Source organism: Colias eurytheme, chromosome 8 (genome assembly GCF_061535395.1).
Source record: "Colias eurytheme isolate Ceu_HAF_F1 chromosome 8, ilColEury1 Martin Lab GWU primary, whole genome shotgun sequence".
NCBI lineage: Eukaryota > Metazoa > Arthropoda > Insecta > Lepidoptera > Pieridae > Colias > Colias eurytheme.
The window spans coordinates 10,342,527-10,414,615 of record NC_142987.1 but is presented as its reverse complement, the minus strand read 5'-3'; positions in this window follow the sequence as shown (position 1 = coordinate 10,414,615).

Genomic DNA, 72,089 nt, shown 5'->3' with positions numbered 1-72,089 from the left:
AGACAGAGTTACTTTCGAATTTATAATATTAGTATGGATTTATTTTATGATGCAAATACAAAGATTATTGCAAAGTATGCACATTTTGATACGTGCTGTACTCGGATGAATTTAATTAGAAGTTAGAATTACATTGCTGCTAGTACAGAATAAAAAAAAATGTGAGTTTTAAAAACATTATAGCAGTTACATCATAACTTTCGTACGCAATTTTTAAATCTTTAATATCTTCGAAAATATTCACTTAAATCATACGGTGTAAAGGGCCATATAGATCTATATTAAATGAACAATGTGTTCAAGGTATTTAATTGGTTAAGGATTAATGCTGTATTAGTTAAAATCGCTTCGAAAATTAGCCATTATTTGTCGTAAAAAGTAAATGACAAAAAAAAGTTATTGTGGGTTATCCATAAGAGATAGACATATACCATCGCGGACTTTTCTGTAGACCTTTTCAATGTGTATAATACTTAGTACATTATTTTGATAAAACTCGTAGGGTTCAAGCCTGCGTTTTCAATGTAAGCGGAAAAAATGTAATTTTTTACGACATCACATTAGAAACTTCAAAAATAACAGTACTTCTCCACTATTTAATGGATGTTATTATACATATAAACCTTCCTCTTGAATCACTCTATCTATTAAAAAAACCGCATCAAAATCCGTTGCGTAGTTTGAAAGATTTAAGCGTACAAAGGGACATAGGGAAATAGGGACATAGGGACAGGGAAAGCGACTTTGTTTTATACTATGTAGTGATGATACAAAGATTATTGCAAAGCATGCACATTTTGATACGTGCTGTACTCGGATGAATTTAATTAGAAGTTAGAATTACATTGCTGCTAGTACAGAGTAAAAAAAATGTGAGTTTTAAAAACATTATAGCAGTTACATCATAACTTTCGTACATACATTTTATTAGTTTTATCCCGTATCTAAACATCAACTAAGCTTACATCTAAACTATTCATTTTTCGGTTATTAATACTACTTTTCGGTTATATATTATTTCCCAGACCCATCCAGTTTCCGACCGCGCCCACCGACGCTTACCCTATCTTGTATTCAACACATGCATTGTGGTATATAGTCACGATCTAGGAATGGATCTTAGTCAGAGTAACAGCTTGCGAGACCCAACTATTATTCAAAACTAAATTTCGAGTTGTAACCTACGGCTAGGCTGGATTTACACTTTAGTCACTAAGCCGTGGGCAAGTTGATTCTATATTTTATAATTTATATGTTAATCTATTTTATCACGTTACACAAACCCGTTTTCTTTTTAAAAGTTTTAACCATTGGATCGGTTGACGTTTGTAATAAATTAAAATGAGAATGGAGAGCTTACAATTTTTATAAACGCAAAAGTTTGTAAGTAATAAAAATTAATGTTTGTTACTCTTGCACGCGAAAACCACCGATCGGCTTTTGTTTACACTGGGCAGTAATGTAGATTATTAAAAAAAAATTCGACATAATAAATAGGTTCAGCTTGTATATGAATCCATAGGCACCTGAATAATTAAAAACTGTGTCTCTGGAGCTAGTGGCTTCTCCCATTAATTTCTTAATATGCCTACGTTATAAAAATGAAAAGCTCATTCTAATATATTTTGTCACTCTTTTGCTCGTTTGCGGGTAAAACTGAGCGGTACAACTAGTATCTATACATATAAAATATTTATGTTTTGTAAATTGTTTAAATATTTACACTATTTGCAATTCATAATAATTTTTATTTCATTAAAATATCACACAACAACAATATTCCCGATGTTTGCAATGTTACTAATAAACGAATTAATTTACAATTTTATACACACGATATTTACAATTCTCTACAAACGTGATGCAAAATTAATATTTATTCAAGTTCGAACAAAGTGTAGGCATAATTATATATTTGATTTTAGCCAGAAAATGGATTCTATTTAGTTTCTGAAACACGCATTTTGGCACAGTGTGTTTTTTCCACCAATAATGTGCGAGGATGTGTTAAAATAAATAAACATGATATATCCGATATCTAGGTATCAAGGTGACTGATATATTGATCTATCAACGCACAGCACAAACCACTGGACGTATCGGGCTGAAATTTGTCATGCAGGTAGATGTTAGGACGTAGGCATCCGCTAAGAAAGGATTTCCCGAAATTCTTGCGGGAACGGGGAAAAACGGGGATGCACGTACAAAGTAGATGCACGTATTAAGTAAGAATAGTATACCTAACGAGGTACCCGGGTTCGATCTAAGTAGAACGAATAACATATTATAATCTAAATTCAATAAAAAACTAAAAAACATGTTTTAATCATATAATCAACGAAGAGTAGAAAATATTTCATTTTAACAATAATTATTTCTTATTATTCAGAATGATAATTAGCTTATTATATTGTATTGTCACCGATTCTTGATAAGTGTATAAAGTTTGAATTAAATCCGTTTTAAGCGGGTCAAAATTTCATCTAAATGAAGCGTGTTCATACAATCACACAGGTGAAGCTTTAAAAGCTTGTTAAAAAACTAAAAAGCGACTAATTAAATAAGCAACTACAACCAACAAGTATTTATAATAAGGATTAAACACGACACATTTTATTAGGAAGAGGAAGGAAAACAGTAGAATGCAAATTTAAAGACATTTACATTATTAATTTACGTCTTTGATCCTACGAGAATAGAGAGGCTTAACTTGTACAGGGGTTAAGAAAAAGTAAACTTTGGATGCGCCTTATATACCTACTTCAACTCGAGTACTATCCACTGCTAGACCCCGCACAGGTTTTCCTAGTGGGATAACCAGGGATTTACAATTTATGTGAAAGTTTGTAAAAAATTGTGAAAAATAAATAAATTTTGAATTTGAATTTGAACTTTGATCCACTCAAAGTTTTTCGGAATAGAAATAATGTCAAATACAAATTGTCGTCATGTTTACATGTGTTTGATTTTAATTCGACTACGGGTTTTTTTCTATAATGTCTCATCTCTCATCTCTTTAGTTCTTTTTCTTATAAAAATATCAACATTGCAAGAAAATATAACAAACTTTTTTTATTACAATGTGCACGTCTAATTTAGAAATTCTATAATCTAATCTCTTTCTGCTCAAACCAGTAGACTTGTATGTATACAAAAGAGACTATAAAATTACTTCTTTCCATATAAGATACAGTAACAATTAAGTTAGAGAGAGCAGATAGTTAAAATTTTCAAATGCTCCGAGAATATAGTAAAACAGTTAATTAAATGAAATAACCGCATCCACAATTTCGTGAACGCAGCCAAGCCACCGATCCCGAGTTAGATAATCAACTGTGCCATTTACAATTTACACTCCGCCATCGAAGGCGCACGTTTTAAAACCCGCAATCTGTGATAATGATTTAATTCCGGGAACGTTTTGTTCGGATAATTGGGAAAGAAATGGAAGGTTTAATTTGTAATTAATAAGTCTTATGGAGAATCATTGGTTATACATGCTATGTATGCGTTGTTGAGCTGTAGCACAAAATTGGAAGGTTGATGGATGAATCATTATTGATGAATACTACTACTAATATACTATAGCCAAAGAATTAACGAATAACTTACAATGCATTAAAACAATTAAATATGACCAATATTTTCTGTTGAAGTCAGTGTGAACATGATTACTAATTATCTACGCATAATAACCTAGTTTTAGAAACAACGATAACAATCTTAATATCATACATCAAGTAATACAAATATGCAATAGTAATAATAGGAATAATAACACATTTGGACGACTTTAAAAAATCTTGCTTATTAAATAAATGCGTAAGTTTTATTTTTCACTTATTTTACGTTAACCGGAAAAAATACATGAACAGTACATCCGTAACCATTGTCTGTAAATTAAATGCCTTTAAATTAAAATGTAAACCAAACAAAACCACCATTTCAAAGTATTGTTGAGAAAAAATGACAGCCGTGACAGCCAACGATCACTTCGGCTCCGTAAATAAAAATTATTTAAAAATAGTTAAAGTAAACTCAGTGTGATAAAAAGTGATTTAAAAGGAACATTATATATCAAAGTTTATTCGAAATTGTTTACGAGATACTCCGACGTGAATAAGTGCATCAAAAACAGTGTGACAATAAGTGCTACCAAAACAAACACAAAAGTAAAATAATTACAAAATTATAGTGTTAATTGTTTTTGTGCTATGCCAAAACGAACAATAAATTGATGGCTATGTGATAAAAGTGATAATAACTGCTCAAAAGGGACCAAAAATCAAAAACAAATTACGTTCTTTGTTTGAAAACCGTTGACAATTAGACTAAGTTTATAAGATGTCAACAAATCAACAGCTGATTGGTTGACTATTTCACGGCGGTCATTGAACCAAGTCTCATAAAATAACAACCGAGTCGCAATAGTTACACTAAGTTGCTTATTTTCAACTGTTCTATTAAAGCATAGACGGCTCTGAGGACGAATGTACATTTGTGCACTGAGAGATTGGAGATCGATCCTGGACGGGGGCTGCTCTGAGATTATTTATTTTCAAGTTTTTTTCTTCTATTATTTGAATAGTTACAAATTTTATAACTTAACATGTTTGTAGAAATAATGATAACTACTTAATGAAAAAAATACAATTTGTGGCTGATTAAGGCTATACCGAATCGTCTATTAAATACGTGCAAATTCACCGAAAGATGGCGGATAAAACAATTTGTTCCAAGTGTAAAGATGTTGTAGATATAAAACGCTGTTTAAAATGTTCACATTGTAAGCAAATACTACAATTTGATTGTGCTGGAATATCACAGAAAATGTACTTTTTAATGTCGAAGGAGTCTAGAGATAAATGGGCGTGTAAAAAATGCGTTTCCCGTCTACAATCTAATGATCAAGAACTAACAAATAATATAACAATGCGCAAAGAACAGTACGATCATACAATTACAGCCACAATTCAGCAAGATATAGATGAACCTAAAGAATCTCAAATTGTAGATTCTCACATACTAACTGACTCATCGGATGAACTTTTCTGCTCTCCTTTAAAATTAACCCAACCTCAAAACAAAATTATAAACAATAATCAACCTACAATAGAGGACATAAGCAAGCTAATAAGTCAGTTAAAAAATGACCTTAGAAATATGGAAACCACTCTGTCGGGCATAAAAGCAGATAACATTGAACTTCGTCAACAGATTAGTAATATGAACACTGAAATAAATACGCTGAAGTCATTTCATTTATCATCGAAAATTCATTCAATAACACCTTGTTACGACAAACAAATCAGCTCTTTTTCCAGTATGTCCGTACCATCCTCTCCTGTTACACAACCAATAATCGTGCGCCCTCCTACTATCAATATACAATACCTCAAACAACAAATAGAACAATTACAGCAAAAGCAAGACCTTACAAATAAAGAAATTGAGTCACTCACTAAACGATTGGAGATAATCTCAAGAAGTTTACTGACTACAACCATAGATAGATGCGATAAACTGAAAAGTTCTACAAATTTATCAGAGAGAAAGAAAATTCTTATTTATGGCGCACAACGATGTTCTGGTTTGGCTGCAGCTCTTTCTCGTTCTAGATACAATACAACATATGAAACGTATCGTGTATATGGTGAAACGCGACCAAACTCCCGCAGTATAGATATTGTACAAAACTGTCAAAACATCAAACTATCATCACAAGACAAATTAGTACTATGCCTAGGTGAAAATGACAATAATCCAAATGCTGTTCTTTCTTGTTTACGCACTATTTTGCAAAAGTTTGATCAAAATTGTATTATAATCTTAAACGTTAATAAAAATAACTTTCTAAATACATTTAAATTAAATGACAGTATTAAAAAGTTATGTAGGTGGTACAAACATTGTAAATATGTCCATTGCGGTAATGTTCTTCTTGATATCTGTAAATCTGTAAACTATTGTATTGATTCTTATGACTACGATGAACAATTTGTCAATCCGTCTAATCTCAAAAAAATTATGTTTAATAACAGACACACAAATGAATCGTATTTGCGTAATATTCCTAAAAAGGGAACGCTTCCTTATTATTGGACCCGGTATCAACATCATGACAAAAATAACAATTATAATAATTCTGATAATGCCACAATTCAAGAAAGTACATTTTTTCGTATCTAAAACGCAAGAACTAAATAAATTAAATTCAACATTTAAAATCCTTCATCAAAATATAGCCAGCATCTCATCTAAAAAAGAAATTTTGGAATTAACTTTAAGAGATCTGGAGGATATAGATTGTTATCCGGATGTTATATGCTTAACAGAAACGTTTTTAAAAAAAGGCCATGAAAATTTTATCAAAATCAATAATTTTATAATGGCAGCTTGTTTTTGCAGAGACAAACAACGTGGTGGCTCGTGTATATTAATTAAAAAGAATATATTATTTAAAGAGTTGCATTTTGTCAAAGAATATGCATCACAAAACATACAAGGTGGACCAAAAGAAGTCATCCGATGTTGTTTGGCTCTCATTTTTTTTCTTAATTAAAAACTTCGATTCTGTTTTTTGATTATGTTTATTTGAACCTTTAAAATTTTATTGGTTAAGTCGAGAAGATGATATCGGTCAAATGGGCGCCGTCACAATTGATTGCCATACGGGCTCGTTTTATGGCATTTCTCATCACTTCAGCGAGAACTTCGGGCGACAAATTCTCGCACTCGTGTCTAATGTTGTCCTTGAGGGCTTTCAAGATCTCAGCCTTGTTCATGTAAACAAAAAAACCCCACAAAAAAGTCTGGAACGGTTAAATCGGGCGATCTTTCGGGCCAGTGCAAATCGCTAAAACGAGAGATGAGGCGACCCGGGAAAGCCGCCCTCATAATATCGGTTGTGGCTCGCGCAGTGTGTGCCGTTGCTCCGTCCTGTTGGAACCACATATTCTCCAGTCCTAATTCGTCCAATTGCGGCAGAAAAAAACTCAGTCAACATGGCTCTATAGCGTGCACCGTGCCCGTAGCATGTTTCCGGCGACAGCGGCGATATTCTCGGCAGAACGGGTGCTCCGGGGCCGGCCACTCTTGGCAACGTCTCGTGTGGTCCCATACTCTTCAAGGTTGGTGGCCAAACGGCGCAGTGTTTGCGCAGTCAGTGTCGGACGGCCGGGGAATCGGCGACGAATTGTTACGCAAAAAAGTTGACACGATTATTCCAAGTTATTGGGTACTGTATCGCTCCATGGCTTGTTCACTTGTATTCTACATCTGTCCAGTACACAAATGTCAAAACAGATTTGACATTGGCGGCCATTTGCAAAAATGAGAGCATCTTCCAATAGGGTGATTTCTTTTGGCCCACCTTGTATTTGAAGTATGCAGTGTAGAACTACCTAAGATTAGAACAATAATTATTTGTGTTTATAGAACACCATTATCGGACCCTTTTCTTTTTTTAAATACTCTGGATAAACTCTTACATGATTTTATTAAAAAATTTAACTCTAAAACAAAAATAATTCTAGCTGGGGATATTAATATAAATACGCTTAAGAAAGGTAAAATAAGTGACGACTTTAAATTCTTATGCCACAATTATAATTTTACAATGCATATAAACGTTCCCACTCGCAATACCGCATGTATTGATCATATCATAAGTAACATATCTGACGCTTCGGGATCAGTGCTACCTCTTCACCTTTCTGACCACGAGACTGCACAGCTATTATCTTTTCCCATAAAAAAATGTTAAATTGTCAAGACCCCAATATATTTATAAAAGAGATTATAGTGATGCTAATGTTAAAAAATTTAGAGAATGCTTACGGAATCTTTCATGGTTTGATGTGTACGATGAATTAAACTTTAACAAATCATTTAATATATCTGTGCCTCCAGTGAATAAGGGAGTAAGACGAGTTATTCCCTTTGGTTTTTATTGCACCATTGGATTCAGCTCGTCAAAATACACAACATATCAAAAGGTCATATCTCTAGCTGCGTCCTAACCCATTTTTTCGAATGACCCAAACGGTATAAGTAGGGTGTGATTAACGGTATAAGTTACCTTATCCATCATTTTAGGCAATCGCAAAGGAACTATTCGTCTCGAGTCAAAAGTACCCACGAACACAAAGACGTATGTGTAGTTATACTTTTTGAATAAAGACTTAATTCATTTTGTTCCATCAGTCCTTAACACTATTTTAGTATAAACGCATTTGTGTCATTTTTCTAACATGAGCATAAAGGAACAACTCTTTTAGTGTCATTGGTTCAAGTGACGACATGAGACAGTTTGGCATTAATGCCGTGTTGCTATTGGTCTATCAATTGAATACTGCACGGAAACAACACACTCTATTCCTTATTATTTTTAAATCGTTTTTTCAATAAATCTCCAACAACAAATCTTTATATTTTTTAAAAAAGGTATTTATCAGTTAACTTGGGATACTAATATATTTCTATGGAAATTAACTATTTTTTGCAATAGATATTAAAAATACAGTTAACACATTAAGTGCATTTAATGATATTATACTGTTTGTTTATATAAATACAGAACGATAATTGAATCATCTAAAAAAAGCCAACAAAAATGTTAAACTTATATTTTCTTCTTATAATTGGGTAAGTTTTTAAAAAATAACTCGTTTTTAATCTTTTTTTTTTTTAAATTATCTAACTACAATAATCAAGACAATAATACTATAGTCTATAATAGTCGCATAAAAAAAAGTATTTATAACCAGTCTTGACAATATTATGAATATTGTTTTCTCCGCATATAGCGTTTTAGCCACTGTGCTTTGGTAATTTGCCTTTTTATAGGAAAAAAATCCGCAATATCGATACTTCTTTGGTCCTGCATTTTCGTAAACATTTTATGGATACTCTGGTACCACATATGTATTTTGAAAAAATTGGGCTATTGTCACGTAGAGTCTCTTCAAAGTGCGTGCCACAAGTCGTATTTGCATCCAAGGCACCTTCAAATCTGTGCTTAATTTTTTCATAAAATCTTTGCGGCTCATTGTATTTTCTTTATTTATCTACATTATTTTGATATTATATGATATAGAAATTGTTAAAATTCTATATCATGCCGTAAAAAATCGCCACTGACCACCTATAACTTTTCCTGTATTAACTGAACATACAGGAATATGGTTTTCGGGCTTCTCTTATCTCTTTATAGTGCTTGTATCCTCAATGTATACCACCATAACATTGTGGCGTTGCCACTTTTATTATCTATATTTTACGAAACGGAACGCACTTGATCGAATTTTAAATTGATTCGACGATTAATTTTCACTAGGACAATAGTTAATACGCAAAACGCAATACGCAATTGATATCTATTTAATACCAATACTCAATGATTGTCTCCTGCTAACCTGTACACACTAGACTCATTGTGGTGACTGGTGAAACATTGTATAGCATTAACAACATAGTACTTACTGTATTATTGAAAAATCGATTAAACGTTTATTTTACAATCTACGACTTAAATTATATATGGGTAACAAAATCCCATAACATATTCGTTTTTACTCCGGACAACATCTTCAGCCACCCAATCCCCTTGCTTGAAGTCCAAATCCAGTGGAGGACAATAATCGTCATTTACTAAAATTGAAGGTTTTTCGTCCTAGTATAAAAGTTATCTGGATCCCGTTTTATACTCAATCTATAGTATAATACTATAGATATCATGTGAAACGTGACTTGGAAAAAAATTATTCAAATAAATCACAAAATAAAAATTTGAAACAATCTTAAAAGTTACGAAAAGCCCAATTATACGTCAAAATGACGCACAACATCATCTTTACAACCAAATGGCGGAATTTACCTGGATGAGCCAACTATGTACTGTTAGGTCTCGACGGCTAATAAGTTGGTTCTGGATTTTGCAGCGATTCGATGGTAAATATAGAAGAGTTCATACGTCAAATTTACGTAGATTGGATTCTAGGGTTAAATGCATAAATACCTAAATGTTGTTTTGTTTTTATTATCTAATAACGATAAAAAAAACCCGTTGATTTCTTTCGTTTTTCAAGCTACGTGTATAGTTTTTCCACTAAAATGCCTCAATTGAGTCATAAAGTACACAAATTTCAAGCATAATAAGTCACATCATTTCTATAAAACCAAAACTGGCAATAATATAAGTCGTGTTGTGCAATTATGAACATAGTGCATAAGGGCATAAGTCGTTATATTGCAAAGAGTAAGAAAAAAATTATGTGAATAAATTGAGTTATCCCATGAAGTACTCGTTCATAAGGCCACAACTACAAAAAAACACGAAAAAAGTATATTTATGGGGTTGTTACAATATGTGTTCATATGTAAAAATATAGTCTAACATCATATCTTACACATACAAGCTTAAAATTTTGAATTAATAAAGATTTAGTATTGATATATAGTTTTTTGTCTCTCCTGAAAAGTGCTGTTTTTGAGTTATTCCCTTATTCACTGGAGGCACAGATATTTAGGTTTAGGTTTAAAGACTTTATTACTCATAAAAACAATAGTTCACTTAAAATGAGTTACATGCTATCTTATATATAAGTTAAACTTATCTCTAGTTTAAGGTAATACTCATACATTACAAATTTTACATATTTTTATACTTTATACAAAACAAGTTTAAGTTGTATTGTATTCTACTTTTCTATTCTAAATTACAGTGTATATGATTTTTAAGTAAGTTTTTGAATACATTAAGACTCTTACAATTTTTTAATTTTTTTGGTAGTCTATTGAACATCTGTGCTCCTTCAAAGAGTATAGTTTTTTTCCCATAGTTAGTTCGAGTCGAGATAGGTTGCAAATCATTTTGATTTCTCAAGTTATATTTTGTTGATTTTTTATCTATTTGTAAATTTGATTTTGTTGTATTTGTTGTTATTTTCTTGATAAGGATACATGTGGAATATGCGTAAATTTGTGAGAGTGTAAATAATTTTGTTTTTGAGTATAGTGTTTTTGTAGAAGTAAGGTAATGATAGTTAAAAAGAGTTTTTTATAATTTTGTTCTGAGTTCTTTGTAGTGAAATTAAATTTGTTTTGGAGGCTGATCCCCATATCTCAATTAAATAATCTAGATGAGGCTTTACTAAAGAATTATAGATCATTAAACGTTCTTTTTTTGGAATACACTGTGTTACTCTATGGAGGGATCTTAGTAGTGATGTTAGTTTACTTTTGATATGGTTAATATGTACCGTCCAAGTGAGTTTATCATCTAACCACAGCCCTAGGTATTTTCACAGTTTGAGTATTGGATGATTTCCTTATCTATAGTAAGAATTGGGGTAGTGTTTGGAAGGGGTTTATTCTTTGCAGCAAATATCATGAATGACGTTTTTTTAGTGTTGATTGTGAGAAGATTGTATTTAAGCCATGTAGAAAGTAAGTCTAAATCTTGTTGAGCTAACGATGTAATGTTGTTTAGGGATTTATCGAAGTAGAAGAGACACGTGTCGTCTGCATATAGTGTCAAATATCCTTTAAGGCCAATTTTATCGATGTCATTTATGTAAATCAAAAAAAGTAAGGGGCTCAAAATCGAGCCTTGAGGACAGCCATATGTTAAGTTTTGAACTGAGCTTGTGTACTTATCAATTTTTACGACTTGTCTTCTGTTATCTAAAAATGATGTAAACATTTTGTGGGCATTTCCAGTCACCCCTAGGTTTTCTAACTTTTTAAGGAGCTTTTCGTGGCTGACGGTGTCAAAAGCTTTTTTTAAGTCAATGAAAATGCCTAATCCGAAATTCTTTTGGTCTATTTGAGTTTTAATTTTTGTTATTAAATCTACGGTGGCAGTAAGAGTACTAGATTTTGGACGAAAGCCGTACTGTTGATCGATTAATATATTTTTTTCGGTTAAGTATTGATAGAGTCGATTATGCAGTATTTTTTCAAATATTTTTGAAATAACGGGTAGAACTGACACCGGCCTGTAGTTACTTGGGTCAGTTCTACTTCCAGATTTGAAAATTGGACTGACTCTAGCCACTTTTAGAGAATCTGGAAATACACCAAAGGTCAAACATTTATTAATACAATAAGTTAAGCGATCAGCAATAGAGCTTTTTAAGCATTTGATGGCTTTTGTGCTTATACCGTCCAGTCCAGTGCTAGTGTTATTATTTAAGCTATCGATTATTTTTATTATTTCAAGTGTTGTGCATGGTTTTAGTACTTCTAGTTTGTCCTCATGTGAAAGTTGTGTACAATAAAGTGTAGTGTCAGTATTCGTATGGTATCTGCTTGGTATTTTGTTTGCTAATTCTGTGCCTATTGCGGAAAAATAAGAATTAAATAACTCACATATAGAATCGCCATCCGTAATTAAATTGGAACCCGATAACAGCTTTGGAGGAGCACTCGATTCTTTAATTTTATTTAAAGCTAAGTTATTTATTAATTCCCACATTTTCTTCGGTTGATTGGCGGTCTTTTGAAATAAATTTAGATAATAGGTCTCTTTTTTCGTCTTTATAAGGTCCTTAGTATTTTCCCGTATATTTCATGACCTAATGTGTCTTTTTTATGATCTATGTTTTCCAAACGTAAAAATTAAATTAAAACTATGTAATAGGATTGACAATAACTGGATAAGTAAAGGAATTCGAAAGAGTTGTAAAACAAAGAGACTTCTTAGATATAAATATTATCAAAATAAAAACGTAGTTAATAAACTTAAGTACATAAAATACTCTAATGTATTAAAAAGGTGTATATTTAAATCCAAAAGACACAGTAACATTAAATTCATAAATAAATGTGAAAATAAGAGTAAAGCAGTATGGAATGTTATAAAAAACGAGATCTATAATTTAAAAGAAAAAGATATTATACATGTTATTAAATCTGACGAAAAATATTTAAAAGAACCTATACAAATAGCTAATGCATTTAATAATTATTATATAAATTTCACTAAAAATACTATTTCTGCCCTAACACAAACTTCATTCTTAAATAAAAATTCTATGTTTTTAGCTCCAATGTCTGTAGATGAAGTAAAAACTATAATTTTATCATTAAAAAACACAAGCTCAGTAGGCTACGATAATATTAACACAAAAATAATAAAAGCATGGAGATAGTTAATGTTTTGACACATCTTGTGAACGCCTCATTTTCTGAAGGAATTTTTCCTGAAAGACTGAAAAAATCTATTATCAAACCATTATTCAAAAAAGGAAGCAAAGAAGATATTAATAACTATCGTCCAATTACATTAATACCCATCATCTCAAAGATTTTTGAAAAATGTATGTACAAACGTTTAATAAGCTTCTGTGATAAATTTAACATTATAAGACAGGAACAATTTGCATTTCAAAAAGATAAATCCACGGTTCTCGCTTTACATTCCCTAATCAATACAATTCTACATAGTATAAATAAAAATAAAATAACTACAGGACTTTTCTTTGACTTAACAAAAGCATTTGATTTTGTATCTCACGAATGTTTACTGAAAAAATTAGAAAATTATGGTATAAGAGGTCCAGCATTTAATTGGTTAGCCTCTTATCTAAATAACAGACAGCAATGTGTTATGATTTCTAACATTAATAAAATGAATGAAGTTGAAACTTATAACTCGGAATACAAATATTCAAAATGTGGCGTTCCACAGGGCAGCATTCTAGGCCCTATCCTTTTCATTCTATATATTAATGATATTCTGAATGTAACAAATCATAAGGTTATTTTATATGCTGACGATATATCAATAATTGTGACATCTGTAAAGAAAAATAATACGCTAAAGGATCATATTAATGAGATTAATGTAACTGTTGACAAAATTATAGAATGGCTGACTTTTAATAATCTAAAAATTAATTTAAGTAAATCAATGTATGTACAATTTAATAAATATTCTATTGACATTCCGAAATTAGTAGCAACAGATGACCTAAAATTTCTTGGACTGAATATCAATCAACGTTTAGATTGGAAATCACACGTTGAAATAGTTTGTGAAAAAATTAATAAATTTGTTTACGCCCTTAGAAAAATTAAAATTGTCACAAATATAAACACGGCTGTTACATTTTACCACGCCTGTGTAGAATCAGTACTTCATTATGGACTTATTTTTTGGGGTAATAGCACGGATGTACAAAAGGTGTTTATTGCACAGAAGAAATGCATAAGGGCCATATGTAGCAGAGCTCCCGATGAATCCTGTAGACCAATGTTTAAAAAACTTGGTCTATTGCCGCTTCCGTCACTCTACATTTACGATGTTTGTGTGTTTGTATCAAAAAATCTGCATCTTTTCAAAAAGGCTTCTTATGTAAATGATCGTAGTCGTAGGGATCCTAATAAACTTATTTTAGATGAAAATCCTCGACTAAAGTTGTATAACAAAAATTGTATTTTTATGTGTATTAAAATTTATAATCACGTACCTAATAAATTTAAAAATAATAATGGCAAATTATGTAAAAAAGCACTAGGAGAATGGCTAACTAATCGGTCCTTCTACAGTATTAAAGAATTTTTTGATGACGAGAAATAAAATTATAATTGACAAGCTTATTTATATTATGATATAAGTAATAATTTTGTAATTAACATTTGATAATTTAATTGGACCCATTGTTTTATATACAATTATAAAATTTGCATGCTGTTTTTTAATGACGGCTAAACATGTTGTACCTACTATAAGTAAAAATGTAACATCTAAAAATACCATGTTTAACGCAAATAAAGAATTATGAATTATGAATTATGAATTATAATAAACTGTTCACTGAACAGAATTCATTGCTCAGTAACTCCCGAAGTATTGCTTTAGGAAGTCACTCCAACTAACTTCACGGTATCAATTCTAGGAAAAATTTCATCAAGTACTAACTTGCTAAGATCACAGAATAAACATCGGTCAGGGTATTATTTATTTACCCTGTACAGAGTATTATTTTTACGATATATTTCTTTCGAGCTTTTTCTATATGTGTGATGTGTGTGTGTTATTTCGTTTGTTATTTTCCTGTTAAAATCCGTTTAAGGGCTGATTTTTCAATCCTTGAAAAATCAGCCCTTAAACTGAAATCATCGAAAGCTGTACTTATAAAACTACCATTTTAAAAACGTATTCTGATTGCCCGTATTGGACATTTTAATATTATCGTGTAATTTATTGGACGGATAAGTTTTATCCAAGCATTGAAAAATCGGCCCTAAATTAATTGACACTGTTTTATTTCTCTCCCTGATTTATTACTGGACCGTGTAAAAAATAAATGAAAATTCATAACTTTGCTTTCACAGCGCATTGAGAAAACTTATTTTTTTCTTACATATTTATCGTAATGTATTTTTATTCGATTTCCCCTTCCCTGAAGCGGTTATTACACATCTGAAGCAAAAGTATACGATCCTAACTATGGTCTACTACTGTCTATCTGCAACGATCGGGAACTATCAAATTAAAAAGAAAATCTATACTTATATTATAAAGCTGAAGAGTTTGTTTGTTTGTTTCTTTGAAGGCGCTAATCTCAAGAACTACTGTTCCGATATGGAAAATTCTTTCGGTGTTAGATAGCCCATTTATCCAGGAAAGCTTTAGGCTATATAATATCATTACGCTAAGACTAACAGCGCAGCTAGTTGCATAATAAATACTTTAGACTTTAGAGCAAAAAATAGCTGAATTTATTAAAAATCTGAACATCCCCTTACAACACTTACGGAAACAACTAGTTGAAACAAAAGCAAAATTCAAAATAACGTGCGGTCCGCATACAGGAATGGCGGATGAAAAATTTTCAACATAAATTTGACTGTCGCACTCATACGGACTCGTAAAACAGATTCATTTTATTGTCTCCGTTAAAATATGTTTGTTTAGATCTAAGTTTAAGGTGAATTTGTGTTATTGCTCATAAAATTAGCATAGTTGCTTCCGGAACGTTATAGTTTTATAGCTATTTTATACCTGATAGTAAAAGTATGGGAACTTTGATGCAGTGAATTTGATGGATGTTGACATTGATTTCTTTAACTGAGCCTAGATATGGATGAGCCTCATCTATACGATTTCAGTTATCATTTATCATATAGTAAACAAAAATAATACGAAATAAAATTTTTATGATATATTTATCTATACTGCCTACAATTTCGATACCTACAAATTAATGCATTCTCTTTCGTCTACATCAAGTCTACATAGAATAGATTTCATTAACATTTGGCTATAATTCTATTCCTTCAGTACAATACATATAAAAATAAATCAATATCGTCATGAAACATTAAATTTAAAATGAGATAAAAATAACTTATAAAACATCACAACACTTTTACATTACTGTAAAACTAAGAAAATTGTTTATTAAGTGAAGTTGTTAAGTTTCATGCAATTTGTATGAAGTTCTGTAACCTCTTCATTTGACGTCCCGGTAAATATTGAATTGCGTTGTTCTAGGAACATTCTGGAAAACCTGTTTAAAATATTATATTACGTGAAAATATTTAGTCATCAATTTCTTTGAAATTTATAATAATTTGTTTATTGAATATCAAGGAATAAATAAATAAATAAATATAGTAGAAGTTATTTTAATTTATAGTATAAGTTGTAGAAGAAAGCATCCAAATGATTACTTTCTTGAGCCCAAAGTCAATACTTTATTATAAATACAAATTTAAAATAAAAAATACAATATTATAAATGTGAATATATAATATGTTTGTTTGTGTTTTCATGTCACGTTTGCAATTACTTTCATGGTGGGCAGGTGGTTTTTCTGTCCAACTTAACATCTAGTATATCCTAAATATTCCCTTTTACTTATTTAGTTTATATCACAATATAAATAATATGTATGTGTATCCTTTATCATAGTTATTATTGCACTACCCATTTATGTATTTTGGTATTTATTCCTCTATTGTACCAAAGGTTGTCTGGAAGAAATCGCTCTAAGCGATAAGACCGCCAATTGTACTTAGTGTAAGTTATATTTAAGTGTTTGTATTTCTTGTTTTGTTATCTTTAAGTGCAATAAAGTATTTATAAATATAAATAAATAAATAAATATGTCCTAAATTCTTACGCACTATATCGTAAAATCTATTACTTCGTTTTACCAAGATAAATACCGCATCCAAACGTATTTGATTTCACAATGGCATTATCAATAAACTGTGAAATCTTCCAAAAATATTATATCCGTGAGGCTTTTACCGATTTCATTCGATCCCGTCCACTGGACACATTAGGAAATTGTATACGTGACTGGAATCGAACCCGTGACCTCGTTGTTGATAAATATGTGGTTAGTTAATCAAAGGGCGGGCTGTAATGCGCGTTATGTTGATTGTGGACAGAGAGTTAGATAATTATTTTTGGATGTGGTAATTTTTTTAATAAGTAAAGCATTTTTTTGTGAAAAAAATTATTTGGATTGAACGCTCTTAGGTTACGGAAAACCTTTTGGGTTCGCGTCACCAACAAGCTATTGGTACAATATTTTTAAGCTATTGCATAGCTTCTATCGCGGGCCTTGAGCGCGAGGACCGAATGGAGAAATTCCGTAACGAAAAAACCTCACGCTCCCCACTCCGACGGACACGGAGGTGTGGCTTAAAGGCATGCTATGCAATAGCTTTACCGCGGCAGTCCCCGAGTGCCACACGTCTTTTAATGTTTAATACTTACAAATTATACGTTTTCAGCGTTATCGGTAGTCTCTACTTACTCTTTTTAATTGCTAACATTATTTCATTACATTACTTACTGAATTCAATATAAGGAAGTAGTAACAATATTTGGTCACGTAGACTATGAGGCAATAGACGCGAGTTAGAATCCTACCCCGATGGGATCTTGATCGAATTGTTTCTATGCTTTAAAAAATTACTTGCAGACTATTTACTAAAAAACACATGAAAATAAAATTTACGTTTACTATATTAAAATGTTAAGCAGCTCCTAGTCTATATATCTGCCTTGGTCTCTTATTAAGAGAGCATTATAATTACGTATTACGGACCCTTTGAAGTAATCCTGATGAAGAAAGAAATAATAATAATTGCTAACTGCTTCGTTAGGTGCTTTGTGAACTAAATTAGGATCCAGTATTTATTCGGGATAAATCAATTTCTATCTCTGGTTATTTGTTTTTTGATTAATTATTTCGTTCGTAATATTATTAATAGAAGCAGTATTTCGTGTTTCATTCAGTGGGATGTTTTGGGTTCGATACTCAGAGGACATGTATAATCTCAGAAACAGTAACTGGTATAATAGAGTACAGGCCCATGTTGAAAAAATTGATGCCGTACAAAAATGGTGGTCCACAAAGTCGGAATTTATTTTTATTTTCCGACAATTGCCGGGGTAAATTTGGTCATTTGATTTTGTACGGTATCTGTGTCATACTATTTCAATACTGCTTTTAATCCATTATTCCGTAACGCCGTACAAAAATCATGGAGACAAGGGGAAAAAATCTCTACCTGTACTTTCGAATTCTCATCTGCACTCAGGTGGACAGCTTACAAGTGACGGCATAGTAAAGTCAATAAAGTTTAAAAGTTTTTAAGAACGCTATTTGTACAATAGACTTTAATATTATTTTAAGACACTTATTAGCTTCACCAGCTATATGTTTGTATGTGTAACCGACTCCGTTAGAATCGATTTTGACTCACTTAAAACGGACAAATTTATTTCAAACTACAAATTTTCTACAACACATTCTCTTGAATGTGAATGTGAATCGGTGACGATACAGTTAGGTATGTTATAAGTTAGGATATCTTTTCGAAGCGTGCATAACATTCCAAATAATAATGATAATTACATATTTCCTCAAGTTTCTACATCGAACTACAAACTTGTTAAAAATGGCGAAAAGAGATAAAAATCGGCGGCAGGTGCAACATGCATTAGCCCCGTTAAGTGCCGGCACTCACTGGACACTGATTAATGCTCTGTTTACTGAGTGCTGAGGAAATAGTGGTATTTTTGAAGTGGAGAGCGGCGCCTTAACAGTTTTTGTTTCGTTGTAGGTGGGTAATATTATAAATGGAGGAGTATGGACGGATAATCTCAAGGAAGAAAATGCTGATTGGTTCTGTGTGAAATTTGGCATAGAGATAGAATATCATACAAGTAAAGCTGTGGGTTCTAGTTAGTGCTATGTATAAGGTACATGTATTTATTGAAAAAAAGTGTTTCAGTATAATAACATAACGTATCAGTCATTACATTATTTTTACTGAAACGCTTTTTTCAATCATAACACTTACTGAAACCCACAGCTTTGTATGATAATAAAAATAATAATAATAGTTAAAAAAAACTAAAAAACACGCTTTTTATAGAAAACCGAACTAAAAAATAGAAAATTTTATCAAATTAGTGTATTGTCATCGGTCCTCAATAAATCTACAAAGTTTGAACGAAATCTGGCCGTTTAAAGTGGGTCAAAATCGCGCCCAAAGAAGTCGGTTACAAACAAACAAACATACAGGTGAAGCTAATATAAAGCGTGTAAAAAGATGTTTTCTTAAGAAAGTGCCACGTATTCAAAACCTAAAAACTAACGCCTCAGGCACATTTGGTATTTTTCGTAGTTTCTATGTTTAAATAATTGAGTGTAGAGCGAAAACATGATATTCTAATAATTGATAATTCCTTTAGCGAGTCCCGCGAAATTCTACAATTTTCCATACTTGAAGGCTGAGTATTATCTATATTTTTCGTGATTGGAATGTTTGAATTATAAACTGTGAAGAATATCTTTAATATGTTGCCATACTAGTGATACTATATTCAAAGTTTGCTTATGCGATTTCAATTTTGTTTCAGGTCTCGAACTCGGGACTTCAATACTTTTGTACTAATCACTAACTTAATATCTAACACAGCATTATTAATGTTAACACAGAATAAGTCGATTTTTCATAATACATTACATAATAAATACTTCTTCAAGATTTAAACAAATTATCTTTAACAAATAAATAATTCTGTTTTCTATACTTTACAACAAATAAGATCTAAACAACTTCACGTGTACAAAAGGTTCCATACATCAAGGATGCACTTAGCGAGCCACCGGACACAGGAGATGCTGGAGTCAAGTGGTAAATATATAAAACACAGTTTTATAACGGATATTTTGTATACACCTTGATTGAAGACTTTGATAAAACTATAAAAAAGTTAAAGAACAGTAGTCAAATAGTTTACATAATTTAAAATAAACGTGTAAAATAAATTGTTATTAAAGTACCCGAGCGAAACACTCATTTTGTGATTAAGCTCTTTACAAAAATATGTAGGTATGTACATATTACTAACTACCAATTATTATAAGGAGATGAAATTTTAAATTTTGATTAAATGTTAAAAATATTAATTCAAACGACAAGTTCAGTTCATCATTATTGAAACATGCATGGTGGCAAATATGCATTATTATACGAAAAACACCGATTGTATCATCACGATACGTGGAGGGAACACTAAAACACGTGCAACAAAACGACTCACTGCCTTTATATTACACGTAACAATAATAGCGTCAAAACATTACAAGATTATTTTCAACTGCGCCTAATGTAACTTACATTATAACCAGGATTCACAATAAAGGACACACGTAAAACAAACGAAGCCAAGTTAACAAAAACAAAAGCCACCTAGCGGCAATATCGCTCGAATATATTTACGGGCTCAAATAAACGGATATAAAAGTCACAGTTTAATAAAAGATGTTGGTACACGAATTTCCCATATACGCAAGCGAAATGAATGCTTGAGAATTTTCATTGCTGTATTCTTTTGGAAAACTGATCTCACGAATACCTTGGCGGAAGATTTGAGACACGACTCTTGGAAGACAGACGGTATGCCCTTTGATGTGGTTTGACAATTTTATTACATGCAATACGGAATGAAATTATTGTGCAATTGTGCATGCTCCAGCTTTGTGGAGTTTTAAAGTAAAACTTTGTAAGGTATTCGTTTAAAGTCGCTTGAATGGTAAGTGGAAAATAAAAGAATATTGCTATGAGATAGCGCGCATTATTTTTATTTTGTAATATTGGAATCTAGTTAAACTTTGCGGGAGCAATTCGACTTTTTAAAAAAAAAAAAAATAAAATTAAAATTAAACTTATTTAATTATTAACTATAACAAGTGGACGATTTGGAGTCACAAATGTTAATGCCAGAATTACATGCAATGATACAATCAATACCTTATTACGAAACAAATGTTTTTCAATAACTGCTATGCTTATGTTAAATTGCAAGAACTCTCCGGTGGTCTTGCTGAGGCCAGCGGAAAGCTATTGCTCAACCTAACACAGAGGGTTGGGGTGGATGCGTAACTCCTCCCTCCTTAAGTGCGAAATTATCGGTTTGTTCATTTTTAATAACTATCCGATGATTTCGCAGACATGTTACATTTAATATCTTATAACGAAGTAAGTAAAGTAAAAATAGAATTACAAGTACAAAGATTAAAAATAGAGACGTATAGCCTAAAGTAGCACTGAATCTAAAATTTCTTTCACTGTTAACCATTTCACTATCACTGAACACTGATTGCTTTAATATCGTTGACATATATTTAACTTCGTCCAAGTTGATGCCTCGCATATTGAGTACACGTGTACTGGATAATATTGGAGTTCTATTCACAGGTAATTGCGGCAAAACTATAATTTTTGTTGGTTCTACAGGATCATTCTCAGTGATTACTTGGTGAGGGCGAATCGTTATATTCTGGATCTCGATGCTACATGGTTCGTCGATGGTCATTATGTATGTGCCCACGACAGGATATTTGCTGACATCACCATTGCAAATTTGAGTCAGAGTATTTCTGTATTTTGAGAAAAGTATCCAACTTATAGGTGTGATTCTTTGAATTCTTACATTCTCTATATTGATTAGCTGTTGTTCGCAGTGCATTGGATTTCCTTCAAATTTAAGCAGTTGTTCTATGCAAGTAGTTTCAGGATATGGCGTTTGATTTTGTTCATCGCATAGAAATTGTTCTCCAGCAGCGAGCGATCGGCACGGTTTTACAATCGGTAAGTATTTCATCCCCTTTGCCAACAGGTAAGGATATTTAGGAAAAATAGAAAAGGTTTTACTATCGGATTCACGGTACATAGGTATAGAGTATAATTTGTAATAGTTATAAGTATAATTATCTGTAATTGGAACCTCCATTATGAACGTAATCTGGTTTTGTTTAATATACGATTTAACATTAATAGTTTCTTCTAGTTTTACTAAATTTGCCTCACTCGCTTTAAACACTAAATTTTCAGTTTGAGATATAAGAATTAAATGTTGCAACAGTTCAGTAGAATTAATAATACTTTGATGTAATATGGATACTTTACTAAATGCTAGAGCAGTCTCTATTTCTCCTAATTTTATAAAAATAGAACGAAAATTACTAACAAATAAATTTAAAAGACTTACAACATAAGTAGTATAAACCCAATGATTATCCTTAGATGCTAATTCCTTAATCATAGATTCTACAATTTTTAAACGCTTATCTAATATATTAGAATTTTGATTTAAGACTTCAGTAGAATTGATAAAACTATCGAGCATTTTAGATATTAAGGTAATTTTATTTCTAATGATAGTCTGATCGTTTTCAAGTTTAGCTGTAAGTTTATCGTATCTAATTGCGTCACTATAGTCTAAATTTCCCGTTATAATTTTAATTAAGGAACCCAGAGGGTTGAGGATACCTCTTTTGACGCGTTTGTGTGGAACTAACTGTTCGTATTTCTGAACCGTTATGTCGCGAATATATTCAGCGTGATATTTTGCCACTTGAAAATCGTGTAAGTATGAAATATTCTTATTAATTAAACTATCGAATTCACTGTATTTGCTAATAATAAAATTTAAGTCATCATTTATCTTATCTAAATTTAAAACCTTAATTATAGTCCAATAGTCTGTTTGGAGATATGCTTGCCCTTCTTTCACAGGATAAATTCCCGGGTTATGTTGAAGAAGTTGTAGTTGAAGGGCCAGCGCGGACCTCATCACTATCAGCCAACACCACAACGCGGAAGGCGTTTTACATTTTTTAATAGAGACCATAGTCTTCCTTTTACCAATTTCTATCGGTATAACGTTCCTTGAACCTTGGCCTATAACCTTAGCTTTATGGAATCGCGGCTTATCCTTGCTTTTTCGCTTATTAACGTCTTTCGCAAATATAATTTTTCCTGAAGGGAGACTGATTTGATTTTCACCACCTCTCCTATCCTTTACTTTTTGCTTAGTTTCGATCATTTTCATTTTAGAACACGTTTCACAAGCATTAATAAGGGCTGAAATAGTTTCCTGCATATTGTGCCAAAAATAATTTCTACGTATACTTGCTAGAGTCTCTTTAATACCGCGGTGACACGTTTTGCCTTGATGGTGTTTTATTATAATAGCCTTTTGTTCCTTCTCATCTTCTATAAAAACTACACGCTCCGTACATTCAAATAACAATACTGTATCCTTTCGAAATAATTCTATGACAATGCTAGTGAACTGTTTGCGATGTTCATCATCTTCGAAATAAATGAAATACTTAACTTTCGGTTTAATATACTCTTTTAAAAATTGTTTTACTAGATCTGGGTTATTAGTAGGCAAGAATACTTCTAAAACCTTTTGCTTTTCACGTGAAAGGTCGTGAACTTGCATTTCGTTCTTAAACCACGTATATACTAAAATTTGATTTGGTTTCGTATCTATTGCTTCATGTAATATAGGTATACCGGACGATTCTACTATATTAGCTGAATGAACTGTATCCGATTTTGACGTTACAGATGGTGACCTGACTGGGTAGTCACATGTTCTAGGAGAACTTAGCGCTGATAGAGTTTCAGAGTCGGGAATAGATATCGTTTCACTAGAATCGCGTTCTGATATAGTAATTTTACTAGAGTCGTTACGCGTTCTTGGCCTATTGTCTCTATCGCCTATATTAACAACCATGGATTCGTTTTCATTATCGGAATGCGTAGCGTTAACTCTAATTCTAGATAAAGCGTCCGCGTTAAAATTTTGCTTCCCAGTATCAACCATAAATTTGGAATTAGTTTCAGGAATATAATTGTGTGGAAATTTCAGATTTGGATCGCAATTTAATTCTATGATTTTTTCCTTGTAGAGGCTTTCGTTTGAAAATTTTCTTCATCAGACGGAAGCACATTAACGTCTTGATTATCGTCAGTGGGTGTATAAATCTCATTCGCGACGTATTCGTAATTCGTATCGTAAGGATTACAGCCATAATAATTCGTATAGTCGTAAGGATTATAGCCATAGTAATAATTATCATATATTGAATTGTCATTATGTAAGTCGGTTTCATTCACTCTAAAACCTGGCTGAGTTATATTTTGTGGTCGAGGGGGTGCCGTCCTCATGGAAACGTCAGTAGACTCAAAGCGGTTATTTTGAGGAGGTCTTTGACCGAAATTCTGTGGCGTCATACCAAAAGTTTCAGGAGGCCTATAACCAAATTGTGGGTTTTGATTAAATGTTGGCCTATAACCAAATTGTGGATTTTGATTTAATGTTGGTCTATAACCAAATTGTGGATTTTGATTGAATGAAGGCCTATACCCGAACTGTGGGTTTTTATTAAACGGAGGCTTATAACCAAATTGTGGATTTTTATTAAACGGTTGTTGGGGTGTGAATTTAAAACCAAATTTTTGAGGTACATTTGGTGTCCCAAAATTAAATCTTTGTTGAGGATTTTGTAAAAATTGGGGTACCGTTGTATTATTATGGGTACGATTGCGCGACTGATATTGTTCGTGAAAATTAACTTCTTCTAACACAATTTCTAGGGCCTGTTCTAATGTATTAGGCGATTTTAGTCTAACAATTCGCACCATGCTTTCGGGCAAATTGAACAAGAAAACGTTCAGGGCTGTATGATTATAAATCGCAATTTTCGCGCGTTTAATTTCCGTATCTACCGATAAATTAACCTTCGATATTAGTAACGATCTAATATTCTGTATCCTATTACAAAATTCAAGATAACTTTCCCCGGATTTTATTTTACAGGACTCTAGAGAGATTTTTATGCAATCCTCAGTTCGCGGATCACCAAAATGTTGTTCCAGCAATTCTTTTAGCGCGGGCCAAGTGTTAATATCTTCGCGCTCCGATAATAACGCGGCGGCATCGCCTATTAATCTACTAGTTATTGCATGTAAAACGTAAATATTCTGCTCTTCATGCCCTCTAAATTTATTAATTATACTAGCTGTTGCCCGCGACTTCGTCCGCGATTAGGTCGTTTTTCGTCATTCGTCGTTTAAAAAAAATACGTGACACTTTATTTTTGAATGTTCTTAATTATTGTCTCTTATAAAATTTAACTACTTACATTAAAATTGAACACTCTGATAAGAAAATCTTAAAATCTGAAGAAAACATGAATGAATGTGATTTAAATTCTACATTACATAGTATCAAAATATAATAATCTAAATTAAATGTAGATTAACAGTTTGAGCACACCATTATAGAATATGTACTTAAGTATTAAATTACGTTAGTTAACATAGTAACTTTACTAAAAACACGATGACTATCTTTCGCGCTCGGTACCACAAACTAAGCATGTTTGTGGTAAGTGGCCCGCGTGACGCGTCACTTGACCCCCTGCGAGTTCCCCTCCGTTGCTATGCGAAAATACATTCGTTGCTCTATTTTAGGAAAAATTTGTAATACTGTGGCCTGGGCGTTATAACACGTCCAGGGAGTTCCTGAGTGCCGATATCACCATCTTGAGGAAAAGCTTCTAATGTCGATTTAAAACTGCATACATACGAATTAACCTGTTCTAAAATTGTGGAATGAGTTCAGTTTTAAATTTGAGAAATATTGATTTCTTGTATTCCACTATTCGTTGTAGTCGAATACAAAATATACCTATTTAAACAAACTTAGGTTGGCCTACAGGCAAAAGGGATCCTATCAAATGGTAAAATTGACCTTGTATCTTAAAAGTAAGCATGAACGGACCTTCTGATAATTATTGAGCACCAAAGGATCATTTGAAACGCGCTACTATAAGAGCGAATATTGTCTAATAACAGTTTACATTGCACAGTAAGTATGTTCCTCTAAAAGTAGTGATTTCAAAGGTTCCGGTGTATCTTCAAATGAAAGCCGACTCCTTACTACACTTTAAAGCATTACAAAAAGAACATACTACGCCTTTACAGAAGATGATCTGTAATCAATTGTGAGGTTATAAGCAAACCCACTTTTATATTTGTCAGACCACACCACCGAATTCGTAGATTGTTTACCTCAAGTCATTAAAGCGCGTCACACACGGTGAAGATACTATAATATTTTATCTTAAGATACTGTTATATTTTATATTACAGTATCTTAACGCATCCGGTACCAGCGTTCGGACCATCATTTTTCTTTTTGTCATTGCGTACTAAGACCCCTGTAGAACCGCCATCCTGTTACAAATGACGCGAAATTTTGTGGGTCATTTGTAACAGGATGGCGGTTCTACAGGAGTCTTAGTACGCAATGACAAAAAGAAAAATGATGGTCCGAACGCTGGTACCGGATGCGTTAAGATACTGTAATATAAAATATAACAGTATCTTAAGATAAAACATTATAGTATCTTCACCGTGTGTCACGCGCTTAAGACTATGACGAAATCTGTCTGCAGTAAGACGGGCCTCTCGCTATTCGTCCGTTTCCAGAGACCGAATAGTTTCAATTCTTAATCTTTCATTAAACAAACTTATTAATCGTTCTTGTCTCATATAATTGTAATATTCGCGTCCCTACTCTAGTCATTGCTTATACTCATGTTCATCTTCAAGAGATCGAATAATATTATGATGCACCCTATTATTTGTCAAACGGTCTTCATATTGAGTAAAGTTTCAGATTCTCGAGATAAAATATGACTGTCGTGATCAGTAGTGAGACGTAATTCCCTCTCAGTGAGGGTTTCGGTCTCACGGGATAGTACAATATGCCGTTTGCGATCAGCTGTGAGACGTCATACCCTCTCAGTGAAGGTTTCGGTCTCACGGGATAGTAGGGGAGACCGGGTTTGGTTGTCTCACGGGTTGGTTGTCACAGCGGTCTTAACACAAAACTGAACTATCGAATAAGTCTGTTGAACAGCGTGGCAAGAGCGATACAGTGACAACGCTGTCCCCACTTCGCGTCAGACCGCCCCGATGTGCCGTGAGGGCCTCACACGTGTTTATTGTTTTCGCACAGATTTTTTATGATATGAGGACCGAATATGCTCCTCATAACATCACTTTTTGTGAACGAAACGACAGCGCGGTTTATTTAATGCCAACACCATTAGAAAAAAGGATTATTATTAATTGTGAAAAAATATCATGATTTAAGCGCATCACACACGGTGAAGATACTATAATATTTTATCTTATGATACTGTTATATTTTATTACCCACAAAATTTCGCGTCATTTGTAAAAGGATGGCGGTTCTACAGGGGTCTTAGTACGCAATGACAAAAAGAAAAATGATGGTCCGAACGCTGATACCGGATGCGTTAAGATACTGTGATATAAAATATAACAGTATCTTAAGATAAAATATTATAGTATCTTCACCGTGTGTGACGCGCTTTACACTATTAACACTCTTTTAACATAAAATATAAGTCTGTGAGTGTGTAAAAATAAATCCAGCTAATTACACATCAAACTTATGTTTATAATTAGGTATACGACATGAAAATATATTAATTACCAAGCAATAATAATACAGATAAGCAGTGGTGGCTCAGTGGTGAGACCTCGGACTTCGAATCGATAAGTCCGGGGTTCGAGACCAGGCGAGCGCGCAGGAAATAAATTGATTTTTCAATTTATCTGCGCATGTTGTAACATCACCACTGCTCGAACGGTGAAGGAAAACATCGTGAGGAAACCGACATGTCGAAGAATTAAAACAGTTCGATGACATGTGTCATCCGCCAACACGCACTTGGCCAGCGTGGTGGATTATGGCCTGTACCCTCATAGGAGGCCCGTGTCCCAGCAGTGGGAACGTATATGGGCTGATGATGATGAATAATACAGATAAATACTGAACATAAGTAGGTATAATAGATATTAAGTAGTATTAGTTAAAATATACTTTGACTGTTAGTCAAAGTTAAATAAACTTTGACTAACAGTCAAAGTATATTTTACTAACAACATGTAAATGAAGAAGAAATAATAATTACCAACGAACTAACCTTTTCTATAATACTTAACACGGCACATTTTTCAAATTATCTTGCTCAACCCTGCTCAAAAATTTGAGGGTTTTGTTGGAACTTTAATATGTCAAAACTATGATATATCTAAACTACGATACAACTTGCTTGCGGAAATGCTCATTACAATTATTGTTAATCTAAAGAATAACTAACAACATACTATTCAATTTTATTGAGCTGATGAATATCTTTTGCCTGGAAGAAATCACCGTCGCCTAATAAATATACAGTGTTTTCTTATAAAACCGTTACATAATTTATTTTATCTACTTAAATAATGAAAATGATATTATATTTATAAAATATAAAACATATTATGTAAAATGATTAAAAATAAATAAATGAAGCAACTACGATTCAAAGAAAACATCTTTTTCAGTGTTAAAATGCTCTTAGCAATCCTGGATGATGAACTGTATCATGTACTCTGATCCCAGTACGGTCGGTACCTCGATAGCCATAACGATAAATATTATAATCAGATAACCGCAAAGTCAAAATAAAAACATTACTTGTACAGTTGTTTGTGCAAAATTTACGTTTCATTTGGAATAACATTTTTTTCGGTACTAAAACGTAGTCGTTTGATATGTGGTTGGCTGCCCCTCCTCTCCTTCCTGAAAAATATCCTCCAAAATTTCCCGAGATACTTCCAATGATTGAACCATTGGACGTTGGACTATAACTTCAGTCAAAAATTGACGAAGCGGATGATTACTAATTTCCACTTAATCCTCGCTGCTACTATCTTTACCATCAAATCATCAATTTTCAAGTGGTGTTGTAAAAATATCAGCAGAAATCGTCTTCCAAAGGCGATATAATTTTATGAGCATTGAATCAGTAAATAACAAAATCAAAAGGTAACTGTAAATCTATAAAAAAAGCTACTTACAAATAAAATTTTATCAAAAACTACTGTTCCCAATGCACCTCAAAATAATAAAAGAATTCATCATTTTATTATTTCATTCTAAAAGTGTAATATAATACCTACCAACAAAAAACATGAATTGCTATCATTATAAAAAATAAATACCTATAAGTAACAACTTACTTTTTGTGGGAACGCATGATGGTGAAAATTCACAAAACACGAAGATTGCATTTGATATTTTTGGTTTTATGGCATTAAATTGCTTTATAAATATCACTACATAGTATAAAAAAAGTCGCTTTCTCTGTCCCTATGTCCCTTTGTATGCTAAATCTTTAAAACTTCGCAACGGATTTTGATGCGGTTTTTTTAATAGATAGACTGATTCAAGAGGAAGGTTTTAGTATATAATTTATTAGGTTTTAGACAAAGCGGACGAACCCACGGGCGGTAAGCTAGTAAATTTATAAAATACGAAGATTTTTAAAATTGTAACTAATGAACGCAATCAATATTAGATTAACTGTAGATAATGGTGTCTAGTTTTACTTAAAATAATAAACATCTACCCTCACTTTAAAAAATGTAGTATATTTATTATTTACACGAAATATACCTTATAGGGAAGGGAAGATATGGGCTAAAGAGTTAAATAAATAACATAATTATATTTAAATTATTAATTAATTTCCAACTGTGTATTCGGTAGTGTTAACATCTAAATTGGTTTGATTTTTACGAAATCTCATAGATGGCGCTGTTACAAAATTAACATTATACAACTTACATTCTTTAAACTATGTTTCTCTTCCCAAGTTACTTAAATGGCATAATTTTTATAGTGTCCATCTAAATATTGTCAAACAACATATTATATATGCGTCATTTGATTATTAATTTCCAATAGTTAACGTGTGTTTGATTTTTCTAACACTTCATAGATGGCGCTGTTTCAAATTTGTCTTTATACTGCTAAGATTCATTTAACTGTTTCTCTGCCCAAATTACGTAAATGACATAGTTTTTATTTTGTAAAGCTAGATAATAGCATGGCTTACTCGAAACCAACATTTAAACATGAGTCTTTAGATTCTACGCTGTCGTAGTACACGGAATATGTAAGAAAAATAAAGGCTCACAGCTCCTCCCCCGAAGGTGATATCATGATAATATGTTTAAACTATCCTCACCCGACCTCTTAGGAATATTCATGCAAAATTTGAAGTAAATCTATGCAGTACTTTTCGAGATTAGCTCGGTCAAACATACAGACAAACAGACAAACAGACAAACAGACAAACAGACAAAAATTCTAAAAACTATATTTTTGGCTTCTATATCGATTATAGATCATGGATTATGTATTCTTTTAAAAAAATATTCAATGTACAGTTTTGACTTTCCTACGATTTTATTATATGTATAGATATTCACATTTTCGAAAGAATAGATTCAAAATTCTTTTGTCTCCACCAAAAAGAGGAATAAGTTTTAACATATCACTCGGAATTGTTATTACGTTTACGCTTTGGATTTCGCGTTCCATGTTAAATAAGTACAGAGTAATTAAAGTTCTGAAGTCTTTAACCAATTACAATAATTTCGAATTATAAAAATCACACACACAGAAATCAATTAAAAACACGATATAATAAAAATTCTTAAAATATAGCACAAAAAAAGAAATATATGTTATCAATTACTATAAAAATTAAAACTTGAAATAAGTTATAAAATCACATATAAAATATAAAAATCATTAATTGAATTACGATCGATTTTGAGATCAATTAAATCAATTAATATTAATATTTCTTTATGCAAGAATCATTTAATTTTCTAATTTAAAACTTTGAATTAAGTTACACTCTATAGTTAATTAGTCTGTGCAGAGTTTTATGCAAGACAATTTCTTAGAATTAAATACGATATTTCTTATGTATAAGTTATAACTAATTACTGATTTAATAGAATTTCATATTAAAACCAGATCCGTTATAATGCGAGACGTTCAATCCCAAAATAACAGTTAAAAATAGTTAAAAGTCAAAATTACACTCTCGTGAAAAGGATATGGGAATATATCAGAAAGGATGGCAAAAAGTTTTACTCACCAACCGATCGTCGATCCCATTATTCCTCGTCGTGGTCGTTTAACAAATTTATATTTCGGTTCTTTTAGGATAGCACGGCCTTTATAGCAATGTTCTAGGGCTAATTTTGAAGACCTCTAGACATGCAGACCTTATATGGCTATCCTACCGGCTGCGCCAGTTAAACTTTGCGGGAGCAATTCGACTTTTTAAAAAAAAAAAAAATAAAATTAAAATTAAACTTATTTAATTATTAACTATAACAAGTGGACGATTTGGAGTCACAAATGTTAATGCCAGAATTACATGCAATGATACAATCAATACCTTATTACGAAACAAATGTTTTTCAATAACTGCTATGCTTATGTTAAATTGCAAGAACTCTCCGGTGGTCTTGCTGAGGCCAGCGGAAAGCTATTGCTCAACCTAACACAGAGGGTTGGGGTGGATGCGTAACTATCTTGTGTTACTGTCAAACTGGTAAAACTAAGAAATATATTTTTTTTATTAACAATATTTGTACTACTCGACCAAGCCAACTAGACGCTCGGGTGGAATGCGGCCTCCCCGCCCGCTTACCGCCTTAGGTACCGCGTTCGCCTTAGTACGGTTCGCAGCATCGACGCATTCGTACGTTTCGCATCGCTAGTTATTTCTGTACTTTTTATTATTAATCGTTAAAGCTTGTTGTTGACTGTTAAGTTTTTCGTTGTTATTTGTTTAAGTTTTTACTGTGTTGTTATTCATAGACAGCCCTCGAAATGGGGAAAAATAAGACTATTCATAGCGGAGAGCGAACAGTGATATTATTAATATTTTTTTTTTGCTATCTGTACCCGAGACATGGGCGGGTGACGTCACAGTTGAAAAGGGTCTAGTTGGCTTGGTCGAGTAGTACCTGAATTTAAATGATATTTCTTTAAAGTTCGACTGTTATAAAAATAGTAACTAAATTTGAAATTAAGAAACAACAAGCGACTTAAAACTATTGCATAAAATCATCGGCACCTAAAGTACGTAAAGGAGTAAAAAAATACACAGAATCTACTGCAATTCAAACAATTCATAAGCAAATGAAATACCCCCAGTATACTTTACTAGAGCAACTTAGATAATGTAGAACAGGAACGTTTTATTTTAAATATCCTCGTTTAATAGTGTTCGTTGTGTTGTTTAAAGAATTTTACGACTAAATGTAAGTCACACACGGACCAAGATTGCGATGTAAATTAAAATTTCAGGAAAATGTCGCGCATTTTCAGGTTAGATTTTTCTAAGAAGTTACTATTTAAAGGCGCTTTATTTTTATTTAAATTTTTAAGTACATTTCTTATGAATTTATGAATTTTGTACTTTATAAGAACTTTTTTTGAGAGCAAACAGATTGCAGATATCATTTCATATTTAGCTGCATTTTCAAATCCCATTCAATTGTGATAGATATCTTCTGAACGTTTTACAATATTTCAGAATTAAATATTGCTTAATCTTTAAAAACTTATTAAATATAACGAAAACAAATAGTGTCAGAGATCTTCTGGACCAAGCATAGGTATATTATTATTATGTGAGAATTTACTATCTTTAATAATCGTAACGCATAAAATGACAACAAATATTTTCAATAGTTTATAGGTACTTTTCCGCTCTATTAATTGTAGTTTTAATTTTCTTAAAAGTTCAATGACCAGCTGAAATCGCCCAAAAATAAGCCTAGAGAATGTATTTCTGAATCCAACCACACACTCGCAAATAACGAAAACACCCGCGGCTTTACGCTCATTTTAATTTCGAGCATTAACACGTACGTATTCTAACCGGTGTTTTTCTCTTTGTATCACGTCCACTCCGTTTATCTTATTCCATATAAATAAATGGCTTTTTAGTTGGAAGCAAATTGGAGCCGACATCGTGTCATTGCGAGGAATATACGGGAATACATTTTGTACGCGACAGCGGCGTTATGAAGGCGTAATGTACATATAAACACGCTACAGTCTACCATTGGTTTATCGCACAGGTATACCTGCACAGGTCAACCGAGGATGAAGGTTAGATAAAGTAAGATATTGTATAATATGTATATATGTATGTGATATTATTTAAGTAAAGTTATAAATTGTCAACATGGGCAAAATTAGACAGTTAATAACTGCTTCGTATATATATTAATCATATCTTTGTAAAGCAGCAGAAATTTTGTAACGTGGAAAACTCAATGTTTCTTTAGAATGTAAACATAATTTGAATTCAAACAAAGAGTTATTATTAGAAATATACAAGTATTTGATGTAAGAGAAATTGATAAAAGCATATTAAATGAAACAGTATCGCTTGAAATCTTTGCCCGTATTCGTTCACTTTACGAGCTCTCTACATAAAGCACTTCATGCCATGTGTTATTATGACAACTTATTTCTCGAAATGTACGTTAAAGCAGGCATCAAGCGTGCTCAGGATAAAATATACCGTATTACCGAGGGAGTAAGTTTCAAAACTAAATAAATCCGGGCGAAAAGCTTTTTGATGTCATCGTGCCTTTGTGTTTTTTAATGATAGTTGATGTTGTATGTTGGGCTTAATTTTTTGGGGATCATGCGTTTTTGGCGCTCTGAATTGTTTAGCTAGATATGTTATTTTTGTGTTATTATTCTACTGTAAGTGGTACATTGACCTATTTTATTTCTAGATGACTAATTTACTCGTTTATTAGAGTGACTGCTATTCAGGAAAGATAATGCTAACCGCGCAATGGTAGAAAGGCCCGATGCCTCGTAAATAAGAGCCAAGAAAAAATTATATGATTGTTTTGAAAAGTCTTCATAATATCGAGGCGTTAATGTAGCTCGGCCGAGGAAAGTGCATGTGACGCGCCATGTAAACACAAAACGAGAATTCTCGCGCGGATGCTTCGCGAGGCTGCTCGGTCTGTGTGGACCCGCCTATAAATTGGATTGACGTTTCATATTTGGTATTTTTATTGAACTGGGAATGATAGCATAATATTAGGTTAGAATATTCTAGTATATTTGTAGTTTCTAAGGCACGTCTTTCTCATAACTTAAATCGAATCAAAGTTTCTATACAACGTGGTTATTGCTTATTCTGTAAAATGGAAGAAAAACCATTCAAAGGCTTATGCGTCATTGTAAAATGTAGAAAAAGTTTTAACTAGATGTTGTATAGTAGAGAAGAAAATAAAGTAAGAAAAAAGCAAGGAAACAGTCTGTGATGTGATACGTGCAGTGTGTTACAATCATTTTTATCTTAACATCCCATTTCCCAGCGTTTAAAGATCGCGAGGCCAGGAAAATGGCGATTTAATTTCTATGCAGGATGTTTATTTAACGGAGTCACTTATTCGCTTATTCGTTACTGCTTTGAACTTTGTTGATAATTAATAATTTTAAAAGGTTTATGATGTGTTAAGAAGTAGGTAACAGATGACCGCGAGTCGCGCCGTATAGTTTAAGTGCATAAATGTATGTAATTATTATTGAAGCATAAATAATAAGGAAAAATATATAAACGGATTCAAAATATATTGAGAACCTTGCCTTTTTATATTATTGTTTTTATATGTTATACGATTTGCATTTGAAAGAAATAAATATAGGTACTATAGTATACTCGGCCTACCTATATAGGTAATATAGGCCGAGTGCAATAAAATGAATGCAAGGATATATAAATTATATTCTGGTACCTAGTAGTTCTATCGATAATTCCTCTAACTTCCTGGCCCGACATGAGTGCTCGGTTTTCATTAAAAGCATGCGCCGCGTTACCCTGACGTCATTTCCGGCCATTACCGACCGCTCAAAAACCCCCGTAATCAACGTAATAAAACCATTTTACTTAACATTACCGCCTCGAAGGACCGGATTTAAGTTTAACCACTCCCTTAGTTTGAACTAGTTACCTAGTGATTTATTCCAATTATTGTCACTACATAGTATAAAACAAAGTCGCTTTCTCTGCCCTTACATCGCTTTGTATGCTTTAATCTTTAAAACTAAACAACGGATTTTGATGCGGTTTTTTCAATAGATAGAGTGATTCGAGAGAAAGGTTTTAGAGAAAGCGGGCGAAGCCGCGGTCGGAAAGCTAGTAGCAAATAAAATAATAATGCATTTGCAAGATGATCTCATGTTACATAAGTTATATTGTTATGTACCTACCTATTGAATAAAAGTGAATTTCTTTTTTAAAATCAAATTTTAAAACTAGCAACCGTATCGAAAAGAACGTTTCAAATTCGATTATCGAAAAGGGGATCCCGTTTCTTGAGCATACGTAAGATAAAACGGCCCCTGTCTATTTACCTGCCAAACTGCTAATTTCGCGAGAGAATCGGGTGTCTTAGCCGTATACGGTATCTGAAAAGGCTTTTATCGGGATGGAACCTTCTAAGAATTTTTTAAACATAATTACCCGTTAGCATTCAGCTTGGAACGGAGCAAATCTTGAATTCAATTCTCATTCAAAATATTTGTTAGTATTCTAAATGCGAAAGGTGAAAGGTTGATTGAAGTAAGTATTACTGGATTAATTATTCGGATTATAAGGATCTAAAACATTAACAGCATTATCTGGGATGAAGTTTGAGGCAGTTAATATTTATGAACAACTTTAATGTATTCATAAGCAATTTTTAAGGAACAGGAAGGAAAATAGAAGCATGCATTATTTCTGTTACATGTCACCAATAAGTTTCATAATGTTGCCGTTAGAAAATTAAATATACTGTCAAAATGTGTTTCACAGACACATTTTTAATTGCTGCTGATTGATATCTGATATCTTTATAATCGTTTCAAATATACTTCGAAAATTCCATTTATAATCCAAAGTAATAACAACTACAAAAATAAATAATAATTTACTAAGCTTCTTAAATCGCCACAATCTGAATACACCTTGATCATTAATCATTTATTATTAAAGATGAGATTCGCAATTCATAATCCTCTCTAAGATGATCGATTTAACTCCTAGTCCAGTGTACGAGGAATCGAGTCCGCAATCGGTTTAATATCGATTAAAACACGATCATAGTAATATTAAGATGCTCTCCACTCGAGAGGGACTCATGAATTTCAAAAAGCAATCGAATTGCATTAATTCGAGATGCCGTTAGAGCCATCAGGATTTCGACGATGGCCCTCCAATGATTTATGCGAAGATGGAAGCCTTCTTGAATGAGATATTAAACGTTGAAATGATGCGCATTCAACGTTGACACTCGGCCACTTATCTCTGCGTAGTTCCTGGTACCCTGGTACAATTGGATTTGATTTAATAGCCTTTTCAAGCTCGTTTGTAATATTTATTTAAATTTTATCTCTTGCTTATCTTGCTATTTGTTATACTATCAGACAATGTCTGGCTTTATTTACAAGTGTTTTTTTTTTCGTTTTTGTTAGGATATGCGTTTAAACGTGAATCTCTCTGTGTTCCCTGTTTACCTGGTATAATAATTCTTTTATTTTACCCCGATTTTTTACAAGGAAAAATATACATATTTCCATATTATTCGATGAAATTTCATGCGGAGGTATTTGTTGTTCTCGTTCGTTGTTTAATTGGTGTTATTATCAATCCTTTTGCAACTGATACAATTGTAAATTTTCCGGTAAGGGAATATGCATGCGCTTTATTTTTATCAATAAGCAAAATTTGAGTAACACAAATCTCACCAAATTATAATTTAGGCTTATCGGTGAAGTTTTATGTCAACTGTTATTATAAAAGTTTGTCTTAAATTCATAGCTTTTTTATGAAGGTATCCCAGAAGTTCAATTCTACCATTAAAAAGTTTCAATTTACAGATATAAATGTAAGATCTCATCACAACAAACAGGTTTTCTCTGAACGAAAGTAAATAAATCTAAAAATGCACTAACGAAAAGGCAAAACAGCCCATAACAAAATTTTAAAATCACAGTTAATCCAATTCAGGTGCGAATAAATACGTCATTGGCTTTAATTAGCTACAAAGACGGTCCGAGCGTTACGACAATGCTGAAAAACAAACAGACATTTAATTACATACATGCAAATGCAAGTAGGCACAGAGTAAATAGCTGTAGAGGGTTGTTAACTAAATATTTAGGTGAGATTGTAGATTTGTGGAATGGTGAGGTTGAAATAATATTCTGTGAAATACGTAATACTTAGTATCTAAGTTGTAATGTTTAATATCTGGGTTCTTTTTAGGAGTTCGTATGCAGAATGAAGTGGAAAAAGGAAACAGAAAGAGAAATAAGTTTCTATAACAGCGGGATTATTTTAAATATAGTGTAATATTGTCTAAAACAGAAACAACACAATCAGCAATTAACAAATTTGAAAGTATAACCACGTTTTACGGTAATGATTTCTCACTGTTACATTACAGAATGGTCTTTCATAATCATTCTTTATTACTGACAAAAAAAAATAATAACAAAGAAAAATTCCCAAAAAAATCAGAATTACAATACACTCAAATAACAAAGCCTGCTGATTAAAACATTTGAATAATGAGTCTATCGGATAACAAAATTGTGCCAATACATAAAAAGGACCATAGAGCGTGATTGAAATCCATTTGGAATTTATCTTTTCCGACGCGAATTACTCGAGATCAGACGTAGCGTAATAAAATTGAGACATAAAATAAATTTTTCCATTAAATTGTGATCAGTGAAATGAAGGATCGACGCGACGCCATTTACATTTTTATAGCACAATTGTCATTTATTGCTTGACATGTTGCAGGTCGCGGCTTTGGTTAATTCGTTTTTTATTTGACACGAATTTACATGTATTAATTATATTTTTTCAATAGCAATATAGGTCATATTTATTAATAAACTAGCGGTCCGCCCCGGCTTCGCCCGTGGTACATGTTTACGTTTTCTCTACATAAGAACCATCCTCGTACTTCCAGGAATATAATAAAAAAAGAATTATCGAAATCGCTTCAGCCGTTCTCGAGTTATGCGCTTACCAACACATTTTGCTAATAACAAAACAATAAATAAATAAAGAATAATAAATAAATAATAAACAATCAAACACTCAATAAATTGACTTTAATATAAACCAATTAAGTTATTATCTAAATCTAGATTATTAGAAGCTCTTCACAGAAATGTACGTTATATGAAAGAATTTTAGGCTACTACTATCAGATAGAGCTTAAGATAAGAAAACAGACTTCATGATAGATTGTAAACAACATTACTTGAACATATAACTATTTTCATAATTGGCAAAGCTTTTTCATGTCATCGAGAAAACAATATAATTTTTTTATTATTATTTCATATTCGATTACTTACTTATCCGATGTCGCTGACTGAAATTTGTTTAATAATTTAAGTCTCTAAGTTGAAATAAATATTTAGTAAGTATGTCAATGTATTTCAGATAATCATCATAATATAAAGACAATGTCTTTTTCGATACACGATAAACATCCTGTATATCAGTCAAAAATCAGACACAAATGTACTGCAATGATTAACTAAAACATAGGTTAAAATCATTCGATTTAATTAATATGCGTGCTCTATTAAAAGCTAGTCTGTACAACATCTGTCGACCAAACAAAACACGGTTGTCGGCATATTGAACGCAAATTATCGGCCTGTTATAGATGTTCGCTTTCATATAGTTACCGAATTTGATGTTGATGGGAATTAAAAAAAGAAATACGTCATTTTTCCCGCCAATTTGGGATAAAAAAACTAATAAACTTTTTTTCTGGTGTTGAGTTAAATTGCTTTTTAAGTTCCGGAAATTTGAAATGTTTGATGGCATTTTTAGCGGAATTGTAGTGTTTAGTTTTGTACGATTGCACATATTTACCGATAAAAAAGTTTAGAAGCTTTTGTATTTTTCACACTAATACTTTTTGTGATATTTGTAGTTGGACATATACCTATAAGTTATATTATATGGATATACTAGCTTACCGCCCGCGGCTTCGCCCGCTTTGTCTAAAACCTAATAAATTATATACTAAAACCTTCCTCTTGAATCGCTCTATCTATTAAAAAAAAACCGCATCAAAATCCGTTGCGTAGTTTTAAAGATTTAAGCATACAAAGGGACATAGGGACATAGGGACAAAGAAAGCGTTAAGCGACTTTGTTTTATACTATGTAGTGATAGTGATATTTTTACGACCTCATAAATAAGTGAAAAGTTATTATCATCAAAAGGAATGAGCCTCAAAGAATTTTGAGATAAGGTTAGGTACATGAGTATTCTGACTGCTACAAACGCAGGTAATTTATGTTGTTCATGTGACGCCTTATAGTTTCACATTTTACATATTTTTATGTCTATGTTTGACATTTTAGTCTCTTAACTGATGAATCGAAAAATATTTCCAAGTTGCCTCTATAAAAAGCTAGTCTGTAATAACTGTCCGACAAACAAAATGTGTATGTCGCGTATTTTGAATGCAAATTGAAACGTCGCGTTATACTAAACTCGTTCAAAAATCTTGTAAGTTCGTGTAAGCGTTTTATGTTGGTGTAATATCAACTTTATTGTTTGCGGTACAATGTGGAAAATCCTTTCATTTTAAGATCTCTAAAATATGTTTGATTTTGTTACTGAGAGGAAAAATTTAATATTTGATTGTTACGATTTTAATAAAGAACTACACAACTGGTTTATTTTTTTACCTTTGTGCCTTTATAGAGTTTCATCTATATTGAAGAACCTATATTTTTGATCCAGTCAACTATAATAAAATAAATAATATAAATAACTAAATATTTACTTGTAACTTTTATTACATAGAAATTCCTGTAACATTTCGAGTACTAAGTGCTACAAAGCACACGGAGCATATAAATCGTGACAGTTAAACGAGGTCTATATTTTTCTAGAACGTTCTAGAACATTCCAGAACATTCGAGTTATGTTTATCTAACGTAAACATTTTAAATTATTACCATTTACTCGGTACATTCGCTCTGCACTTCGTAACACAAGGAGCGTGTACAGCTGAGGCACTTTCTTTAGCATAATATAATAAATAGGATTTGGGTTGTTTATACTAGACGATACGATATCGGGTGGATTTGTTTTTGTGCAAAAAGTAATTTTAGCATCATAATTTGTCTGAGTTCATAGGAATATAGCTTGATGTGAGAAGGAAGAATTTTACTATAGTCTATCTACGTTATTTATAACGCTTATCTTAAACATTAAAAAAAAATATTATAAATAAGCTTAAGCTTCACAGCATAAGTATATTATCATATACTATGCGTATATGCTTACGTTTTTATACCATTAATCAACCAGAGATCTTTTCTTATTACCCTTTTGATGTCGAACACAGGAAATTTACGTCCTTAACTTTTGTTCGACAAATATTATACCGTCAAGTCACTGACAAACTGTTAAAGCGTTTGCTGCGTAGACATCAGACTTTTTTTAAAATTAAGTACCTACTTTTCTCGTACTCCTACTGTCCCGTAGAAGCATAGAACACACAGCAGCTGTAAACACATCACATCTGTATATAAATATAGCACACACGAACTACTCACTAACTCTATCTATCCAACCATCATTTTATCGTAATCGTATCCTTTAAAACGGCTCGTCCATTTCGATTTAGCCAGTGTAGTTGCAGCAAACAGAACGCAGCCCGTATCGGTTGTTCCGAACTGTGCACGTCAATACAAACCAATATACCGGTTTATTTGTACAATTAGTGAATTAGATTTGTGCTGTTATTAATTATGAAATGGTGGCAGAGAGATTATTGTAGACTGTATTTATTTATGGAGCTTTATTGATGTGTGTGTCTTTGTAAATTAAACAATTACTACAAAGAATAGTTTACTCACAAATTTAACGTAGTAAATAAGGCAACCTTATCGCTTATCAGCCATCTCTTCCAGGCTGCCCAAGATAGATGATGAAGAGAAAAATTGGTTACGCGGTTGGCTATGTAACTAAGAATACATTTAAATAATTGGCGGTCTTATTGTTTTGTAGCGATGTCTTCCAGACAACCAGAAGTACACAGACAAACAAAATTAAAAGAGAATGAGTTGTATATTATAATAAAATGATAAATAAAATACACATGATATAAAATATAGGAGTAGATTGGAGCACACAATATTATTACTAGAAAAAAGCAGATCCGTTTCTTGGAAGAGTGGAAAAGTGTTTGATAAATTAAGTAAATATATGTATATAGGCAAGTTGCTCAACTCTAGCGTGTAAGTAAGTGAAATAATTTTGATAATTTTTCTAAAGGAATAGGTTTATAGGTGTAGGTTATAAGTGCAAGCATTGGTACCTACATTTGCTTTGCGCTGGCAGATGCCAAATAATTTAAACAAATTATTTTATTTATAACTATTTCAGATGCGGTGTTTCACTTCAATCTAAACTACCAATACCAGGAAAAACTAAGGGTGCTTTTCCACCAATAATGTACGAGAATGTGTAGCGAGGAATGTGTTTGTAAATAAGTGAGTAATAACCAATAGTATCGCTTCAAACTCTAAACGCTTCAAACTTCAAACTAAATGAAGTGATATGATTGGTTCTTTACAAACACATTCCTCGCTACACATCCTCGCACATTATTGGTGGAAAAGCAACCTTACGATTCTATTTATTCTGAATTTATATTGTCTTAGTCCAAGGCCGCGTTTTCACCTGCAAGTAGACTTGCAAGCTCCTGTCAGACAGACTGTCGGACATTTCTTGCGGAAGTTTTCTTGCAAATGTAAACGAGGCCTTAGAACGTTTCCAGCATAACTATATTCAATGTTCATTGCCTAATCCAGCTAAGAAACTAGATTAACCTTCTAGTGCTTTCAACCTACATAACTTCTTCAATTAGATCTTTGACTGCTTCGTAGAACTTCAATTAGTACCATGGAAGATTTTATAGTCAATTCAATTCTAATAATAGTTTGACTGAATGCAGTTTATGAATGTAGATACTGATTTTAGTTTGTATTTGTTGGTTATTTATCTCATGATACAAATTGTTTAAATATTGATTAAAGATACATTCTTGATACCGAATTGAACCTGTCACAAATTGATAAACTACACATTATGTTTTGTGTAATATAGTTAAAAGATAAATAATGAAATAATGAAAATGGTGCAATCAATTGGATGAAAGAGGAGTTTTTTTTAAACAAACGTTACACTTAAAACATGTTTTTAATGTGTTTTTATATAATCACATACACGCATTATGAAACATTATATTATATTATTTAAAAAGGTTAAAAAAAAGTAATCATGCAAAGTTGTAGCGACCAATCAAGATTAAAACGATTTCCGCTCCGCCTATCTCAAACCACATCCCCACATTTCAGTGACGCCTACGGCTGGTTGATTTAGTAAGTAACTTCATCATAGGTGTAATTTACATTCCAGAATTAACAGGCTGTAGCTTATCTATTATTGAATTAGACTGAAATAATTTCGTTCTACATGCACTCACGCCTGTATGCTAGGCTTCATATTATTGTCGTAATGGTAATGATATACTGAGACAGATACTGTATATAAATAAAATATATTGCGTCTACATCGTGCGAAAAGACTATAGGTAATCTGTTATAGAAATAAAAAGGGGGCTGTTTAAAATATTTTAGTTTAAACGTGATAGTAATGAGTAATGACTCTACATAAGTCAATAAATTATTAGATCTCAGTCAGTTACAAGGACAATAAATAGGTTATCTATAATAATTTTTTATCAAAGCGAAGATAGTTGCATCGCACCTTGAAATAACGTCTGAGCAAAGGGCATGATGGTATATAGAAATTCGAATTCAAAATGTTTATTTTTCCATACACTGTAAGCCATATTGTCCCATAAACCGGTATTAACAATCAGCAAAATCGATTGAAATTCAATACGAATTGTTTAATCGAATAGCCGTCAGTCATATTATCAGCTTACATGTTTGAAATGGACTCGACTCGATTATCGGGAATCGATATTGGTATTGTCTGAACATCGACTTCAATCAGTATTAGTTGGCTGCGATTGCTCAAGCCTTGTAAGTGATTTGCGAAGATTGCTTTTGGTAACCAAGTCTGAAGTCAACGGCAAAAAGTAAACTGTTTCTTGTGCTTGTGTGGGAGTTTGTGTAAACACGTGAATTAATATTAATCTATACTAATATTATAAAGATTTAGAGTTTGTTTGAACTAATCTCAGGAACTATTGGTCCGATTAGAAAAATTCTTTCGGTGTTAGATAGCCCATTTATCGAGGCAGGCTATAAGCTAATATCATCACGCTAAGACCGACAGGAGCGGAGCAATGCGGGTGAACTGCCGAGCACAGCTAGTTACTAATAATTAATTGATACATTTCAGTGTGTTATTACGTTGTGATCAATAAATTACATGGGTCATTAATATTTTCATTTCATTATTATTTTTTTCTTAATTATATATTATACATGCAATGATAGAGGCCCTATTGTGCTTAAAAATAAAGGTAAATAAATAGCAAAATTCGTTGCATATGTGTATAAGTACAATAATACAATATTAAAGTGTTTTCTTGTATTTTTAGCGGAGTTAATCAAGCAGTTTTGAAATTGAAGACATTTTAAATAACTTTAACATTCAATGTACTATATACGTGGTCCTCCTCACTGTGTAAAATAGAAAAAAACGTTGTAAAAATGTCAAATAGGTACTCATTTTGACTACCAAAATTGATAATGCTTTATTTAATACCAAACGGATAAAGTCTTAAGTGGTTTCATCTAGACTCTAGAGCACCAATTTACGATCTTCATAGTTCAGCAGAAATAACTATTGGAATAATCTATGCTAGTGTCGTTAAAAAAGCATTATACCGTTGAATACCTGTATTGAATTAAGAATTTTAAATATGAACTAGGTAATTTAAATGCCGAAGGAACTCTATATTTATATGTATAATACCTACGTTATATTTTTTTAAGCAGTGCTTAATATCAACTTATTAATTCTTTTGCATTATCTCATTCGCTTTTCTTAAAAAAGTTTAAGTTAAAATTATGAGAGAAAACTATCAACTTTCATAAATTTTATTGTCTCACGTATTTTATTGAGAAGGAAAAATTCTTCCTGCCCTACAATATTTACCCCCTATAATACTTCCTTTTTATATGCAATTCTTGGCAAATTTGCGCCTTGCCATGTTTACGATATGGGACATAAATGTTGAGACGGAATAATATATGACGTCATCATAAATTCAATGATAGGCTTATCAGACGACATTCGTAGCGGACATACAACCAGTTATTTGTGACCTGCGATAAGCTGAAGTTATTTCATGTATATGGGTCAAGTTACAATGGACAATCAGGAGACAATCTTCGCCAGTGATTCTTGGTCCTTAATAAGCTTGATAACGTTTAAAAGAGGGGATCAGCTTACAATTGATGGCAGGGTCTGTCACTCCCGCAATTTGGAGTCCTATTACTCGTATTATATATCTGTTTTTCGAAAGGGGCAAAGATTAAGAATTACGCAGATGTATCGGGTATTTCATGATTATGTATCCATCGTGGTACAGATTAATAGTGACTTGACTTGACTTAAGGCCTATTAATCTGTAAGTGCGCCGCCATCGCATCTACAGATTAATAGTAGTGGATGGTAAAGCTGATAATTACAAAACCGGCAATGTTGATATGTCTCTATATATCACAAGAGCTATTAATTTAGCTGTCTGTTTTTGTTAATGGATAAAAATAACAACTACCACTACTAAAATTATCAGAAGGAAACTATATTATTCAGGAGTGAAATAGACTATTTTTGACGTGACAACGTCTAATCTGCCCACCATACACTAAAGTGCAGTAACAGCAAAATCACGATTTCGAGTAAAACGCATTTAAAGTTAAGAATTGATTTTAAAAAATCAACAGAATGATAAGCAAAAAAATTTGAATGCAGAAAGGTTGTAAAGGCATAGGTTCACACGTTAAAGCAATAAAAAAAAATATATCTTAATAACTGAATTTATTATGGCCATTTATTCTTTTTGGTGCCTATTACTGCATAGCCTTTTTTGTAAAAAATACCATTTTAAACTTAGTAAGATGCAGCAAAAAGCCCTATTACTGCGTTTGGATCAGTTATTTTGTCAAGAAACCCAACTAACATGTAGTAAGGTCAAAAAAATACTGCATTTTAGTTAGTTTTTTAAGAAAAAAGTGTTCAATTTACTAGTGCAGTAAGAAAAATAGCTAGTTCACAGTTGCAGTATTTAAAACATTAACTGCACTTTAGCTAGGAATAATCATATCTGTGTCATTATGCTATCCAAACTAATCTGCAGTAATGCTGTATTTTACTGCGTGTTAGTCAGTTTATAATGATAAAAGAATGTTAGGCTTTATTACCGAAGTTCATGGAATTCATAAAAATTGGAGAGCAGGCGAAATCATTGAAAACTCCTAACTCCTAATAAAAATATAATTGTTGATGACAAAACATTTTATTTTTTAACAATATTCATTGTTACAGGTGATTCTGGGTATCCGCAGCGTCAGTACCTAATGGTGCCAGTTCCAAATGCAGACGAGGGAACACCAGAACATCACTATAACTAGCTGCATGCTACTGCAAGAAACACCGTAGAAAGAACAATTGGGGTCCTTAAAGCCAGATTTAGATGCCTATTAGCACATCTGCCCACCATACACTAAAGTGCAGTAACAGCAAAATCACGATTTCGAGTAAAACGCATTTAAAGTTAAGAATTGATTTTAAAAAATCAACAGAATGATAAGCAAAAAAATTTGAATGCAGAAAGGTTGTAAAGGCATAGGTTCACACGTTAAAGCAATAAAAAAAAATATATCTTAATAACTGAATTTATTATGGCCATTTATTCTTTTTGGTGCCTATTACTGCATAGCCTTTTTTGTAAAAAATACCATTTTAAACTTAGTAAGATGCAGCAAAAAGCCCTATTACTGCGTTTGGATCAGTTATTTTGTCAAGAAACCCAACTAACATGCAGTAAGGTCAAAAAAATACTGCATTTTAGTTAGTTTTTTAAGAAAAAAGTGTTCAATTTACTAGTGCAGTAAGAAAAATAGCTAGTTCACAGTTGCAGTATTTAAAACATTAACTGCACTTTAGCTAGGAATAATCATATCTGTGTCATTATGCTATCCAAACTAATCTGCAGTAATGCTGTATTTTACTGCGTGTTAGTCAGTTTATAATGATAAAAGAATGTTAAGTATTCTCAACTAAAATGCGACAAGCTTTGATTTTACTGCATTTTAGTTGGGAGTTCGTGACAATAAATTGTATTTTCTTAATTTGCAGTAAAAATAGCTTGTATGGCGGTAAATTTTACTGCGTATTAATTTTTTTTTTTATTTTTTTCCAGAAATATAAAACTATCTAAAGAACTGTAAAATTATATTGCTTACTGCATTTTAGTTATGAAACCTTAAAATTTAATCTGCAGTATAATTTATACTGTATTTTAGTTGGGAAATCACGCCAAATTGTTATTTTTTTTCGTTTGCAGTAAGTGAAAACTGTTAAATAAAAACCATTCTTATAGTCTTAGAAATAAGTAAGTTAATTCAATAGAAAGCTTAAGAAACCCGGTTTCAGAATCACTAATAAAACGAAAAATCACAAAAGGGCTGTTACTGCTCTTTAGTCTCTGGTGGGCAGTAATAATTCGATAGAGCCGGTTGCACGCACGAAAAAGCATGACTCATGCGGCGTTATCTCGCTCTGAGGCCGTGAGGCGTTCCATGTAAGGCTTGAAGTGCAAGCGAGAGCGCGGAACGAGCGACAAAGAAGCACAATCGGACGTTGTCACGTTCAACTATCGTCAGTAAACCGACTTTACAGACAACCATTTTTTTTTGAAGTGAAAACTTCTTTAGCGGCGTTGGGTATAAAATCTTGAACTCGCGTCAGGACACGTGACCTGATCGAAAAAGCGTAAGACGGATGGATATCAAACATGCTCAACGTAATAATCAAGTTTTCACTTCTGCCGTCACTCCCGGAGTGCAACCCGTTTTTTTTTTTACCATGGTTCAAGTTAACATGAGTCATGTTGGAGAGTAGAGTACCTATATTGTGATTTGTGATTTTATATTACTTGAGCGAACACTAGTTCTACTTTAACATTATATTGTTTGTTTGATTTAGATTCCTTTTGGTTTCTGTACATGTAGTATTTATCATCTTCGTTCATAAAAACAATAAAACATTTTTTAATAATTTCGTAATAACATATAAGGGCATACATTCTATTTTCTATATATTTGTTTTGAAATGTTATTAATGCCTAATTGAGTCAATATGTACCTTCACACATGGTTGAAGCAAATAAATATTGAATTTGGTTTGAGGTCGGCACTTTGATGTTTTTACACCGCCTTCCTAAACATGAACGTTATTTTTTTAAATACTTTTTTTGCACGAGTACTTTTATTTGCATCTACGCAATTGCTTGTTTTCACATAATTTAACTTTTTATTCGATGAAAATGTTGATGTTAATTTATCGCCTTTGAATTGTAGAGCTATTAGCGATAACTCGTATCAATTAGGTTCTTTACATTTTCGCTCGCATTGTCGCTCTAATTTTCGCTTTAAAATTCGCTTAATTGTTTATCTTAACATAAATAACTTTAACTCACAGAAGCTTCTGGAATTCCGTCACAAACATCTTAGCGTATAATGCATCAATCACAGTGGCGCATCTGTTTAATTAACTAAATAATCTTTGGCATTCGCCTAATAGTCTTGTTCTGCAGTCAAAGGAGGAATTACACCGTCAATGCCGTGCCAAATAAACAAAGAGTCGTTTAATTGGATAGAACCGTTCGATGTCATAAAACTAATGGACTTATTTGTTTGTTAAATTGTTTTTGCAACAGGATAGGAACAGGAAAGGGCTGTTTCTATAGGAGATACTTTACTTATCATGATTCATGATAGGATATATGATACTCTTTGTATTATAAATTAAGACATTTTAATTTATTTTTAGATTTCGATATAGCTAATGAGAAAAATCTGTAATTTATAGAAAGTACATAAATAAGTAAATGTACGTCAATATCAATAACCTAACCTAACAAGTCAAAGTGTCTGATAAAAGTGTCTGCTTAAAGTAACTGTACTTGTATATCGTTCTTTACTTTTTTAGTATAAATTCATGTATTATATTTTATCATATAATATAACCATTCAGTTGCTGAAAAAACACAATTCATAAAGTTTTTTTCAACGGTGGCTGAACTCAGTCCCTCTGGCCTTAATAAATTCACTACTGCGTCATTCGGAACGTTATATTACTAAGTATTATTATTCTCATAGTTAGTACAAACAATTCTATACTTTAATATCTAATTCACAAGCATCTTTTTTAAACAAAACGACTAAACTTCGAGTAAAAATATCATTCTTAAATCCTCTATGTAATAAACGATACAACGAACTTTAAACAAAAATCTTTATGAAATTAAAACATTTTGCATCAGTTTTGGTATCTCTGAATACTGTGTCCGTTATAACTTTCCCCTGCACGGTTGTTATGAACTTTTGTCTGTGCTACTGCAAAACTTGGAACAGAAACTATGGAGTAGTATTGGTTGTAAATTTTTTATTTAAGACTTTTTCATTGTTGAATATTGAAAAAATGTACATTACAATGTACCAAGTAAAAGTTTTAACGAGTTTTCTTACTCTTTAAAACCAATAAGGTTAAACTTATTTAAATATGCGTTATCACTACTTATTTTTTATAGATAATAATATATAACACTCTCATTAACATATTCCTCAAAATAGTAACCACAACTAAATAAAATTTAAACTACTTAACTCAAGAATAAATAAACTTTTTTTCTAAAACGCCCAATTCAACTAATAGTCAGTAACATAACAAACTCGCGGCCCGGGCATCGCCTTATCAACGTGGGCCTCCAGGGCATCGAGTTGCTAACTAAATTTACCGTTTGTATTGAAATTTATCCTCTTAAATGCCCCGGAGTTACTGCAATTACTTATCTGAGGCGTAAAAATTTGGAAAGTTATTTTAAGCTTGTTTTTATGTTTAGGAGAATTTTGGAGTTATGAATAATAAAGGGCTCTATTGTTACCAACCTCAAAGGTAAAGATTTATTTGTTGCGAAATTAAAGTTGTTTAATACCGTCGTAATCAGAGTTAAGTATAACATAATTTATCAAAATTTAATCAAATCGAAATATTTTTTATTAAATAATAAGCTTTCTGTTAATTACTCGTACATAATGGATATAAATTAATAATGATATTATTATGATAAATTATTATTTTTTATGTTTTAAAATATTAATTTTGAACACAAACAGACATTGTACTTCGTGTATATGAAATATACCGTGAGTACTCACGTTATATGTCGATGTAAAAAAAACATTTTCAAAGGATTTAAATTCTTTAAAGAAATAACAAAATTAGTATTTTCCCTCTTGTAATATTACAATCTCTCACGAAAGCTTTAGGTATATAATTAAATGCCGTAGCACTAGATACAGGTTAGACATAAAGGGTGCTAAATACAAAGGGACTGTAAATCGTTAACATGACGTCCCTAAAAGTCACGCTTGAAAGCCATGGTATCCCTACGGCCGTATCTACCACGTAGCCTCGTTTACACGGGCAAGAACCTCTATTGTCTTATTCTCAACTTTCACTGCGACATGACGAATTTCTTGCGGACCATACATTGCCTGTTCTTCATGAGAATGTTAAGGTTGTTCGGTATAAACTGCGCAATGAATGTCTAGAAATGTTTTGTCTTCGTATTTTCGTTATGCGGCTTTAGCGACGATATTCCGGTTTTTTGACATATCTAGCTAATCCCGGGGTTTTGTAACAGGGATAAGGGATCAGATTGGAGGACAAGAAGGGTCAATCCCGCTGGCATACATGAATATTTCTGAATGTTTAGTTTTATAAAAATGTCAGGGCAAATGCCAGCAGCATATTGTCGCGAATCGCATGTATTATCATATTTTACGATATTTCGTTTCGTTTGCGAATATATGGTGAAGTGCTCTTACCTTTTTATGGCAATGTTCTCTGGTACTAGGGAAATATTATATTTTTTATAAATATTTCGCTCGAATTCCTGTGTGTGACTGCGGATAGCTATTTTTTTTTATTTATCTACAGAATATAGGTCTTTTAGTTCCGTAGCTTTAAGTTTGTAAATATGTTGAGCTTTTAACAAGTTTTGAAATGTGTCCAAATTTATTTAATTCTCTATATAAATACAATAATAAAAAATCCATATATTTTATAACATTGCGTGTTCTAACCAAAGTGATACCGGTTATAATACAAGTAGGTAAATATTATTTGTTATTTGCTCCTAGGTATATGTGTGACTTGGTTATTCACACATCTTTTTTTGTGTGGCCTATGCTGAATTGGTAATTTAAAAACAAAAAAAGTATTTTATCTAGTTTCAGATACGGAGCCCAAAAACTTAAACAAAATAAAAATATTAAAGCTTTTGTATTCGGTTCGGATGTTACTGTATTTAACAATAGTTTTAACACAAAAAATTGAACAGTGATTCACAAATTTTAAATCGTTGTTTGTTTCTGGAAAAAGTTAGACGAAAAGAATAGAGACGTACGTATATTTTTAACCCGTAACTTTTTTTTGATAAAAATAAAGTTCTTGTAACTTAAGTATAGATAATTTTACAATCTTTTCGAGAACAAAACTAGCTTAACTGTCTCTTCATAATAAGTGTTATTGACAGCAATCCATACTAATATCACCTAATATTATAAATGCGAAAGTAACTCTGTCTGTCTGTCTGTTACTCAATCACGCCTTAACTACTGAACCAATTTGCATGAAATTTGGTATAGAGATATTTTGATACCCGAGAAAGGAGATAGGATAGGTTTTATCCCGGAAATCCCACGGGAACGGGATCTATGCGGGTTTTTCTTTGACTGCGCGGGCGATGCCGCGGGTGGAAAGCTAGTATCATTATAAAATTCTTGTATCGCAACTTTGAATTTTGATAAGGAAGAAAGCTTGGTTCTTTAAAAATTAATTATTTTATTTAATACTAGCGGTCCTCCCCGGCTTCGCCCGTGGTACATATTTCGCAATTAAAGGTAGCCTATGTTCTTTCTCCGGGTCTAAAGATTATCTGTGCCAAATTTCATCAAAATCAGTCCAGTAGTTTATGCGTGAAAACGATACATACATACATACAAACCTTTCCTCTTTATGATATTTTTATTTAATAAGAATAAACAGTATATAAATAAACGTCCCGCATACATTAAAATATTGCTATAAACAAGTATTTACTTGAAGAGTTTGCGACTTTCACCAAACCACGAGGCAACTGTTTAAATACCAAGTCTGTTTCAAATCAAATTACTTCTGAGAAATGTACTTATTCTTGTTATATCGAAACGATAACGTTTTAGTGACAATTTTTTGTAATAATCAGGTTTTCTTTTGATTTTACGGGAGTATTATAAATTTAGAAATTAAAGATTTTAACGCGATTTATTCATTAGGAATATTATTATCCCGACGTTTCGCACACTTTGCATCGAATCTAGAAATCTACACGACTTGCACACAATGAAGACCATCGAGAAAAGAAAGTATTTTTAAAAGCCTAGCAACACTTCTATAGCACCACCACAAGAGGTTTGTGGGTAGTGGTGACCACAACATCAGATGTGTCACTTAATAGTTCTGCCAAGTTTATCGAATCTCCACTTAAGATAGCATTATAGCTTACCACTCGACCATAACATCAAAGGGTTTTCACGGAAGAGGGTCGTAAATTAAACAAAATTTCCATAATAAGACGCCCCAAAGTCCAAGGGTCAGCAAAGTGTTTAAGTAAATTATATTGTCAAAATGTTAACAACCGAATTTGTTAACTAGCTACGCAAAGAACATTCTAAACCTTTATATTTTGTGTTGCCAATTCATAAAGTTAAATAAAAAATATGTTTTAGAATATTTCATATTGCTATAAATCAATTGTTGTTGATTATTCTTGTATATATCCATACTAATATTATAAATGCGAAAGTAATTCTGTCTGTCTGTCTGTCTGTCTGTTACTCAATCACGCCTTAACTACTGAACCATTTTGCATGAAATTTGGTATAGAGATATTTTGATACCCGAGAATGGACATAGGATAGGTTGTATCCCGGAAATCCCACGGGAACGGGAACTATGCGGGTTTTACTTTGACTGCGCGGGCGATGCCGCGGGTGGAAAGCTAGTTGTAATATAAATTGTAATATTTTGTCATAATTTTGTTCGATTCAATATTTTGGAGAAAAAATGAATTTAAGATGATGAGTAAGTACAAACTTGTGTTTCTATGCGGATTATGGGTTGGGAGAACACTTTTTTGCAAACATATTCGTAAAATATAGTTATTAATTACCTCATCTTCATCGCGAATGTACGCCCTGACTATTCAAAGCAATTGTATAGTTATTGGATGCTTAATTATTTTTTTTAAAAAGAAACTTGTACATCATCATCGGCCTATTTATTATGTTTACACTACTGGGAACACGGATATCATATTATGAGCTTTTACGCCAGTCAATTTTGTATGCTCGCCTGGTTTCGAACTGCATACCTAAATAACTCAAAACATAATAATAAAGAAATTATTTTAAACTAGAGGTCCGCCCCGGCTTTGCCCGTGGTACATATTTCGCAATAAAAGGTAGCCTATGTCCTTTCTCGGGTATCAAAATATCTCCATACCAAATTTCATGCAAATTGGTTCAATAGTTTAGGCATGATTGAGTAACAGACAGACAGACAGAGTTACTTTCGCATTTATAATATTAGTATGGATTGCGTCCAAAATTGATCAAGGTGAAAAATTAAAGTTGCAAATAGCTCTCGTAAATGCAAATCAATTTGATAACATTAATATACTTTAACACGAAGAAGAATAATAAATCTAATTTTAGTAGCACTTAATGTGTATCATAGTTTAAACGGAATCTTAGCGCTATGTTTACGGATCCCAGTGTTTTAAGCTTTCTTAAGGTAATAATAGTGTTTAATTCGTATTCGTGCTTTTACTGTATTGCATCTATAAATTGTTCAGCTGCTAGTGTTGGATTTGCAATTCTACATAATTATATTTCTGTGTTTATTTTTTTATTTACATTTACATGTTTTAAAAAGTTCATATTTACCTAGAAAATATATGATGTGGCCGGCGGTATTGTCAAAGCTGTTAAACCTATTTAATAGAAATGCTTTGGTAGAAAACTAATAATAAAAAGAATACTATTATTTTTACATTTTCGCTAGAAAAAGTTTTAGCTGGAAATATAAAGTTAAAGTAGCTGTTTTAAAAGCGGATGACGTCGCGGACGCAAGATAGATTGACAAAATGTATATTATTATGATTATACCTATCCTATGTGTATTGTAATAAACATACAGATCGAAGTTATAATTTTGTAGATCACGAGTTTATGTTTCGTGTGTTTTTTGTTCGTAGAATTTAAAGTAATTAAGTAATTTATTTTTTTCTACAATATTTTGACCACTCTATTAAAAGCCTGGTGAAACTGTATAATTAAAATTGCTATTTGTCCAGATGTTTCAATCATCGATGTAACCTTCGTTAAACCAGGATCGACGAGGACTGATAATTTTATTTACCTAACTTCCCGCACTCAAAGGGTATGTCGTTACTCGTATTTACCCTAAAATATCGTATCTACCACCTCCACGTTATTGGAATCTAAACCGTAACTTAAAGATGTATGGTTCATTTCAGAATGAAGAATGGAATTTATATTTTTGTAACAAAGTGGTGTCGTGTGTGGTTTGTGAAAAATTTCATTAAATTCGGATAAGATTGGCCCAGCGGGATTCGGTCCAATTTATTGAACTCTATGCTATCGGAGCATGATGATTTTATCTATCCAAGCTAAAGTGTTTGTACCGAATTGCAATTTATATATGTTTGTATTAGAAGGGACAGGAGAATAATATAAACAATAAAATGAACATTATTATGAAAAAAATATTTAAACAGTTTTCCATAAATTGAACTGTTTTGTTTCAGAATTCTTGTTTAATATTGGATTTCTAAATAGAGAAGCTTTTAGCACTATCTGTTTACTAAGTCCTTTTTTTTTACTCGTCGTTTACTTCGTCGAATTCCGTGTTTTGCAACGATTTTAATGGAAAAATATCATTCAGTTCTCACCTGGCTTTGTAAAAAAGCATAGCTTTATAAAATGATGGCTGTTGGAGCAGATTACACATATACTTATACTATACGTATATTTATAAGAACAGAAAATAATCTCAATTTTAATTAATTTACTATCATATTTTTCATACAATATTTCAAAATCGTAGTCTAGTTTTCTCTCAACAGTTAGTCAACAACGAAAAGTCGTTGAGCAACATATTGGCATTTTCATACAAAAACAACTTTCAGGGATAACTCTGGGTGACTAACACAACACTACCCGTTCAGTACTTTCTTTTTATCCTCACAAATAACAATTTTTTGGTTTCACTTTTTAGTTCCTTTCTCTGGTTTCTAAATACTATTTTAAATAGCTGTAATAATTGTACTGGTAATAGTTAAAATATGTTTTTTTTTTACAGAGAGCTTCGGTTCCCGGCCGTGCATTTTTCATCGTCACATTAGGAATAATTTTAGCCAGAAAAATATATAATCACAATAGTGTAGAATTCCTAAGTTTTAAGAAATGATTGAAGATTTAAAACCACCACCACCACGACCATTAAATCTAATCCCACCAATAAAACGACATTTACCAGACACAAATATGGAAAACGATCCCAAACGAGGCACAAATTAAAAACCTCCAAGTAATCCAAACATTAGCATAATGTTAATAACATTTCAAAGCACTTTATGTACAGAGAACCGCACTCAGTTGGTCTCTCGGGTGGCGTCTAAGAAACTTTCAGAAGCCTTATCTTTTATATATTCTTGGGGGTTATAAAAAGGTAAAACATATTTCTTGTACGCTCACGCAGTTTCGCCTCGAGGGATCTGATTTCAATTTTGTTAATGATCGATTATTTGGCAAGTTTAAGCATGTCAGAGTAAGTAAGTAAATATACACGTGTTTCATAAGAGATTGTATTGCATTATTCTGGCATTTCAGACCTCCATACGAAGGTTGTAATATAACTTATGAGTGTGAAAAAAATGATGAAAATAATGGAAGAAATAGCTTAAAGACATCACTCCGCCACTTGTACCAAAAAAGCTTTTGTTCTGTTTTTTACTTTTTATATTACTTATTTATCTATGTATAAAATGACGAATAAATAAATAAATATGATATGATATAACTGTTACAGCCAAATTAACCGCGACAGGATACCAGGTATTCCAATAGTATCCAGCCCATGACACTCTGGAACACAAAGGGTAAAATCGCAATTTTCGTGGAAGTTCATGTAGAATTATAATGTCTAAATGACTGAGTTATGAGTGAGTAAAGAATTTGCACCTCAATTTTTAATATGTTTTTATTAGCTTCACATTTATGTTTGTATGTAGGCTTTAGACTCGATTTTGATCCTCCTTAAACGGACAGACTTAATTCAAACTTTGTAAATAATTTCATTAGTATATAGGTAGGTAAGCGTGTTAGTTTAGTTAGTAGAGTCCCATCAAGTTACCAGTTAAATACAAGCTTATATGAAATCTAGATAGGTACCATCAAATTTATCTTACATAGGACAGAACTTTAATCTCACAATAACAGATACATCACAGTCACAATCCAGTACATCTCGCTATAGCCATACATTAACCAGTCCGCTGCGCACTACATAATTGAAGATACATTAAAATTTAATTATCAGCTATGAATTGTATGACAAAGTAAGTAATGTGATTAATGAGAACATTGTAGCTTGTAATCGAGTAAACGAGTACACTGCTGCTAGTAAATTGCGGATTTTGTGTCGCTTAATTAAACCGCCAAATGTATGTTGTATGTAGCCATGTGATTTTTTATGTAGGAATGTTGCCATGACATTAATTTGAGTTTTTGTTTTTTTTATTCCAGTTGCAGTAAGGTACGACGCCAGAGTTAAGAGACACTTTTATAGTTATGACTGAATTAATGTTTTGACATAGTAAATGCCTCTGGTACTCTTTGTAATATCAGATTTTTGTAAGTTATTAAAAATTAACAAAAGCAGTATTACCCAATACTAAATTATCAAAAATATTTTTTTAAATATAATATCTTAGTCATCTTCGACATTATTACAAAAATTTGTAAGTGCCCACTTAAAAATACAACTTGTCTCTTAGGAAAAGGTTTTTCGAAACTGATTTAGATATAACAGAATATCTGGATAGTCTATTAATTTGAAAAATAAACAAATTGAAGTTTACCTTTTTCATAGACCAAACATTATGTTTCCTTAAAACATTTATTTCTCATCAAACGAAACAAGCATACTAAGGGAAAGTTCGTCATGTTCACCGTAATAACGTTGAGAGTATCCACTTGAAATTTTAAAATAAACAGCATCCTAACATCTTGGGCATATTAATATTTATGCCGCAGTACAGGACTTGGGTGCTCGGGTATTCCTAAAACTGTACCAGAACTGAATAATTAATTTATCACACCCAAGGCCGAAGCTTGTGGCATGTCAAGTTTGTAAGGCTCTTCGAAACGTGGATTTGAGTTATGTGGAGCCCCGATGGTTGAGGCTCTGAAAGGTTTAAAGGTATTCTGTATAGGTTTATTAAGGTATATGTCAGTATTTCTAATCGTATTGTAAATATGTGATACTTTGTTTTAATTATTTACGTTTATTTTTAAATGCTCTATTGCTACATAATTTCACATATTCCGTTAACAAGCAATAACTAAGCTGATGATTTTGTTAAAATTTTAATGTAGTAGAGATTCTATGTAGATGGATTGGGCTACTGGTGTTAAGCTTACAGTTTGAGAAATATTATTAAGTGTAGAAAAAGAAAAAAATAAAATTAACAATACAAGTATCACCGTCGTATTTTGATCGAAAATCGACCGTTTCAATCACAGGTTTCTCAACTGCATTTCAACGCACGTACCCTAATCGACAAGTATATTGTAATATTATGTGAAGAGAGAATTTATCTGTAAGTCTTTAAATTAGAAACACCTTTCCCATAACATCAGTTCTTTCATTACACTTTAAATCACACTGATGAGCTTCAAAAGCTTTACGATCTCAGTTCGCAGCGACCCTGACCGGTCTTAATTGATAACTTATGCGGGTTGCCCCCTCGTTCCTTTTTAATGGTCGCCCCATAGCGGGTCACAAAATGCTCAAATCAGCCATAACAGGGATTGTGTATTTGATTTAACACGGCCCTTTGATCTGCGATTTGATTTTTTACGTTTCGAGCAAGTTTTTTGGTGGATTAATGTTACGAGCGTCCTCCAATTATGCGTTGTAAGAATTTATCATCTAGTAGTAATTTCACCTTACATACTCGTAATTAGCATTACTATTACAGCATAGTTATCCTGTATTTTATACTCTATCATAGAAGCTATACTTAACAGCTAATAGGTATACTACTTTATCGACAATTCCTTTTCTATACCATTGTTTTAGTTCCAATATTAGTTCTTCTTTTTCTTCTTCTTTGTCTATGACGTTGTCCGATCCAAAGAGAACTATATTATATTTATTAGTTCTTCATTGAAATCATACCTCCCAATCTTAATTTATATGATACCTCCTAGCGGGGACGGAATCTACCAAATAATTCGTATAAAAATTTGTTTAAGTCGTACAAGGCCTCAAGCACCACCTCCCTATTCCGTCTCTGGACCTCGCTGGCGTTTGCTTAATTCGCGATTCGTAATTAAATTTGCCGCGGATACCAGTTCAGTACTTGTTTGTAATTATTGCGTAGTTTGTCTTTGATGTGTACACTGTACACTGGCTACAAACTTGGGATTTATTTGTGTGACCGTTGAATTGATTGATATTCTGTTTAACATTATTTGGTTATGATAATGTCTTTGTGGTTCCTAATAATGTGTTTATACGAACAGGGGAGTGGACAAAATATCTAAGAAAGGTGGGATGAAATGTTTGATTTATAGGAAATTGCAATTCGATATAAATGTGAACAAAAATTTCAATTTTTTACGACATAATTAATTAATTACCTTGATTTGCTATTTGTTATTTTATTTGTCATAAAAGCTTTCATTTATTCATGGCATGTCGAAGTTTTCATGAACAATCGGTTCAAAATTATATTATTGCCTTCGGATTCTCACTGCACTTCTTGCACATATTTTAGTAAAGCCGTGCTGTATCGACAAAAGTACATTGTGTACGAAGCAACGATATTATATTCTGTATGTATTATAAAGATAGGTAGAGAGAACACTCTAAAATAGGATAAGACGACCTACTGTGTTAATCTCTTGTTTATTGTGTTACCACATGCTGAGTTTTGGGCCTATCTGGTGTGATCATATTATACGTTTAGATATAAAATGCTCTAGCTAAAATATCTACCTACTTTGAGATTGTTTTAAGATATTATGTATTACAATTTTGCTACTTTTAGTGTTTTTCACTTCAATTAGTTTTAGTTAGCGGATTTTTACACAGATATGTCATTATTTTTATCAACGAAAAAGCCTTGTTTGCAAATCACGAGTCACGACACTGTTTGTGAAAACAATAATTTATCTTACAATGTAAAATTTCACGCCACTGCAACTGATTTAATAATATTCTTTGCTCTGCTTCCTTGAAAACTTCTAAATAAAATAAAATAAAAAAATAGGATATGACCCGTAAAAACAAATTTAACTTTCATTTGCGTAGGTATTGAATGATTTTAATTTAAATAGCGTAGGTGTTACATTAGAAAAATATTACAGATTACGCTTGACATCTTTTATTTTCTATTAAAAATAAATTAAAGTAACAATACCGCTTAAGAACAATGAAGTATTTCTTGTGATCTCAAAAGATTTACGGCGAAATAATTTTTCTTCAGAAATTACATTGCTCCATTTCAGAGTTCCGTAGGTAAGATCAGTTATGTTATTTGTAAAATCCTAAATCTTAAAGGAAAAAGTAAGAAGGAAAAGTAGACTGTATATTTGCAGCAATTTTACGAATATAATTGGTAGCAAAATGAATATTTTCCATCAGTAGTAATCGTGTTTCATTTTAAAATTTGAAATAAATATTGTTAGTAATCGAAAATGCAAAAAAATATCATTTTCATAAAAATCCTCTATCGGATGAAATTTAATTTTTTCTGACTCTTACATAAAATTGAAATACTAAATTTATTACTTAAGTGATTAAAATTAACAACAATGACGTCACAAGATGGCTCTAAGTCCTCTAATCCTAGTCACATTGTATATACTTTTATCCATTTATCAAGCCGACTGTATAAAAACTGAAGTCATGTTCCCTGAGGGCATACATACCTTTATCATCTGCTTCAATACATTCTTTGAACTTTTACTGAGCATACTTCCTTTAAAATACATGAAATTCGTCCATGTTTTAAATGTAAATTGACGTGTAGAAGAAACGAGACATTTTAGCAGCTGCTATTTGGGACAGAAGTCCTAGTGTTTTGGAAAACTATTCTTTAAAACTAGGTACAATTTTATAAGTAGTATGTCGAATTATTTGTATACGTATGGTTACATACTGTAGTGAATTATTTTGATATATCATACGATTACACATTTAACATGACAAAATAACGTAAGTTTTTAAAGAACTTTATCATGATTAACAAGTACCTGTTTCGCTTAACATCGAATTAATTTCATTTTTTTTTTATGAGAGAGGAGGCGACAGAGCAGACGCGACGCCTGATGGTAAGCGTTCAGCGTCGCCCATAAGCACCCACAACGCCAGGGACATTGGAAGTGTGTTGCCGGCCTTTTTTCATACTTTATAAATTCTATAATGACTAGGTATTTGAAATGAATAAACTCAAACTCAAACCCAAATATTTATTTATTCAATTAGACTTCTTATAAAAGGACTTTTGAACCGTCATAACATTTTTTAACATTTACCACCGATTCGGAAAGCAGACAGCAGTATCTATGGAGAAGAACTGGCAAGAATCTCCATATCTCTCCACATCTCTTTAATATTAAAGTATTTATTTGACGGAACCCATAAAAATATAAATTTTAAACACGGGGCAACGAAGCAAGGGTCACCACGGAATTAACCAACTGTTGCCTGAGCATCAAGCTTAGCCGGTAATTAATTTTCTTGAAAACATCAAATTAAATTGATTTAAAGCTGGTCAGTGCTGTCAAAATGCTGCCGATGAGACACAGTGTTTTACTAATTCAGTATGGATTCATTTACAAGCTGTACCTATTTATTATGTCAATAAGATTTTTTTTAATTAATTCATGATTATGTTAATCAAAATATTAATTGATATTATAAAGCGTTAGTTATTGTTTGAACGCGCTAATCTCAAGAACTATTGGTCCGATTTGAAAAATTCTTTCTGTGTTAGATAGTTTATTTATCGAGGAAGGCTATATTATATCACCCTAAGACCAACAAGAGCGGAGCCACGCGGGTGAAACCGCAGGGCGCAGCTAGTACTTTATATTCTTCAATTTTAAATTAAATACGATATACTTTGAGTCGATAGAAATTATACTTAGTGTTTCAATCGTAACGTAATTTACGAAGTAAATAAAATACCCTTAGTATATCCTATCCACAAAATACGCTCTCCACTGCAACATTTTCATTTATAATTCAGCCTTCGATAGCATTACACACGAATAACCTTATAACTATATACTTACATGTTTTACTGTTCGTAAGTTACTTTATGGCCTCAATAAAGGTATCCAAATAAAACAAGATATGAACATAAGTCATAATAAAGTAATAAACTTGTCGTAAAACGTGGCCACTATTACGGTCACCTGTCCCGGGTTATGAAAATAAAATGTCCTGTATATCTAATATCTAATATATATTATAAAGGCGAAAGTTTGTAAGGACGTATGGATGTATGGATGTATGGATGTTTGTTACTCTTTCACGTAAAAACTACTGAACCGATTACAATGAAATTTAGCACACATATAGAGGGTAACTTGGATTAACACATAGGATAGTTTTTATCCCGGAAATCCCACGGGAACAGGAACTATGCGGGTTTTCCTTTGCAAACGCGGGCGAAGCCGCGGGCGGAAATCTAGTTATTAATATAAAGTATAGGTGGTGTCAATGCGATGTTTCTGGTGGAAATGATATAGTTTGAGGAACAGATGCTGGTATGAAAATGGATAAAATAATGTAATGTGTTTTATATAAATCTGAACGTTTTTTGAAAGAAGAAGAAAGATAGAAAGAAAAAACGTTTATTTAATGGCACGTAGCCTCACACGTACATAATGAAAAACAATTTATACAATACTTATATGCTACAATACTACTACAATACTTACTACAATACTTAAAAATACACATTGAAGTGTGTAGTCTGTGAAGCATGATGCCATTAAAAGGGGTAATCACTCGGTGAACATCTGTGACGTAGAGGCAGTATTTTTCACGACTTGTCTTTTATACCAAGGATGATAACGAATGTACCTACCTAACTAGTGTTCAACTTACTAGTGTTTGTCGTGGTGGTGGTGGTGACAACAATATCACGTGTCCCACCTGCCCTTTTGCTTTCTCTGCCATTATGAAAAAATAGAATAAGTTCGATCGCTCTGGCGGGTCACGGGTGGCCGAGTTGGTTAGGCATCCGCTGCGGATTAGCGTGAAAGGATGCGGGTTCGAGTCCCGCCTCGTGATCGAATTTTTCTATTATTTATATATTTATAAAGCATTTGAATGCCATAAAACCAAAAATATCAAATTCTACGAACAGTTTTTAAATGATAAACCAGTACCTATCCTAGTACTTTATCGAACAGATAATCTCAAACACTGGCAACACTCAGACGATTCAGATCTTTAACCCCATAAAGTTGGACATGCCCACTTTACACACCATAAAGCACACTTCAAAGCCTGTAGTTTGAGTAAGGTAACACTAGTTACTAGTTTGACAGTACACTAGCAGCGTCTGAACGCTTGTCCGGAACTTACAAGTAAATATTTGTTCTGGCTACACTGTTTGAGCTGTGTCTACGTTTGTCCGATACAAGGAATGTGTAATTCGCTCTCGTGAATAATCCTTTTGTGTGTGGGTCATCTAACGGCGCGAAACTGTAAGAAATGATAAAAGAATAAAATGGTAAAAAAGAGGTTTTTTTAAAGAGATGAGTAATGGTTAGATGTTATGGGTTTTAACGGTCATCTTTTGGGGAATTAAAGTTAATTGAAACAGTTTACAACCTTTATTTGAAACTCAAAACCTCGACCTTTATGCTACCGGACTTTTAGAATCGCGATTGATAATTAATAGGTATATAATATAGAAAATTATCGCCTATTCGAAAAGTAGTTTCCATGGAAAAGAGAGGGCAAAATGTTGGTAGTTCTATTGGGAATCAAAATATTTACTACCCTTTGGCATGTGGCATTATTATTTTAGTCTTTCAGCAATACTCTTCCTTTTAAATGATCGATATACGTACGTAGAATGTAGATGCGTAATCCACTGAACTCAACTTTGACCTTTTGATATTTCGAGGATCTATGTGGGTTTTTTAGGAGCCAACCGTCATTTAAATTCCCATTTTTGTGCAATAACTTTAAAGTACCTACGATCAAGGTCCCAAATATTAATCCTACTAATATTATAAATGCGAAAGTTTGTTTGTTACGCCTTCACGCAAAACCTGTTGAACCGATTTTCATGAAATTTGGTACCCTTATAGAAGGTAACTTGGATTAACACATAGATAGATTTATAGCAAAAATCCCACGGGAACGGGAACTATGCGAGTTTTCCTTTGACTACGCAGGCGAAGCTGCGGGCGAAAAGCTAGTATTAAAAATATCAGCAAAAAAAATTGGTTGTCTGTAAAGTCGGTTTACTGACGATTGTTGAACGTGACAACATCTTAAGGCCGATTGTTCTTCTTTGTCGCTCGTTCCGCGCTCTCGCTTGCACTTCAAGCCTTACATGGAACGCCTCAGAGCGAGGTAACGCCGCATGAGTCATGTTTTTTCGTGCGTGCAGCCGGCTCTATCGAATTATAAGAAGTTGTCACGTCAATAAGAATTATACCAGGCATCATGAGTCCCTAGTAGTTAATATTTACTTCACCCAACCCGTACGTGAGTGGGTAACACGAATCTCTCTCCGAATTAACGGTTGGAATTATACCCTGTTTACCTTAAAAACTTGTTAGTCAACATTAATGTTAATTATGACATTACTTTAGGTCATTTCGTGGGGGAATACGCTTCGCCGAGTTTTAAACTCAAAATATTATTATGGTGTTAATTCGTGAAGTGTATATTATACTAATGTTGTAGTCTTGTTGAAATATAGTTTGCGGCTTTCATTGTTTAAGTTTTAATGAATTCATTTAATTGAAATACCTTCCTTAAAAGCTGTAAAGTTGTAAAGGTTTATGCTCTTATAAGGGTTTCATAAAATTAATTAGTTTAAATTTGATTAAAAGGGATTGATTCGTCGGCCATTTATGTTGTTATTAAACAAGATGATTATATAAATTTTGTGTAAAGCTTACCTGTTATTCACGAATTTATATACCGAAAATTTTAGTAATTTATTACTTACCTTCAGAACAAACTTTTACAGCTCGTGTTTCGGTCGGGTTATTTGAGTTTTGATGTTTAATTTTTGAGTTTATTCGTAATCAATACCTACAGTACTTTTCTAAATATTTAATTATGATTTCATTTTATGTGACTATGAATTCTAATAATTCAGAACAAATGAAAAAAAATCATAAGGATTACAACTTCTTGTAAAACAGACCTGAGTAAATGTTGGTCCAACTTTTAAGGGGATCTTTTGTTTTTTGACATAAATGTCATGTTAATTTTCAGCAAATTACACATATTATTATAGACTACAGGCCCATGTTGAAAAAATTATGGGTCATTTGAACCACCAGGTGACCTATCTAGAACAATATAAGAGCATCTATACATATGTAATAAATCTGTAGAAGGGTCAATTCTGTACATTGAAAATATTGAAAAAATAAATAGCAGGGGGTGTTACTGGATCGATACCAAACCCAAATATGTGATTAAAAAAATTTTTGTCTGTCTGTCTGTCTGTCTGTCTGTCTGTCTGTCTGTCTGTCTGTCTGTCTGTATGTGAAGACATCACGTGAAAACTAACGGTTCGATTTCGATGAAACTTGGTATAATTATACCTTATTATCCTGGGCGTAAAATAGGATACTTTTTATCCTGAAAAAATACGAAGAAAAAAAATAATCTTAATTTTTCAGTTTTATCCATAGACGTTGTTCTGTAGAACAGCGAACACACGTTGGGTATTATTATAGGCCTAGCCGTATTTGAATCCAATAGATATTTATAAGATGGTATTGTCAGAGTTACTCAAAATGGAGAAATAAACCATCCACGCGAAGACCGACATCCGCGCGGACGGAGTCGCGGGCGGAAGCTAGTAAAATAATAAGATTCAGCACTATGCCGTCACTTGTAAAAGCCTTGTTTCCACTTGAGCATGCTCAGGCGAATGAGCGGCTCATTTGGCCGAGCCGCTCAAGTGGAGACGCCTGAGCATGCTCGGGCCGCGCGTGCTCAGGCGTCTCCACTTGAGCGGCTCGGCCAAATGAGTCGCTCATTCGCCTGAGCATGCTCAAGTGGAAACAAGGCTTAAGCTGTCCACCTGAGTGCAGATGAGAATTCGAAAGTACAGGTAGAGATTTTTTCCCCTTGTCTCCATGATTTTTGTACGGCGTTGCGGAATAATGGATTTAAAGCAGTATAGAAATAGTATGACACACATGCCGTACAAAATCAAATGACCAAATTTACCCCGGCAATTGTCGGAAAATAAAAATAAATTCCGACTTAGTGGACTACCATTTTTGTACGGCATCTGTTCAAATCCATACTAATATCATGGACTAATAGAATATTCTATTAGTCCATGCTAATATTATAAATGCGAAAGTAACTCTGTCTGTCTGTCTGTTACTCAATAACGCCTAAACTACTGAACCAATTTTCATGAAATTTGTTATGGAGATATTTTGATATCCGAGAAAGGACATAGGCTACTTTTCATCCCGGGAAAATGACACAATCCCGGAAATCCCACGGGAACGGGAACTATGCGGGTTTTTCTTTAACTGCGCGGGCGAAGCCGCGGGCGGAAACCTAGTAACCCATAACTTTTTCAACATGGGCCTATAGTCTATTACCTACTATATTTTTCACAAGGATAAGTTGACTATTACTTCGAAATTAGAATAGATTTAATTTAATGTAAATAATATGGTTTATATAATATTATTCCTTTATTTGAAGTACGCTATAAGTTTTGTATAAAGAAATTATTTTCCCTGTATATACTAAATAATATACACAAATCCTTTGTAAGAGTTTCTTGGAAACGCGTTTATGAAATCTACCATATCCCTGTGAAGAGAGACACGATATCTTTCTTTGGATGAATTGAGCGTAAAATATATTCAGCAGAAAATTGATATATGAATATACATAATCTATCTATACTAATATATATTATAAAGCTGAAGAGTTTGTTTGTTTGTTTGTTTGAACGCGCTAATCTCAGGAACTACTGGTCCGATTTGAAAAATTCTTTCGATGTTACATAGCCCATTCATCGAGGAAGGCTATAGGTACGTAGTATATTATTATTAGTCTGTGTTATAGGCTATAATATATCATCACGCTAAGACCAACAGGAGCGGAGCCACGCAGGTGAAACCGCGGAGCGCAGCTAGTCTTCATATATAATAAAATTTAAAAATGAATCGCCAAATGTGTTGGTATGTGCAAAACTCGAGAACCGCTGAATCAATTTCGTTAATTCTTTTTTTCTTATATTCCTTAAAGCACGAGGATAGTTTTTATGGAGAAAAAACGTAGGCAAACATGAACCACGGGCAAAGCCGAATCCCTATAGTAGATGAATATAATAGATAGAAAATATATCAAATAAAACAGTAGGTAAATTAATGACTCTCTTAATTATGAATTCTATTTAATCGAAAAAATAATGTATAATTTATTTGCAAACAGCTAATCATTTTTCCTGTAATATGTTGATTCTTTCCCGTTTGAACCGTGATGTATAAACAACTTCACAAGGAAGAATAAACACAGAATGTTTAAGTCTCTTAATTATCAATTTAATTATAAATTTTCCTTTCAACTGAACGCATAACTAATTATGTTTTTAATATAGGAAGTCATTATAATTTTACGAGGTGTACGGTTTACGTATTACATCGAATGTGGACTGTATTTAGGTCGCTAATATGCTGCTAATAATGCTATGATATTATGGGACAACTGGGAACACTTTAATTATTGCTAATAATTATATATAATTCACGCGGATTCGAGCGGATAGATTAGCACTCGGGCGCTGCTATGGAAGAACTGCGCTTTCCGGCCGGCTCGGCCGTCGCACGATAATAATGCTGAGGCAGCTTGACCTCATTTACGTATTGCTCAATAATTGTCATTAATGTAATGTAACTATGGATAATAAGTAATTTAAAATAAAATGTTTGTTCGCTGCTCGAACATGCTCCCGAGGCCCACAGAAGATATATATAAAATTTTATAAGTTTGGTAATGTTTGTAATGCATAATGATTATAGTTCCACCACTGATTCACTTATAGCAGAGCGTTTGTTAGTTATTGGAGACGTCGACCTATCGCTCCTTTTAAATCGCGCACTTGCCCATCGTCTGAGCCTGTTTTGTTCACATGATACTTCACTACACTCTCCCCGCTCGGGTAAGGGAGACGCACGAACACTAGTAACACTTTTTTGGTGCACACACACACTAGAATCGACACACTCTTGGGGTATTGTCCGAGACTGAATAGTTTGTTGCGCTGCTGGGACGCTCTGCTGTTGCGCTGCTGGGACGCTCTGCTGTTGGGCTGCTGGGACGCTCTGCTGTTGGGCTGCTGGGACGCTCTGCTGTTGGGCTGCTGGGACGCTCTGCTGTGGAGTCGCTCGACTCCTTCGCCACCACACGAAGAAAAAGATGCTTGCTAATATTGCTAGTGCTAGTGTTCCATATGATACCGCGTATTGGTGTAGGTCGTGTTTTGAAATACCTAAGGTATCCGTATTCTCGACAGCGTTTTTCATTATTTTTATTTTCTCCCCAAGAGTTTTTAATGATGCGTTGATATCTTCGTTGTCGGAGTAGTTTTCGATAGGCAGAGCAGAGTTAATCAGATTGTGAATGGGATTTAATTTGGTTTCTAATATGTCGGGTTTCAGATATAGCTTGTTTTCAAGTTGCTTAAATGAGTACAGTGTGATATCTTGTCCCTTTATTATGCATTGTTTGTTTAGTGATATAAGCCCGGCCTTGCTGACTTGGCGCGACTGAATGTCATTGTCACATAGAATGCGTGTGTGTGCCGTATCGCATTGAAAATATAAATATGTAGTTAGATCGTGTAATTGTATCCAACTACTTTTGCAGCTGTTTATAATGTAATTACATTTATTATTTTTTAATTCGCAAAAACGTTCATTATTGCTAAAGCTTATTATGGGACCGTGCAATTGGCAAAAATAAATATCATTCTGGTTTTGGCATGCTTGTAGTTCGGCTAATGTTAATGTAATGTAGGCATCTCTCTTTATGTTTATAGAAATATATTCCGCTATTGGTTTTATGCTTATCATATTGCTGTTAACTTGCTTCGGTATGGGTATCAATCTATATAGTTGGAAATTGTCCCGGCTAATCAATGGTATGAGTATTTCAAATATAAAGAAGTTTTCGGTAATTCTAGCTTTTACCTTTATCAATTTATAGATTTTATACAGGTCTGTATGTATGTTCTCTATGGGTAATGTGACGTCCTTGGGAATTTGACTTGATATAATTTGCAGCTCGTCGCGCAATTGCTTTGGTGACAATAAGTGTACATTTATCTGGCCGTGGTAAATTTCAGTGGTTTTAGCCACTGAGCCGACCGCATTGAAAAGACCGCGCCGGGTTCTTGACCGCGCGTCGAAATGCTGATTCAGTAACAGCTGGTTGTAGTATTGCAGTTCATTGTAATCGTGACGTATTTGTAACAAGATAGTCTGGCAGTGATTCGATTCATTCATATTAGCGCAGGTTTTTTCTAAGTAATCCGATAAAAGATCTGCCGCTGTGTTCCCTTGCCAATATGGAGACATGTCAAAATATGCGATTAGCTTCCATTTGTCCCTAGCTAGTTGCATTTCGCCCATCGAGTCAAAGTATATGGATAGATTGCTTTCAAGCTGTTTTAACTTATATTCCGCTGTAGAGTACGATAAAATGCTCATAAAAAATATTAATGATAATACGACGCTTACAAGTTTTGAAGGAATATTTTGTCTGATTCGACTTTTCTTTCTTTCGCTTTTCAATTCGCTGCTGTTGTTTTGAATGATTCGACTTTCCTTTCTTTCGCTTTTCAATTCGCTGCTGTTGTTTGGAATGGATATATTATTATTTTGCTGATGATTGCTTTTTTCTTCGAGTGGTAATAATGATAACTTTACTACTGGCCGCTTTAAGATTCCATTTTTTGTTTTTAATGTAACGACTCTTACTAACCCGTCGCTTCCTGGATGGGTTTCTACTACTCGGCCCACTGGCCACTTCCCGGCTGGCATAATATCATCGTGAATAGTCACTAAATCCCCTATTTTAAGGTTTCTTTGAGGTTCTAACCATTTGCTTCGAACCGTCAACTGGCTGAGATATTCATTTTTCCAACGTTTCCAAATATCATTAAAAGTTTTATTTACTAAGTACCATCTAGTCCTGGCATCATGTGCTGTTTCTATTAGAGTATTCTCCGCTCGCTGATTTAAAAAATGTGAAGGTGTTAAGAAATCTAAATCTTCTACGTCTTCCGTAATTGAACATAAAGGCCTTGAGTTAAGGCATCCCTCTATTTGGGCAAGGATTGTGCTGTATTCTTCAAAGGTTAACGCTTGCTCTCCCACTACTCTTTTTATATGCTGTTTTAGGCTTCTTATCGATCTTTCCCAAATTCCTCCTGCGCTAGGCCACGATGGACAGTTCCATGCCATTCTATCTCCATTTCGGTGATTTCTTTGTAAAAACTATCGCTAAAATTGCTTATTAATTCATTATATTCTTGCTGTATAATTTTATTTGCTCCGACAAAGTTCGTGCCATTATCTGAATATATATGCTTTGGGGTTCCGCGTCGTGCTGCCATGCGTCGCAGAGCCGCTATGAAAGTTGTGCTGCTAAGGTCAGAAACTATCTCTATATGTACCGCTTTCGTAACCATGCATATGAATAACGCTATGTAACCTTTCGTGGTTTTAACTCCTCGACCTTTATTAATCTTGACGTTGACGAATCCTGTAAAATCGACTCCTGTATGATAAAATGGAGGAGCTGGATTAACACGATAGTTAGGCATATCTCCCATTAGTTGATGTAATTTCGTAGGCTCTCGTTTTTTACATGTGATACAGGTACGAAGTTGCTTCTTTTTTGCTCGATATCCCTTAACTATCCAGTATTTTTGCCTTAAAATTGAAATAGTAATTTTTGCTCCACCGTGAAAAGAAAGTTCGTGTGCTTCGTTTATAAGTAGTTCCGTTAAACGTCCGCTATATGGAATAATTATTGGATATTTCATATCTTCGCTGATGTTTGCATTCTTTAAACGACCTCCAACTCTTAAAATACCATTTTCATCTAAAAATGGATTTAAGCTTAATAATGCACTATTCGATCGTAATTTATTTTCCTTTTTTAATTGCTCTATATCAGCTGAGAATTCAGTCGATTGAACATATTTAATAATTGCCGTTTTAGCTTTTCTCACGTCTTGTAATGTGAGATACGTCGGCCTTTGTTTTAATGGCGGTGTAATCGCTCGTAATATCCATGCTAATACTCGTACTATTTTTATTAATGAACTATATTTGTTTAATAAATTATCTATTATGCTTGATGTGTATGTTTTTTGAATGATATTTACTTGTTTTCTTATTTCTAAATTTGTCGTATAATTCGTGTGCTGCTGCTTATTTTTAAAATCTGAACTCAATAACCATTCTGGACCTCGCCACCATAATAAATTTTCTTTTAATTGTAATGCTGTTTGACCTCGACTCGCTGCGTCAGCTGGATTCTCCTTCGTTTTTACATAGCGCCATGATTGAGGTTGCATTGATTCGTGGATTTTCTTTACTCGATTTGCTACAAAGGGCTTCCAACGGTCGGGGTTGCCGTTAATCCAACCAAGGGCTACCATTGAATCGCTCCATCCATAAACTTCAACTTTCGTGCTGCTGATGCTATTTTTTATTTTATTCATTAATTTTGCTAATAACTCCATGGCACATAATTCTAATCTAGGTAAAGATACTTCTTTTTTATTCGGTACTAATCTGGATTTTGCTGCTATTATTATAGTTGAGATTGCGCTATTTTTTGCGACTCTGGCATATATGACGCATGCATAGGCTTTTATTGAGGCATCGCAGAACCCATGTAATTCAATTATGCTATTCTCATCACATTTATACCATCTGGGAATTTTAATACATTTTAACGTATTTAGCTCCTTTTTTATTTTTATCCATTCGCTTTTTATATCCTGGGAGACTGGATCACGCCATTCAAGATCTGCTTGTAACCATACTTTTTGAAATAAAATCTTAATTTTTGTTGTAAGCGGCGTCAACCATCCTAATGGGTCAAATAGCTTAGACATTTCCGATAATAATTTTCTTTTCGTTAACTTTGCTGAGTTTTCATATAATACGCTATCATAGTCGAATACAAATACGTCACTAATAGGGTCCCATCGTAGGCCTAAGGTTTTCGGCGTGTTTTCCGTTTTAAACATAAATGTTGATTGCTCGTCTCGTTCTTTGCTGGTTATGTTTTCAATGAGGCTCTTATCATTTGCAATCCATTTTCTCAATAAGAACCCTGCTCCGCTAAGTACATGATTCACCTCCGCTATTTTTTGCTGACCTTCGCTAATTGTGTGTGCTCCCGAGATGTAGTCATCCATATAAAACTCTTCTTTAATGCTTTTTGCTGCTTTTGGGAAATTATTTTGCTCATCTTGTGCTAGCTGATTCAACGTCATAATTGCTAAGAAAGGTGCTGCTTTGGTTCCGTAAGTGATAGTTGTTAATTGATACGCTTTTATAGGCTGGTCTGGGCTTGATCTCCACCATATCTGTTGAAGTTTTTGGTCTTCTTCTTTTACTAATATTTGTCGATACATTTTTTCAATATCAGATGTATAGGCGTAACGATATAGTCTCCAATTGATAATGATACTTTGTAAATCCTTTTGCATATTGGGTCCCTTGTGCATAACGTCGTTTAAGCTGTAGCCTGTCGTGGTTTTTGCTGATCCGTTAAATACGACTCGTAGTTTAGTGGTGCTGGATGCTGCTCGCTGTACCCCAT